At 39.2% G+C, this 72,089-nt stretch overlaps 1 protein-coding gene across 2 annotated transcripts; it reads right to left on the minus strand.

Annotated features, from left to right (window-relative positions):
- Positions 1-15,858: 15,858 nt before the first annotated feature.
- On the minus strand, positions 15,859-44,115 carry UBXN2B (UBX domain protein 2B). 2 transcript variants are annotated; one of them, XM_040972542.1, is made up of 8 exons: positions 43,948-44,115; positions 38,503-38,606; positions 30,989-31,139; positions 28,249-28,332; positions 27,127-27,236; positions 24,793-24,930; positions 18,871-19,032; positions 15,859-17,309 (listed from the first exon to the last, which is right to left on the minus strand). In XM_040972542.1, the coding sequence occupies exons 1-8, from the start codon at positions 44,029-44,031 to the stop codon at positions 17,147-17,149; spliced, it is 996 nt and encodes a 331-aa protein (XP_040828476.1). In that variant the 5' UTR covers positions 44,032-44,115; the 3' UTR covers positions 15,859-17,146. The 2 variants fall into 2 exon arrangements, with proteins under 2 accessions (XP_040828476.1, XP_040828477.1); XM_040972543.1 differs by lacking the exon at positions 24,793-24,930 and having other exon boundaries at positions 43,948-44,031.
- Between the last annotated feature and the right edge of the window lie 27,974 nt (positions 44,116-72,089).

Here is a 72,089-nt window from a genome sequence, read left to right on the forward strand (position 1 = left end):
TTAGGTTGTGCAACACATCACAGAAATGAGGTGATCTACCTAAGGTCTCACTGATGTCAAGTTGTGCAGTAAGGATTTGTGATTCAGATTATAGGTTTGTTTCCTCTTCTCCTTGAAAAACCATTCTACATCCCACTTACTACATTATTTCCCAAGAAGCCCATATGAGATGTAGATTCCTGAGTCAGCAACTCCAAATGTATAATTTCGTGTGCTCATTGCTGTGATGTTAATTTGTGAGGCCTAATCCCAGAATCTGAAGTCATGGTTCAAGTTGATTTTCCTAGTTGCTGAACTGATTCTAGACATGAAGTTCAAGGAAAGATAATAACAGCCTTTCTGCACTCAGTCTCTATGTTGGCTTCATATTTTACTATCTTATTCAATCCCAAGATTCTATATATCATTGAAAAATATAGCTAAAAGCATGATATCCCAATATTTATTCTTTTAATCTTTTATCGATATTAGTCCCTACTCTTTATTCTGTTTGTTTTGAGTGGCACACTTTTCAAAATTTATACAACAGGTTTAAATGAAGAGGAAAATTCATGACTGTCTATTACAACAAGGAAATATCAGAAGAGAGTTGTGTATGTGTGTACTGGAAAGCTTAGGAATGCCAAATATGTTATTCAGTGTAGAGTTATAGTGTCCAAAGTCATTAGAAATCAGCAGCTTATATACTGAGCCAAATAAACTCTGGACTCAACAGCTGAGATCAAGGCCATTTAGTGATAAGAGCAGCCTTGAACAGCATCCATCAAGGTCTTTCTTTATGCATTACACTAATATCAGACTGCACTTTCACACAGTTTTTGGCATTGGTGTATTTTACTAATGTTTATAAATGAGATAGTTCCATATGATAAGGCGTATAATCAAAAAATGTTTAAAAACAGTAATGACACAGAGTTTTATGCTTTTTAAAGATTTATTTATTTTTATTGCAACAGAAGATTTATAAAGAGAGAAGGAGAGACAGAAAGCTCTTTCATCTGCTGATTCACTCACTAAGTAGCTGCAATGGCTAGAGAAGAGCCAATCAGAAGTCAGGAGCCAGGAGCTTCTGGGTCTCCCATATGGGTACAGGGTCCCAAAGCTTTGGGCCACTCTCCACCTCTTCCCTGGGCCATAGCAGGGAGCTGGATGGGAAGTGGAGCATCTGGGATACCAACCAGTGCTCATATGGGATCTAATGTGTGCAAGGTAAGAATATAGTCACTGAGCCATGGTGCCAGCCCAAGTTTTATGTTTTTAAATGTTTATTTGCCTAAAGGCATACCAACACATACACACAGAGAAAGGGATGAAAACAGGGATGGATAAAGGAAGAGTGAGAGAGAGAGAAAGAGAAATACCTTCCATGTGCTGGTTCAGTCCCCAAATGCCCACAAAAGTAGAGCTGAACTTGTTGGAGGCAAGAGCTGCTTTTGTGTCTCCCATTTGGGTGACAGGGACCTAAACATGTGGACCATCACCTGGTACCATTCCTAGAGCACCAAGCACGATTGCTAGTTGAGGAGGTGGTAATCAAAGGAACCAACACTACCAAATGGGATGCTGGTGTCTCATGCGGCAGCTTTACTCACTACACCACAGTGTCTGCCTCTAGTCATGCTTTTATTAACAGATTCAGAATCACTATGTAATTTTTGAGGAAAACTCAAATCCTAGAGCTTCAATGAAAAGTAAACTGTTGAATGAACGTCTATTCCACAGTTTCTTTCTTTCTTAATTTCTCTTTCTGTTTTTCTTCCTTCCTTCCTTCCTTCCTTCCTTCCTTCCTTCCTTCCTTCCTTCCTTCCTTCCTTTCTTTCTTTCTTTCTTTCTTTCTTTCTTTCTTTCTTTCTTTCTTTCTTTCTTTCTTTCTTTCCTTCTTTCCTTCTTTCTTTCCTTCTTTCTTTCTTCCTTTCCTTCTTTTATGTATGTATGTATGTATTTTCTGCTGAGGACCAGTTGGTTTGGTTCAGAGGCTAAGTTTACTGCTGAAGGCAGAAGTTAAGGAGTTGCCTCTATTTAACAGACAGAATCTGGAGTTTCAGGAACAATCTAATCTCTACACAGAGCCTATGGAGTGGGTCAGAGGGCATAGGATTGAGAGTGTAGCTAGGTGGGGATACCTGGAAGGTCAATTGACAACAAGAATGTTGAATATGCTAAAGCAGTTGTTGATATTGATGTAATATTTCTTCCTTCCTCCCCATATTTTCTTTTACTACCCTTAGCTGCTGGTAAAGACACAGCCTTGCATGAATGGTTCATATTTTTTAGATTTAAGTTTTTGCAAGGATAAAATGGGTAGAAAACCACAGAAATTTCTAATTTTTTATACTGATGCTGATGTACTATGAGTAGAATTGCCTGTGAACAGCAGTGGGATGATCATCCATAATCAACAATGCTCAAAAAAAACTAAGTTTGGTGGGAATGTGAAAGAATGTTGGGAAGAGCTTTTGACATCCACAGGGCATGAAATGGAAGGTAGAACCAATTTCACTGAAAAATTAGGAAGAAGGGAAACTACAGCTCCAGCATTCAATAATATGTTTTGAGAATGTTTAATTTTGTCACTCTTGGAAGATATAGTTAACCTTTACTTCATATGACACAGAAAGACAGTGGAACTCTGAGCAGCTTTTTGAGAATCACCATGAAATGAGTGGCAGAATTGCCTCTGGTTCCAGGGAAATGTTTCTTCCACAAACTTACATGGAATTAAGGTGCACATTTACATCTGCTGGAGGTGGGGAAGACCTCTGGTGTCTCATGACCAAAAATGCTCGACTTGCGTATTGATACTGATCTGTATATTCACATCCCTAAAGGGAAATTTAGGATATAGCGTTTATCATTTTACTTTTTCCTTTAACAATGGTTCTTTATCAGAGTCAGTTTTCCTTGGGTGAATCTTAGCAAGAAAATGGAATGTTGTGGTTTTTTATTTACTTATTTTTACTTTTTGATTTTTTAAATTTATTATTATTTTTTTTAAAGTCAGATATACAAAGAGGAAAAGAGAGAGGAAGATCTTCCGTTCAATGATTCATTCCCCAAGTGGCCACAACGACTGGAGCTGAGCCGATCTGAAGCCAGGAGCTTCTTGCCTGTCTCCCATGTGGGTGCAGGATCCCAAGGCTTTGGGCCATCCTTTACTGCTTTCCCAGGCCTCAAGCAGGGAGGTGGAAGGGAAGTGGAGCCACAGGGATTAGAACTGGCACTTATATGAGATCCCGACACATGCAAGGTGAGGACTTTAACCACTAGGCTACTGCATTGATCCCTATTTGCTTTTTTTTTTTAATTGGTAGAATAAGGAATTAGCATATAGAAATAATGGGAATCATTTATTCTTGATAAACGAGGGTGAGGGGACTGGAATAATAAATACAGTAAAAACAAAAAGTCAAATTACTAGCAAATTAGGAAAGCAAGTTTGATGTTGATATAAATGAGACTGGATTTTAATCTCAGTTAAAAGCAACTGTGAGGGCCCATTGTATTGGCTCAGTGACTAAATCCTCACCTTGTTAAGCAGCAGGATCCCATATGGGATCTGGTTCATATCCCAGCTGCTGCACTTCCCAACCTGTTCCCTGCTTGTGGCCCGGGGAAGAGGTGGAGAGTGGCCCAAAGCCTTGGGACCCTGCGCCCATATGGGAGACCCAGAAGCTCCTGGCTTCTGATGGGCTCATCTTTAGCCATTGCAGCTACTTGGTGAATGAACCAGCAGATGAAAGAGCTTTCTGTCTCTCCTTCTCTCTTTATAAATCTTCTGTTGCAATAAAAATAAATAAATCTTTTTTAAAAAAGCAATTGAAAATGTGAAGATGAGAATTTTGATTAAGAAAGAAGATGCTGTGAAAATACTTTATGATGGCTGCTTTTGACAACAGAAATCAGAGTCCAAATTGGGGAGAGAAAATTTGAGACAACTGAAGTGTTATATGAGGCACTTCAGTTGAACATTTTGATTTTGACTCCAGTCACAATCAAGAGAAATGAAAGATCAGTAGTGTAGGAGCATGCAAGGAAAACAGCTGTTTCCTCCATGATGAGAACAGGAAGCTGAGTGGGGAAAGGAGAAGGACAAAGTGGCCTTCCAATAATTTTAACATCAACATATCATTCTTGCCTACGTGTTAATATCATCAATGGCTGAAAATGATGAAAATAGGCAATCACCTACATTTATTGGCTGACATTATTTTAGAACTATATTTTATCACCTAGAACTACTGATTACTCAGAGATATAGGTCTGAGTGGAAACGCAGAGTAAATGTGCAGCATCTTATAACCTCTGCTGAAAAAATATTCAAAGTAAGGATTTACACTAATGATTACTTCAAAGGGTGACAAACGATTGAAGATTTTGATGAACTTAAGGATTTTTATCAAAACTTTCTGTAATCTTGATGTTCAATTTTTTTCCAGTTAGGTCAGTGGGAACTGATTATCCTAGCCTTCATGTCACTTGGGTATGACTTATCCTTAATAGATTTCTTACTTCAGATCACAAGTTAACTTGATCTAGAACTGTTTGCCTATCTGTAAATTGGAAGTAATCATTTCTTTAAGGTGACTACCTTCTTTTATTTTTTTTTAAGATTTATTTATTTTTATTGGAAAAGCAGAACAACAGAGAGGAGGAGAGACAGAGAGAAAGATCTTCTGTCCAATGTTTCACTCCCCAAGCTGCTGCAACTGCTGGTGCTGAGTCAGTCTGAAGCAGGGAACCAGGAGCTTCTTCTGGGTCTCCCACACAGGTGTATGGTCCCAAGGTTGTTGGGCCATCCTCAACTGCATTCCCATGCCACAAATAGGGAGCTGGATGGAAAGTGTAGTTGCTGGAATTAGAACTGGCGCCCATATGGGATCCTGGTGCATTCAAGGCGAGGACTTTAACCACTATACTATTGCGCCGGGCCTGACTGCCTTCTTTTATAATGATGTTAAAAGTCAAAATTTTGGTCTCAAAAGCATATTTTTTTTATAAAGGTGAGCAGCAATTCTGTAATAAATAAGCTTTCTAATTTTATTTATTTTTCCTAGCATTTGCTCTTGAATGCTCCACTTTGACTGTTTTCTCCTCTTGGAATCTGCACATTTGATGCTTTGTCTTCAGGATCATGCTAGTGGAGCCACATTTCATTTCCTGTTACAACTCCATGAAGCAATATTTGACGATTTTGATCTCACTTGTTTAGACTTTCCATTGAAATTCTATTTTTACCTTTAACTGACATGGGAACAATCATTTTGGAAATTATTGAGCAAAATGATTGCTCAAGTTGGCTTTTCAGTCAGAATTGTGTGATTTGAACTGATTAAGGCATCAGTGTTATGCCAGTTAGGGCATGGGCAGAATTAGTGTTCTTCATAATTTGATATGCATTTTATGCTGCTGAGGGATTCGTCGTCAACATCACCTCGTCCCTTCTTAAAATGAATGATACATTTGCAAGTTGCTGATTTCTTTGTGAACACTGTCCTCAAACTTTGTAAAGCATTGATCATTTCATTATTCTTCGTCCTAAGCTTCGGCACAAATTACATGCTTGTTCTTCTTTCAATTTTAGCAGAATTTATATAATTAACTTTTCAAAGTATAACATGTTTTTTTCTTGGTCCCCAAATCTAGATCTGGTTAAGACATGTTATCATAATTTAGTACTAACTATTTTTGTGGTAAGAACACTTTGAAATCCCACACTTAGTGTTTTAATAATGCATATTTTCCCAAGAAATGTTTAAAGACTCTTACATTTTTATACATTTTGAAATGCTAAACACAAAAATCAAGGAATCTCAAATAGTAAACATTGGACAAGTTTTGTGAGAACAATTGAAAATTATGTTAGTTGAATCAAAGTTTAACCCAGCAATCTTGTTTATAATTAATAACTATAATTATAGTGGTACACATTAGGCCTCAGCAATCACTCATTTTTTGGAATGTTTAAAAATATCTCTTTATAAAAATAGATATATATTTTTTATTAATTACATTGCATTATGTGACACAGTTTGATAGGCTCTGGGATTCCCTCAACAATCACTCATTTTATAAATGAAAGTACATACCCTATATTCAATTTCCTTCCTTCCTGTCCACTGGTAATTACTATGTTACTTGTAGGTTCGATCTATTTATTATTATTCCAAATAGATGTGAGATCACAAGGTATCTGTCTTTCAGTATCTGCCTTAGTACCCTTGGATGTATGTCCTTAAGTTTTGCCTAAGTTATCACAAACGACACCATTTTTTAAAGTGTTGCATAAAGTTCTGTTGTATATTTACATCATATTTAGTCCATCCAACTGTTGTAGGGTACTTAGGTTGTTTCCATATGAGGACTGTTGTGAATGGTGTCACAATGAACATGAGAGTGCATATATCACACTGAAATCGTTATCTTGAGACGGATGGAGGAGAGAGAGAGAGAGAGAGACAGAAAGAGAGTGAGAGTGAAAGAGAGCAAATATACCAGGATTCTTCTCTGGGTTTCCCACATGAGTTTGGGGGTCCAAGGATTTGGATCATCTTTCGCTGCTTTCCTGGCACTTTATCAGGGATGTGGGTTGGAACTAAAGCAGCCAAGACTTGAACCAACACCTATTTGGGATTGGGATTCTAGTGCTGCAGGCAGAGACCTAATATGCTATGCCATGGTACCAGCCCCTATTTGAAATTTGTAAGCAAACCACTATATAATTTCCCATAATGGCTGCAGCTGAAGGGCAGTTTTCTAATCCCTTCATTCTGAAGATGAGAAAAATCGAACTTACAGATTTGTTGGTACAGGAATAAGAAATTTAGGTTGCTCAACCCAATATTAATTCTCTTCATTTTAATTTTCCAATTCTGTTACACATGTCTCTGTTTCTGGACTTTGTGATAATAAACTTGTACTAACAACTTTGAAAGATCTAAATAGAATTTACAGAACTGAGGACTGACAACTACCAAAGTTGAACACAGCGAAGAGTGGCCATATACAGAGTTTAGTGAAGGTAATCAGGAAGAATGCCTATGCTATGGGTTAAAAACAGAAAAAGAATTAAAAACTGAAGTTTACAGCAGTGCATTTAAATGAAGAACTATATGGAGTATTTTAAATGCTCTCCAAGGGGGACCAGTGAGTCCTTCACTCAAGTGATGGACACCAGGATAATGCTCAGTGGGCAACATTACTGTGGAAGGAACCCTCTATCTACTACATTGACACTATCAATATTTTATTTCTGACAATGCTAATTGCATTTGGTCACGCTTTCCTTCCCTGTGCTGCATTGTAAATGATACCCATGCCATGGTCATTCCTGGTTTTATTTTAACAAGTAACTTTGCTCCTTTTACTTCATTTTATTAAAGCTGTCAATAAAAAGATCGATGGGAAGTCTTTCCTGGACCTGCATACCTCCTTAGGTGCAGACAATAACTAATAACCATTCCCCACAACATGATGTCCTAATGCTAACTTATTCAAGCTTACCATCAGCTGCACCTCAACAGGTCTGCACCATTGAAGTGTGTAGGTCCATGAAGCTAATGGAGATAACATTCTGTTTCTTTCCCAGTGTTCCTGTGCAGGTCAAGTGAAATGTTTGGGAGAGAAAGCTGTACAGATACACGTGATGTCACAGTAGAGAGTACATCAGGATTTATGTACATGAACAATTTTAAGCTGTTGGTATTTAGAGATATCACTTCATATTGGATGACCTGACTGTTGAATGTGAATTAAATTTTAAGTGTATTAATTAAAAGCATTCTTCAGAGAATCATTCAGTAAATATCCAACATATGAATTGACACTAACATGAATGTAATTTTATATGTAGATATGTCCTTAAGAATTCACATGACTGCATCATACAGCTTTGATCTTCTAACCCTGAGCAGAAGGAAGTCATGGTCACTGAGTCCCATCTCATTTTTTCCCTTAGTGACAACCATTCATCTTTGGTTCTTTCAGGAAGGAAAGCTTACTGTTGCACGGAATGTTCCCAGTGAATCAGAAAATGGGGAAGTGGTATTTAAATGTTCCCGGAGAAGCAAGGGAAGGAAACCCAAGAAGAAAATGGTAGAATTAGCAAGTTATGTGTTCATTTGATTTAAGGGTATATGGGCAAAGCAAAAAGTTTTGAAACTACCCTACCCCCACATACAAACAGTATACTTTTCAGATATTGTGCATATTCTATGAGAAGACAAAGAGCAGGCAGAACAATGCGAGAATAGTAAGCATGCTTCATAAACCTAGATATTTGAAAAAACCATCCACAAAGTGGTTTTAGGTGACATATTTATGAACAAAAAGTAAAAACTTGAGTCAAACATTTTCAGAATTCTAGAAAGGAAAACATCTTTTATGATTTTACCATTTTCCTTATAAATTCAAAAACTAACAGGAGGAGAAACAAACAGAGCTTGTGAATCATCTAGTTCTTTGTGTCTGAGGTTATAGCAGTTTATTCCATGCTGTGTGTTCACAGAAGCTCGGACATGATCTGGAATGCAATTGAGTTTGTTATTTTCGGTACATCAAAATGAAAGGATACAGACATCTGTGCAAATAGGCCAGTGTTAAGGTAAGTTCTTCAAAGAGTAGTGACAGAGTATTCCAAATCTGTTAGGGTTGCATGATTTTATAATTTTTACATAGCAAATATGCTTAAACTCTGTATTTATAATCCAAAGATGGGGCCAGCCTTGTGACACAGCATGTTAAGCCACACTTGTGTTGTCTTCTTATGTCTTGACTGTTCTACTTCTGATTCAGCATTCTGTTAATGGACCTGGTAAGGCAGCAATGGGTGGTCCCAAAAGTTGGGCCTGTGCCACTCATGTGTGGGAGACCCAGGTGGAATTCTTGGTTCCTGTAGTCATTTGGTGAATGAACCAGTGGATCTCCCTTCCTTTAAAATGAGTAAACATGTAAATTACTTTTTTAAAAAAGAAAAATAGAAATTCACACTGGTTGAATATTTTCACATATGTGGAAGGGCTAAGTTAGAGATATCAAAAATAAGAGTTTCATAACATAATTTTCTTCCCAAAAATACTTCCAAGAAATGTGAAACTCATGCATGTTTGCAGATATTGCTATCTATTGATACAAGTTATTTGGAAATCTGTAACTCTAGGTCATTTCTGCTGCCTCTGTGTGGAAGATTGCATAATACAGCTAATTTGGAGAACATGACCAATGTCTACTGGCAAATGAAAGTTTTCTTCATAAGTTCAGCCAACTGGCAGGGTAGCCAAAGATAACAGCACTCAGACCTATTTTAATTTCAGAGCAGGCGTGCCTGCCATTGATTAAAGTGTAAGAGCATCTACTTTTTTGCAGCTTTCCAATTAAAAAAAAAAAAAGGTTATACCATGCATTGTAGCACACTCCAAATTGACTGTAATTAAAACTGAGCAACTCCTCTTTCAAATTCTTGGGATATCAGTAGTAGGCTAACAAATGATGATGCAACACATTCTGAAATAAGACATCATTCGCCAAAATGGTAATTTAATGATAAAAAGACTGAGTAATTCTATTAGATAAGCTGATTAAATAGCCTGTGTTATACCTAAAGGTATAAAACCTGCAGAGAAAAAAAATTACAATAAGCAATCTCTGGCTGTTTCTGAGTAATCAAATGAGTTACTTAAGTTGAGGGATTTTCAACAATGTCTTCATAGAACAGTGCTGGTTAAAATACACCTGGGTCCCATGATAGAGGAAACAGATTTCATACGTGGCTCTGGACCTCCTGCTAATACAGACCGTGGGATGAATCAGTGATGGTTTAAGTAGTTGGGTCCATGTCACTCACATTGATGACTTGGACGGAATTCTTCCTTGCTCGTCAGTTTGTCCTACTATTTTCTCTGCTGAAAAACTCAGATCCAGTTACAAATTCTAAGCTCCTGTGAGTGAGACCTACACGTCCACTCAACTATTGAGTTCATTTTCCACTTTCAACTCTACTTTTATGTATACATATCGCAGAGTGACAGAGACAGGCAGAGTCCTTGTATCAACTCCATTTGTGGAGTCCTTTGTTCCACAAATGCCTCCAATAGTTAAGGTCCTGGCTGAAGCTAAGAATTCTACCTGGATGTCCCAGGTAGGTAACAGAGTCCCAAATGCTTGAGGCCTCTTTAATTGCTTTCTCAGGTTAATTGCAGTGAGCCACATGAAAAGCAGAGAAGCACACATTAACCTACAGTGCAGGACATGGCATAATTAACCCATGGCACACCTCAGGTGAGCCTTATTTGCTACTTTCTAGTCAACAGTGTCTCACAGAACAATCAAGATTATAGTTTTATTTTTCTTAATCTTATGATAATAATATTAAAACCTGGTAACATTTGAATAAGCCTTTTCTACTGATATAAATAAAAAATTAAGATGAACCATGAAAAATGACAACTTACGTTTTAACGCCTATGTTTTTAATAGTCAAGAGATAGTCTATGTAGGAAAACTTGAGCAACTCTGCAGCTAGGCCTCAGCTTCTGCTGGGGAGCACAACAGATAGGGTTGGTGGTGGACCAAACCATGCAAGGTGCAGCACTCATCAGCATTTGTGTGGGCTGGACTAGGCAATAGCACCCACTGGCACACAAGCGAACCAGGAGAAGGTATGGGCTGTACCTGGATGGGCTAGGTTGCAAAATCTGCCAGTGATACCTGAGACTGTGGGTGAGCCATGCGAGGATGGTTTGAAGCACCAAGCAGATCACACAAGATCCAGAGATGGGAACCAACTTGGTAGGAGAACTTTGAGGACTCCCTTGCTTGGTTATAGCTCCCACTGGTGAGAGACAGGACTGGGGTGGACCAGGCTAGGCAAGGTGCCACACCTAGTATGCTGGGGAGGGGGTTGTGTTTGGGATGGGTCAGACTGAGCCAGGCTCTAGTACCTGCTGGCACTCTCAAGAGCCAGAATGTGTGTGGGACAGGTCAGGCTGTGGCATCTGCTGGTTCACATGAGAGCTGGGTCAAGGCATGGATCAGGCTGAGCTAGGCTGTAGTACCCACCAGCGAGAGCCAGAATGGGTACAGGCCACTTAGGCTAGGCTGTAGTACCCGCTACTCAGTGCCAGGAGTGAGGGTCAGCTATGTCAGGTTAGGCTGTAACACTCAATGGGATATGTGAGATCTGGGGTTTTGAGTGTGAAGAGTAAGGGAACTTAAGAAACTCTCCTCCTAGGTTGAAGCTCCAGCTGGTTAACATGAGAGTGAGTTTGGGGGCAGGCCAGGTTGGGCCAGTCCACAGCATGCAATGGTAAGACCGAGAGCCTGAACAGGTTATATGACAGTCTGGGTTAGACTGCAACACTGTCCAGGTCACATGAAGGCTGGAGCTAGACTGCTCCAGCTGGACTGCCAAATCCAGTTGGCAAGCTGCAAGCTAGGCCGGGTTGGACAACACCCTCAAGCTCACATGAAGGCTGTGGCTGGGCCATGCTGGGCTGGGCTGCTGTACCTGCGAATGAGAGCTGGGACTGGGGGTAAAGTGGGCTGAGTCATGTTGTAGCATCTGGGAAATGCTGTTCCTGGGGTTGGATCTTTTTAAAGTGGGTTGCAGCACCCACTGGCACATATAAGACCTGGGGCTGGGAGCAGGCCTGGCAGGGAAACTTCAGAGATTCCCCTGCTGGATTCTGGTTTCACTGGTGAGTATGAGAGCTGAGACTGGGGGCAAGCTGAGACTAAGCCACTGTACCTGCTGGCATGCATGAAAGCCACAACTGGTGGGACCTGCCAGGCTCTCACATATACTGGGCAAGTGCCAGGACTGGGTGAAAGTTATTAGGCTTACCACAATACCCTCTGGCAAATGAACGATCCGGGTCTAGAAGTGGGTGTGGCAGGGGAACTGTATGTGAGCACTATTCTGCTAGGACGTACCTCTCCCTGGTGAGTACAAGAGCCAGGGTTGGTGATGGATTTAGCCAAGCAAGGCAGCAGAACCCATGTAACCTGGTCAGCCTGAGTTAAGCTGCAGCACCTGTGGGTGTGCATGAGAACCAGATGGGATGCAGTATAACATGGGCTAAGCCATAGCACATTCTAGCACACTCAGAAACCTGGACTAGGAGAAGGCCTAGTAGAAGTTAATCAGGCTCACCCCAACCAGGCCATAGCACCTGCTGGTGTGTGTGAAGACTGGGCCTATGGTAGAATGGGCTGGGCTGGGCTAGGCCACAACACTCATCAGTTCACAGAGGGCAGAACTGACTAGATTGCTGCATTCACTGGTATGTGAATTGGCTGGTTCAGGTGATGGATCAAACCTGGCACACACAAGATTCAAGTCTGAGGTCATCCCAGGCAAGCTTTCTTGGTGGACTCCCTGACTGGAATGCTGGATTGAGATCCCAACCACAGAGATAAATCACAAGATGTCTTGTCTAATCTTGGAATGCACATATCACCACTGGGCCTCCTTAGTTGCTGATGCCTGTGCAGTAGACAGCATGTCCAGATGCACATGGGGAATAGGACATGCCGGCTCATCTAGGCCAGCAGAGGACATTTTTATCAGAGGATGAAAAACAGAACAGGTTGGACAATTCCCCTGGCCAAGCTTTGGGGCATCTCTTGGATCTGTGGATGCACTAAGGTTAACTTGTTAAGCCAACAGACCTTAGAAAGATATGCTTCACCCGGGTGCAACAAAGCTGTGTCAAAAAAACTACTCAAGAACACTGTTTCCTTATATCAGGATCTCTAGGACATCACCAAATGACTGCTCGCCATCCTCAGGTGGCCACATAGTTTTACAAGAAGTAGGGGCCCCCACCCCCTTTCTCCCAGTGGACACAGGAGAGAGAGAGAGAGAAAAAAAAGGAATACTTGTCCCACTCCCTTCCTCCATACCTCAGCCTTCCCCACCCTAATCACAGACCCACATGGGTATGTATCCTTCAAAACTTTGTAAGCAATGCTAAGAATAAATTTTAAAAAAGTTTGAAGAGACTCAAGCCATAGCTATAGACTTACAACTGTGTAAGTAGTTTAGAGCTGGCTACTAGTTTTCAGCTACACATGCCATTTTCCTGTGCTATACAGAAACACTTCCATACATATGCTTAGAGACTCCATTTTCCTGTGCCATACGCACTTCTATACATATGCTTAGAGACTCCACTTTAACTGAGCACTGTAACAAAGATTTTCCTAATTACCACACACGCACACATATATGTACTGTTTAGCATCAATGATCAGGGGCACCAATTCTGAAGGGGAACACGCAATACAATTTAACAATATACATCCAAAGCTTTCCGAGATACACTGCCACAGAAAGTCAAGCATTTGAACCCTTTTAGCTGAGCAGAGTAAATTGAAATAGCAGTGGAAAATTGGGATAACACTGCCAGAATAGACATCTTTTATGTCTCTGAAAAATATGCACCCAAGGGATTTAAACCACAGGAAATATTACTCATGACCAAAACAATCTACTTAGCGACTTGAACAAAATCATAAATCAAAGCAATTTTGAAAAACAACTTGAAGGAGTTTCATGAGAACATTCTTTATTGGCAAGCAGACATTTTAACCTTTCTGATTACATCCATCATGCAAAATGACTGACTTCACACATGGTTGTCTAGCTGTTCACTGTGACACAATCTTTTTGGAAATGACTGCAAGTTTAAAAATTTACATTTACTGCAATTTTAAAAATCAGACAAGAAAATGACTCTCAAGGAAGTTAAACATGAAGTATAACACAAAGTAGTATTCTTCACCTTTGTGGTTATTTAGTACTTTCTCCTTACGAAAACTATCATATATAAAAGTGATAGTCATTTTTATGTGTGCATCTATAGGCACTCCATATAACTGACAAAAATAATTTACAAGAAGAAGATTTCAAATGATTCTACAAGGTTTGGTTAATTTTTCATTGTTGTCTTCTGCTAATCCATAAACAGGCAAATGGCTCTTTTACTGAAAATGTTTCTTTCAACAAATCATTTCTGTAGGAAGACAAATTTGCTGCATGAAAAGGTACTTTACCCCTGGGAAATCTTTCTGATCCACACTGTTCTATTAACAGACTTCAAGAATTCCTGGAAAAACCACATATTTTAATTCCATTTTCCATGAACCATCTCAAGTCCCCTTGCATATGTATCATCAAAGCTATTTTCAACAACTGAAAAAGATCAGGGCTTCCCATCACAGGGGAGGCCCAGGAATAGTCTTTCTTACCCCCTTCAAGAGGCTGAGAGAACCTCATTTCTTCCTTGCTGGCAGGGGTGAAGGTGGGGAGCAGAAGGAGATCAAGATTTTTATCTTGATGTTCTGATAGCATTTCCAGCATTAAAATCTACAGCACAGGTAAATTCACCTGCTTGACATGCACAGTGCCTCTGAAAAAAGGTAAATTCTGAATCTCTTAGTCAGTAGCACATTCAAGTCAACTGGCAGCGAGTTAGGCATGACAGACTTCTCTAGATACCTGGGAGCAGGTATCCAAAAACACTGAAGTGGCTTTGGAATTTGGCAGTGGGTAGAGGTTGAAAAAATGTGAGGACTGTAACAGAAAGAGCCTAGATTGAAATAGAGATAGGATGTTAACACTAGTAAGGCCTTCAAAGTGTCTAGTAGGGAACATCTAAGTCACCGGAAGGACTATCTGAATTGCCCTGAAGAGACCTAATATAACAAAGACATCAGGACATTAGAAGTAACAACAGCAGGAATTCTGAAGGAAAAGAGGAATGTGTCACTGAAAAATTGAAGGAAAAAGACCCTTGCCACAAAGTAGCAAAAAGTTTATCTGAATTGTGTTCTGAAGTTGTTTGGAAGGCAGAACTGATAAACTTCAATATTTAGCTGAGACTATTGCTAAGCAATTATGGAAGACATGGCCTGTTTATTCTTGGCCGCTTATATAGTAAGAGGAAAAACGAGGGCAGATAAGCATTTCAACCTTTCATGACAAATGGAAGTAAGAGGTAAGTTGACTGTGGTATAAAAAAATTCTGAAATTCATTCATACCAGGGGTCTTCAAAAAAGTTTATGTGAAATACACACTGTGTTGAAAAACTGCATAGGTTTCAAATTTTCTTGTCCCCAAAACAATCTTTTCATTCCATTTTCCACAAACCTAATTTTTTAATTGAAGAGGTAAGGGCAGGGAGGAGGGGATGACAGGGACAACTTCCACCTGCTGGTTCATTCTCCCAAAAAAGCCTCAAGGGCTGGGCCTGAGACCAGCAGACAGGAATTCAATACAGGTCTACCATGTAGGCAGGTGGACCCAACCCAACTACCTGAGCCATTATTATCTGCTGCTTCCTAGGGTCTGCTGGCAAGAAGCTGGAATCAGCAACCAGAGCCAAAAACCAAATCCAGGCACTCTTGATATGAGAGATAGGCATCATGGCTCTAGGCCATATGCTCACCCCTACAAATTTTTTGAAGAACCTTTATAGTAAAATTGATGGAAGACTTGGAAGAAAAGCCTGTCTCTAACAGAGATGAGGATATGGTTGTACTACCTTTTGCTAATGCCTCAGAAAATTTTAAATATCTGAGCATCCACTCACACAAAAGTCTGTGAGATTGAGGCTTATGACTATCGGATCCTTTCAGATACTTCAAAGATAGTGGTGGGAGCAAGTGAAAAACGTATGTGGAGGAATCTTCTATATAATGGTGTGACTCCCCAAAACATATGTAGGAGACATACAAGTTTCTTGATGTTATATCAGCAGCAGCATTGCCACGTTCAAGTGAAAGGTACAGAGAATACGAAAGAAAAACATATATTATACAGCTGCTAGCATTTGCTTTAGGTTACGAAGAATTTTGAGAGGTAACTGGATTATCCCATGGATGCAATGCTGTGGTGAGTCTTTAAAAGCACAGACCCTTTCCTAGTGTTGTCAGAGAGATCCAAGCATGTTGGCTCTTAAAATGGACAGAGAAACTACAAGAACACAAGTGAGTAGCCCCCGGAGTCTAGAAGGACAAGGGAGTCATCCCCCCCTAGAACTTCTCAAAAAGAATGTAGCCCTGCTAATGTCTTGGCTTTAGAACAATTAAATCTATGTTGGACTTCTAACCTTCAGAATTATAAGATTTGCGTTATTTTAAGTCACTTACTTAGCTAATGTATTATGGCACTAAAGGCAAACTATCCCAAAGTGATGATTAAAGATGAGCTGGTGTCTGAGAAGAAGTAAACGCATGTCTATTATTCATGACACTATCTACTTCGTTCTGGAAATGCTTGGCTTCAGCAGAAATGCAAACACTTAGGCTGGTGATTCTTTAGATTCAGTCTCTCTGAAGGAATCTGCATTCCTGTATTTCCACACTACTTCTGTTTTAGAACAGAATACACTCTGGGTAGAAGACTGATTAGTTTGTACAGTGGGTACCCTAGGGGAGAAACGAATTGAACCAATTAGTGAAGGTGATAATGGCAGGTGCTGGAAGGGATTCTAATCACTGTATTTTAATAAAGTGCTGTTCATCTTATTTTCTCAAGAATTGCTGATCTTTGTCTTTTTGTTCCTAGTATATAATGGTTTTAGATGGGGAAAACCAAACCAAACCAAACCAAAAAACTAAATCCAAAATGTATTTTCTGACATTCATAGTATCCCTAACTCAGTAAGCAAGAGAATTTTATAAAATCTTAATAGAAGAAGAATTATTGCATGATAAAACCATTTGAAAACTCAGACTGTAATATATATTTCTTAGTATATATGACAGAAAAAGTTTCAACTTATTTGATCAAATGATTGCTCAAAGCTGTTGGCCAATGCCCTATCAAGGAACTTTAGTGCACATTTTATCGAATATAGTTATCAAAAAACAATTTTGTTTTTTTTTCTTAAAAACGAGTGTTACCTTAGCACTGAGTATGCAAAAAACTAGTTTGTCTATTTAAAAATCTCTCAACATAAACCAGCCTGCAATTAAAACTCATACATACTTATCTCAAGATACAATCCCATCCAAATTCACCTGTACTAAGACTGAAAGAACAACAACAAAACCAAAATTTATTGGTAAAAAAGCTAAAAATAACCTGGTTGCTTTTACACTGGAAGTATTTTCCTTATCAGTATGAATGCATAGATAGGCATGATATTATTTTAGTTGTTGGAGAATCACAGTGTTAAGAATATCTGCTTCTTGCAGCGTCTGGGTTTCATCTGTTAGATCTTTATTGGGAAAAGAAGTCACAAGAATAAAGTCAAGAGCTGCAAATTCAGGACGGGACTGCACAATGAAGTCCCGGACATCCAGGATTCTGAAGTGAAAAAAAAAACCAAATAATTCATTACACAAAAACAAAACCAATGTATGCTTTAGCTAAAATTAGATCATGACAATTTCACATTTCCAACACTTATTTCAAAGTGTAACAATTTTAATTTATATTAATTCAATAGAAGAATTTTTCTACCTCTAAGTTCACACAATTTTATATTGTATCTACATTTATTCTACTATAGAAACAATCTTGAGGTGAGTTTTGGATAAGAGTTAACAATGTTACTATAGTGAAAGTACAGGTATATTTTACAGGGTATAAAATTATATTACTAGCATTTGGCACCAAAAAAAGTAACATGCATTGGGACATGGTGAGATAAGTTTAAAACTGACAACCACTGGCCCGGTACGGTAGTCTTGTGGCTAAACGCTTGCCTTGCATGTGCTCATATGGGTGCTGGCTCATGTCCTAGCTGCTCCATTTTCCATCCAGCTCCCTGCAGTAGAGGATGGGTCAAAGCCTCAAAACCTCGCACCAGTGTGGGAGACCTAGAAGAAGCTTCTGGCTTTGATTGGCTCAGCCTGGGCTGTAGCAGCTACTTGGGGGAATGAACCAGTGGATGGAAGATCTTTATCTCCATTTTATATCTTTCCAAATAAAAGTAAACCAATCTTAAAAAAAAACTATGACAATTATGTCATAGGAATAATTTGAAAAATGGTTTCTAAACATATAACTCAACTAAGATAATTTGCTTCAATGATGAAATAAAACTATTTGTGAACACAACTGTTGATATATAAAAGACTGTTAAAGTGATACATATTTAAGACAATTCAAAGTACGGTATTTACCCACAGCAATTAAACTTTATCTACTTTATACATTTACACATTTTGATGAATTTGCTACATAGAGTTAATCCAATTAGAACTGTCATAAATTTTCTAATGAAGCCCCCCCAAATTTTTATTATTTTAAAGATGAAATAAAAATATTTCTCTAATAGGAGAAGCAGAGAGAGAGCTACATATACAAAACAAACCAGAGCTCCTGTTAGCTGACTCACTTCCCAAATGCTCATTGCAGCTAAGACTGGGTTAGACCAAAGTCAGGACCTGGGAACTTAGGCCAGACCTCCCATGGCACGAATCTAAATTGCTTGAGACATTGGTGCTGCCCCCTAATGTCTGCATTAGCAGGAATTTAGAGACAAGAGCCAAGCCGAGTACTGAATTGAAGCTCTCCAATGTGGGTCAGAGCTGCCTTAATAAGTGCCTTAACTATCATAGGTCCGTGTCCTGGTTTTAGTATTTAAAATTGCATTCCACCTTGCATGGTGTTAACAATAGACAAAAACCATATCTACGCTTAAAATAGCTAACAGAACGATTCAAATGCCTTTTCCTGTTATTTTATTTCATATATATGTGTATATATATATATATATATACTTTTGAAGATTTTTCTATCAAAAATTAAAGTATATGTGATGAATTCCACATTCTTCATCACTCAAGTCAAACATAGTTTTACTTGGCAAAGGCACAGCAGTTAACAGCAAACTAGACATGTTACTGATTTAGAAGCTTACCTGTGTGTACTGTTGAATCTTTGTATCAAACGACTCCCATCTGCTAACCTGATTTGAATTTTTGTAGTTGGCACTGAATCATCAATATTGACAACTGCATTAACTATTGACTTATTTTCTTCTTCAGGAGAGGAAGGTGTACTGACTATCTCAGGTGTAAGGCTAAGAAAGAAGAACGGAAAAACAGAGAACTAATCAAAACTCTTAAGAAAGACATGACCAACTGGAGATGGCATATGAACATGCAGATCTATCGGTCATCCTCAAGTGATTCTGGATTAGCAAAAGCACGACTTCCTTTGAATTCCTATACTTCTTCTAACCTTGTAACTTACACTAACATTACTTGAGATGGTATGAATCTGATTTACTTCTTCAATCCCTCTGAAAGGTCTGTGTTATTTTACTTTTATTCTGAAATTTCATCAGACTTTCAGCACAATTTCATTAAAAAGACAGAGACTTGGCTGTAAACACAGCTACATTAATTTTGTAAATGTGAGTAATCAATCAGGTCATTTATAAAATAAGAGATAATAAGATGATGCTTTCAGGTATATTATCCCAATAGGTCCTTAACACAGTTATAAAGCAGTGTTTGTAACAGAAAGCACTGATTTTTGCATTTACAGTCTAAACTAAACCATTAATATAAACTTGGTTGACAGGATTTAAAAACATTTAAGTAGTTATTTTTATTTATTTATTTAATTGGATAAAAGACAAATAGCTCCTATGCAATAGTCAGGAATGAAATTTTATTCATGGTGATAAAATTGGCATGAAGTTTATTAGACAACACATCTAAACATCTGACCCTGAAGCCAGTGACCTTAGAAGCCAGTGACATTAGCTATGATGTTTTAATACCAGCAGAATGATCAATCCTTCTAAGCTGAAACAATGTCCAAAAGTGAGTGCTTCTTTTAAAATAGAAAATTAGCCAATTTTAAAAGCTTATGTTTTACTTTATTTGAAGGAGAAACAGAGATAAAGATGGGATCTTCCATCAGTTAATTATGCCTGTAACAGCTAGGGCTGGGCCAAGGCTAGGCTAAAGCCAGCAGCCCCAAATCCATCCTGGTTTTCCAAACAGGTGTCAGTGCCCCAGGTATTTCAGCTACTGCCTGCTGCCTCCCAGGATGTATATTACCAGGAAGTGGGTTCAGAAATGGAGGAGATAGAATTCAAACCAACCATCCTGATTATGGGGTGTGGGTATCGCAGGCAATTACTCAACCACTACGACACATGCATGCCTTTCTTAGACAGTCTCAATGTTTCTTCTCTCAAATACTGTTTTAAATATCTTGCTATAAATTTTCATCTGAGAATGAAAATTTATGTACATAAAACCTTTATGAGCACTGATGCTTTAGCCCAACATAAATTAACTCATCACTCTAATTGCATCCTCTAAGCTCCCTGTCAAAATAGATGATAAAAGGGATGGCATGGTGGTGTAGGCTGGTACTCTGTGCGCCGTGCCATGATCCTGTCTGGGTGCTAGTTGGTGTCTTGGCTGCTGTTTCTGATCCAGCTACCTGCTGATGTCCTGGTAAAGCAGTGAAGGATGGCCCGCACCAAAGTGGGAGATTTGAAAGAAGCCCATGGCTCCCAGCTTCTGACCAGCCAAACTCTGGTTGTGGCAGTCATTGGAGTAGCGCCCCAGTGGATGGAAGATCCTTCTCTGTCTTTCCCTCTCTCTCTCTACAATTGCTTCAATTAAAAATAATAAATCTTAAAAATAAAAAGATAACAGCACAAAATGAACTGGTTCTATTGTTAACCCTTCACCCTTTTTGTTAGCCATTCCCCAACACAGCTTTTAGAAACAAATTAAGAAATACATATCTACAATATAAAAAAATGAGGATATGATCATTTACAACCCGTAACCAGATATTAAGGAATTTTCCAAGTTTGACACTGAAAGCTTAAATAGCTAGAATGCAACTCACTTTATTGAGCAAATAGTTTAACAACCTACACACACACACACATACACACAAAGGGATGAAAACTGCAAAGCAGGGATGTAAGAATGCAAAGGACTTCTCCCACCCTAGACTCTCCAACAACCAGGTGGACACATTATTTTTATCATTACTGCCACCATCACCACCTCTGCTGTACTCACTATTCACTCAACTGACACATGAGGCGATGCTGCATAATGGTTAACTGTGCATTCTGCTGAGAGTGAGAAGCAGGCTTTGCACAGAGATGAGGGATGCTGAGAGTACTCAGTCAGCCCAGTGTGACTGGAGAAGGTGCAGCCTTGTCTGCCCAGCACAGAGCTACATGAGACAGGCAATCCAAGGGCCACAGTCAGGTGAGGAACTGCCAAAGGCTGAAACAAGAAAAGCGAGGAAAAGCAGAAAGAACAGCTTATTAGGCTTTCGATAAGAGAGCATTCAAAGGTCCAGGGATCAAAATGAAGTCAAATTTAATCTGCGCTGGCTGGTGTAAGTTCTTGCTGAATCTTCTGAAAGTGAGTGACTTCTCTTAAGCAGAGAGATTATGACTTCAAGTTATGACTTCCATCATTAATATACAACAGCTCACAAACTCCTCTGTAAAAGTCCACTTGCTAGTCTTTCCTACCCAAAAGAACTCTGATTTTTCTGGGTTCTGTTCTGACTCACCAAGTCACCTTTTATCCAACAAAACATTTTATAGCACTACTTTTTCATTTGTGGTTTCACATCTGTGGCTTTCTTCTACTGTTTCATATGACAGAACTGGATAAGAGTTTTCCTCCTCTTCTGATTAAGGACCCAAATCCCCAACTGAAGTGAAATATTAAAAATCCAACATTCATTTTAATTTAAGTTGTCTTTGTTGAACTAAGACACAAAAGGAACCCCTTGAGGGAATTTCAAATGGCTTCTTTCCATACACATTTGTATTTATTGGACATAAAGGAAGTTTCTTCACTCAGCAAGCCATCATTGATTCAGTACTCCATAATTCAAAATAGCATATATTAAATTTCAGGCAGTGGTATAAAGGATCTATATAAATACTCAACAGACACGAATACTGATAGTTATTTATAATTATCTATGCATGTTTATTGATATGCTATATCATTCATTCATAGGGAAATATGTATAGATAGTGCTTACTAATAAAGTTCATAATGTAAAAAAAAGTATTCCTACATTTAGGGTTACTACATAATTAATTGTATACTGCAATAAAATTAAGTCATTTTTATCTATTAATATTCATTTATAGATTTCTTTCAATGGAACTTTGGGTTATTTCCATTTTTATTTATTTTGCTTCACAAAATAGTTGCTTGGAATTCCTGGGAAATCAGACATTTTAGAAAGACACTATCTAAATAGATGAAGGTTAATTGTTAAACTTTTATGTTACTATATTTCTTAATTTCAAATGCTCCATGTAACTCTTCAGTTTTAGACACAGATGCTTCTCAACTTACAACAGGGGTATGCCCAGAGAAACTCATCAAAAGTTGAAGATACTAAATAAAAAATGTATCTAATATACATGATCTAGCCAACAACACAGCAACGCAGCACACTATACAGAACAGGCTGTTTCTTGGGAGTGTGGGGCTGAATGGGAGCTGTGGGTTGCTTGGCCACTGCCTAGCATCATGAGGTGAATCCTATCCCATACGGCTAGCCTGAAGGTTCAAAATTCAGAATTCTAGGGAGTTTCAACATTTTTATACCACCGTAAGTTGAACAGCTGTAAATTAGGACCCTCTGTATATTAAACTTACTTATTCAACATCCAGATTCATGAATGTTGAATACAGACTCACATTCCCATGCTAATGTCTGTCTCATGTACATTTTCTATACGCTAGAAACTGTCAGTTTTAAAGACTACATTTCATGGAATCTTACAGCTAAAATTTTGTATGACTGCCCTTCCATTCATATTTTGTGCATGGAAGTAGTGTGATGTGAAAGCTTGGCAGCTCTTCTGGTTATGAACCCGGTGGAGCTCTCCAGTTCTTCTAGAGCAGTCATGAGCAAATGTTCTAGTGACAGGTTCTTAGCTTCACAGGTGCTGGTCAGTTGACATAAGAGGTGCTTTTGCTGGTGCGTTCTTATTAATGTTTGTTATTCCTAAGGAAAGTTTGGCTTTGCCAGAAATTGTAAAACTATCTGGCATCCTATAACAAAATTCTTATTAGCTAAGCTAACAAATCCATTTTTCTATCAACAAAATCTAGAAAAATATGGGCAATGAATAACCTGGCATCATCGATACTGCCATGTTACTTTTGTTCATCAGCTTCTTTGTCATTTTTCCAAGCTATTTGTCTAGAAAAGAGTAGCTTTCATGAGATACAATCATCAGACAGTTAAATTTGCAGCTTATAACCATTAACTTTTCTCTGCCGTCTTTCCTTTAGGCTACTTCAATTCAAACTCCAAATGTACTATGCTTTTGATAACAAACATGTGCGTTCTAATATTAACTCTTAGCTATAAATCTAAATAAAGTATGAATATATACACAGCAATGAGATGATTGGGCTTTTTTTATCTCTATTCTAATTAAAATCAATCTCAAGAAATATTAAGTTAAATAGACATGGTGGCGAATTAGATTTAGCTCTCTTATTATCTATCTATCTATCTATCTATCTATCTATCTATCTATCTATCTATCTATCTATCTATCTTCCCATCTTTCTGTCTGGGGTCATAAAGGAAGAGTGCAGTGCAGGAGAAGCTTGGTTATGTGCTGACAGGGAAGAAAGGTGAGGGAAAACACCCGGGTAGACTTGTGATTAGGCAAGGAAGGGTTTAGCTAGAAAAAAATCCTCAAATCTACAACAACAATTCTGTGGAAAACTGAATCTGAAGATGCTTATTGTGGTGTACAAATATCTTGATATCCATGAAATTTCAAAAATGTCCATTATGTAATTATGTGTCAAGATTTCAAAATGTTTTAGCATCAAAGGAAGCTTTCGTTTCAACGTCATAGTCCACAAACTTTTCGAAGTTCCGTCATACTCTTGTATTGCCTCCTAAGATTCAGTCTCTATCAGCAGAAATACAGAAAGGGACACTATAGTTATTCAAGTATAACTTCTCTATTTCGATAAATAGGGGAATGGGCAACCTGCAATGATAAGGTAAATAAACAAGATACAATAAAGAATCACGCTACAAAACAAAGACACACACACAAAGGATACACAAACGATTAGCTGAGAGTGACACGGTGGCAAATCTAAATTACCTGTAATATCATATGAGCAAACAGAGAGTTAACTTTTCCCAATATGAGATCTACACAGATTATGTTAAACTAGGGCTACTCTAAGGGACCTTGCTATACCATGCACACTGGTTTGTAAATTTTGCTCCACAAAATATAGTCAGAATTCCTTGGAAATGAGACAACTTCCTCCTTCATCTTCAGTCTCAGGTCAGGCTTTGTCAGTCTTTTATGTATTGAGGTTCTGTAGCTTACATGCACACTGTTTTGATATTAAGATATCCACTGTTCTATACAATCAAAACCCATTAATTTTCCCCTTTTGAATCCACATAATCTGGAAGGGCCACATGACATAAAGTGAAAAGCACAGACTCTGTAATCAGAGTGCCTGGGTTTGAATCCCATTCACCAGTGATTTCCTAAACTCAAACACATTGGGCAAATCCCTATATTTGCAAAATTGAGTTACTATGAAAATTAAATGAGTTAATAGCACATAAAGTGTTCAGACAGCTAGGAATGCAGGAATAACCAAGTTTAGCCTACTAAATACCATGGCTGGATTTGTAGTTTTTAGTTGGTTTTCATAGTTCATATTCTGATTTTTCTTTCACCGGTCAGTTTTTCACATTTCATTTGTTCTCATAAAAATATACATGTTGAAAAGGATTAAATACTTGTTTCATTTTAGAATCTTACCTTCCAAGTTTTTGGCCTTCTCCACTGAAGGCCTTGAACCTTAGCCTTGGCTTTATGTATTCTTGATCGTGATGATCCTCCATGTCCAAGCTCAGCTGGCCCCCATGGACCAGTCGCTGAAGCTCCAGGGGAATCTCTCTTCAAGAGAGAAAAAAATGTTTGTGTTTTTCAAAAATTATAAACTATACTGAGATTACTGTCATCAAATTAAGAACTGTATTGCAAACATCAATTTCTTCTTCCAATACAAACAAGTTGAGTACCCCTTTCTTGAAAGGCTTATGAACAGAAATGTGTGATTTTAGACATAATATCGTTAAGATAATATCTTTAACATGAGATCCAAATCTAAACACAGAATTCACTATGTTCCATTCATACCTCATACACATAGCTTGAAGGTAATTTTACATGGTATTTTTTTTTCATTAATTACATTGCATTATATTACACAGTTTCATAGGCTCTGGGATTCCCCCAACCCCTCCCCATGGTGGATCTCTCCACCTTGTTGCAGTACTACAGTTCAAATTCAGTCATGATTCTTTCTTTGCAAACATATGCCAAGCATAAAGTCCAGCATCTTATTGTCCAAATAAATTCAACAGTTTTTTGGGGAGACCATCTGTGGTCTGAAGGTAGAGCTGGCAGAATATCATCCCGATCAATTCAAAGCCCCAGCACAACATCAACAGCAATTTACAATATTGTGGAATTAATTGACATGGTATTGATTAACCAATATGTTAAAAAAAATGCAAGTTCTTAACCACATCCTGTGACTACTTCATCGACATTTCAATTTTAGTTTATATACAGAACCAGCTGCTATACACATTAAAATGGATATAGGGTACTATTCAGCTGTCTCATGTCTATTTTCAGTTTAGTATTTAGCAGTTTATAGTGTTGAAGCATAATTTTGCTGAATTACATGGTATTTTGACTAGACCTGTCACATGAGGTGAGATGGAACAGTTTCTACTATGGTAACATGGGAATGCTCAAAGGGTCTCTGATTTTGGAGAATTTCAGATTTCAGATTAGGGAGACTCAACTTGCACAGGAGTGTTTATGATGGTGATTATGTAGATCTCATATCTCAACCCTGGGATATTTGATTGTCACAGTGATCTTAGTGTGTTCCTGGGATTTAGGAAGTTAAACTGTAAAATAGCAATTTATACCTAGATTTCTATCTATGAGGATAAACGATTAACGTGGATTTTAATTTCTAAACTCTTGGAGGATGTTTAGAAAACCGATAGGGCTGGCTTTTATTGATTGTGGGTGGCTTGTAAGTACTACCGTTACCAGTATAAGAGCAGGACTGTGAATGAATGGCATGGCAAACTCATCTTGCACACTGAAGGCTTGTCTTGGATTCCACAGGATCATCATGTGCTCCATCAGAGGGTCACACCAATATTTTTAATATGTCTCAGTCCCAAATTTAACAGGGTCTTAAAGTCACATAAACAAAAAACACTTGGCAGGGTATTGTTTGATATATTTTGAAATTTCAAAGAATGTATCTATTGTATAAACTTCCAGAAGGATTGTACACTTTATCTAGAATTTTATAAAGCCCTTGAGTGTAATTCCATTTATGGTAATTAACATTCTCTCATACCCTAATATTCTAATTTTAATACTTGCCACATTGATATAGGAGGTGTTAGATGGCACAGAGCTACAAACTGCTGGCCTACTTCTACCTGCTGCTATGGTCAAAGCTGGGCATTTTAAATGTATCCACTATTTTACAACAAACGTCTTTCATTTCTTCAATATTTTAAAGTAGAATATTATTTTCAATTCTGGAGCAAATAATCCACTATCCTTGAGGATAGTAAAGACAACACTATGAAATACTTATTGTAAAAAAGATAGGATGTCTGATACATAGTTTACTACTATCCAACATCATTCATTTTCTTGAATATTTTGTAAAACTCTTCTTGAATCATAATTTCTGCTGGAGGACTGTGGCTTGAACTTAAAAATCTTTGTTTCAACATTAGCCTATAAAGCTTATGGGTTTTAGCTTAACAATAAATTTGTCTTGGTCTACATCACATTGCACTCTGCAGCAGTATATTTTCTTCCACAGTTGTAAATTCAGCACCATTATAACAGTACTTCCGGTCTTCACCAGAGATGAACATCTCTGCCTCCAACTGCTCCCAGCGCTTGTTAGTGATGCCTTGGGTTTCTGTGTCCACAGCACTGATGCAAGCTATTCTAACCCAGTATTTCCCAGCACCACACCCTACCTCCTAGGATAGCTTCTCACCCCATTCCAACCAAAAGAATACAAATAACACATCTTACCCTCGCTTAACAGATTCCAAAAACTGAGCATTTGTTGGGTCACTGTAAGGTCTCAATTCTCCATCATCTAAGCTGAAACCATTGCTCCACAGTTTAAGCAAAACCTGTACCTGTGGGACAGGGAATCAGGCAGAAATCATTTCCACCAAACAGATTTATGTTTTCAAACGTGATACAGCATATCATACCATTGTCCCGATTTAAAACAGGAAGCTATTCGCACTATTCTTTTATTCAGAGTTGTGTAGAAAACCGAATGTGCTTGCCTAGCAGATTTGCATTCAGCATAGCAAACTGAAGATGGCTGCAAAGAACAAAGGCTCCACAGCTGGGCTGCAATCTCACGTACAACCACCAAGGGAACAGAGAAGACAGCTCCAGGCATGACCCTGTCACTCTTCCCCTTCTCTTCTCCGCTGCAGAGCTTAAATACTCATGACAAGGGTCGAGAGAATCCCAGTGACTTTATGAAATTATAAACGCTAAAAAATGAAGCTTTAATTCTAACATTTTAAAAAGCAACAGAAGAACCTTAATGTTCAATAGTCACAACTCAGCTAATTACACTATTTACAATAATTATTATATATGCCAGTTTTCAAATCATTCTGAGAGATGGAGCAAGTGAGCCAGATAGGGAGGGCCAGTGAGCAATCTACCACGTGGTGGCTCATTCCCAAATGCTCACAGTGGCTGGAGAGGCCAAAGCCACTGAGAATCTAAACCACCTCTCCTACAGAAGAGGCAGGAAGCCAACCACTTGAGACCACCTTTGTCTCCCAGGGTCGGCATCGGCTGAAACCATGAGCCAGAGTTAGTTATGTAACTCAGGCATGCAAATGTGGGATGCAGGCATCTAAACAGCGGTTTAACCAGAAGACCAAACACTGAAGCGAAAGCTGATTTCAACAATCACACACTCCTTCAATAATCACTTATGTACTTCTAAGTGCACGACATGAAATAATTCAAGAAATACAAATTTACACTGAAAACTTACACACTGGTCTTTCGGCCCAAGTTTTAAATACTAGAAAAGATATTTATGTTTTTAGTTTAATTTTAAAACCAAAGGATTAACTAATAGATAATATCAATTTTCTTTCTGATTACTGTACCTACATCTTGCAGCTGATTTTCTCCATAGATGTATTCAGATCTCTTACAAAAGGAATTTCCCAACCTGTATCCTCCACCTGTAAAGGACTAAAACACAGATGTTAAACATTAAGTGAGGTAGGGCTAATGAAGTGAAATGTAATTATAAAGTATGATGGACTATAGTATTAGACAATCTTAAGGTAAGATAAGCATTTGCACATTGGAATGTGTATTTTACAGTAAATATTTTTTAAGGCACTATTACAATTTCAGAACAATTCTCAGAATAAATAAAAGCTTCACAGAGTAAAGAATTTTGTCAGTGAGTTTAAATGACCTGAAGCAGGGCTGTATCTTTATTTTATATGCTGCTTGACTTATAATTGACAATTGACAAGTTATAATTGACAAGTCAGCTCTGATAACACATTTTCTTTTGCTGCACTGATCATTAATTCTCTCATTCATCAGGCAGGGTAGCTTCTGACGTTAAGATGCTGTTCCCATCCCTAGTGATATAGATGAGCTTTCTATTGTCAAATTGCTTTCTCCCCCACCATGCTCATTATGGACAATATCAATTTCACATTTATTAAAACGAAACTGGAAAGCTTTCAAGAATCAAATGACTTGAAGACTTGACTGAGAAACTATTTCAAGCTATTGACAAAAAATGAAACAAAAGGTTAGAGTTAAAAGCACCAAGAAAGGTTTTTTCAGCAGACACAGCCTAGGCACAGCTCCAATCTTACTGAAACGTTATATGTAAGGTAAAGTGGGGGAGTTCAGAACCTTGCCAAGTGACTGTGATGGGGGATTCCAGGTTGAGAATGCTGATTGCAGGAATAAAGGACATTTAGAAGCAAAGGCTCTTGAAGTCTTTAGTACTCCAGTACTGAGATGGCAGCTATAAAAGCTATACAGCCGTTTAACAATTTAATAAGGTATACAAGTAATTTCACAAAGAAAGCTAAGCCTGTTCAAAAAATATGCCAGGGTAGCTGGATATCTATAAGCACAAAACGAAACCAAATTGCAAATCCTACATTTCACATAAAATTAATTAAAAATGAATCATAAGTTTAAGTGTAAAATGTAGACTGTGTAATTTTTTTTTTTTTTGGATAATATGAGCAAAAAACTGTGGGACCAATGGTGTGGTAAAAGTTAACACAACATCAGAAGCCTGATCCACAAAAGAAAATAAAAAAATAAAAAAACTTGACAAGTAGGATGGTTTTAAAATATCAAGCTATTGCTGTGCAAAATTTCAGTTGAGAATGAAAATATACACTACTGTGGGACAGAATATTTGCAAACTGTATCATCTGACAAAGGACCCATACCTACTAGAATATACACAGAATGCTCAAAACTCAACAGTAGCAATCCGATTAGAAAATAGGCAAACACTATGAAAAAAAATTTCATTGAAATAGGTTAAAAATGGCAATCAAGCACATGAAATGATATTTACCACCATTATTTATCAGGAAAATACAAGTTAGCATCATCAGTCGCAGACTCTCATTTAAACCATACTATCACTATGCTTCAAAACAGCTACAGTCAAACAATAACAAATGTTGATAAGGATTCAGAGAAATAATTTCTCATAGATCGTGAGAATATAAAATGGTACCACCATGCTGGAAAATAGCTTAGCAGATTCTCAAACACTCAACAAGTACTTGCCATGTGACCTAGCAACTGCACATCTGGGCTTTTATGTTATAAAAATAAAACTAGCATTTGTAGATGAACCTGTACATGATTGCTCACAGCAGTTTTATTTGTGATAGCTAACACATAGAAACAAATAAAATGCTCAGTTGATGAATGGCTAAACCCATGGTACATCCATACCAGAGGAATCAACTCTGATTCTGTTTTTTATTATATAAATTTTATTTTTGATAATTTTTACATATTTGATTAGGGTATGAAGGGTCAAGGGCTAGGGAAAGGGGGTGAGACCACCTTTTTCACTTTCTCTTTGAAAAACAGCAGTATTAATCCATAGGACAACCTGGCAAATAGACTACTTGCAGAAGATTATCTATTGTAGGATCCCACTTATAAAACCTTTTTAATATTGGGAAGCTATAGAGATGGAAAAGTGTGGTGGTGACCAGAGGTTAGAGAGAGTTCGAGAGAGAGTAGTGGGTATGACTCCAGTGGATAAAACACTAAGAGTTTTGTAATGACAGCATAGGATCATGACTGAGTCATAAAAACCAACACAGCAAAATGACACAAAACTATATTCACAGTGCGTTAGTGGCAAATTCATGGCTTTGATATTGTCCTGAAACTTTAAAAAGTTTGTGGAAAATGGAATTGAAATATAAATTGAATTTGCTGCTGAAAAAAGGTAATGCATTTTAAGTTTCTTCAAAAAGTTTGTAGAAATGCATACAATGGAAAAAACTATGAATAGATTTCAAAGTAGGTTGAATTTAAACTTACCTTTTTAAGACAAACTTCTCTTTTAATTCTATCTTACATGAATTTCTTAATGTTCTTTCTTAAAATCATGCAAGGAGGAACCATTTAGGGAAATAAGGGCAATGGATATGTGAGTCTTTTCTCTATTCCTTTTAGAAATTTCTGTCAATCTCTCATTAACAGACTAATCATTATCTCATAAATGAGAAGTATTAAAGCAAATACCCAGTTAGAAAGCAAATGTCTGTTTATAAAAAAGGATAAGCGATCGGATATAGAAATAGGATGTTTAGTTTTGAAACTGTACACTGACCTTCGACTTGTCATCACTTGCAGATCTTGTGGCTTCATTCAGAGGGACAGCACCATGCTCTCTTGCCTCTTTGAAAAGTTCATTCACAATTTTTCCAGTTGAAGGACGAACTATATGTAATCCGCTATATTCATGTTCACCTGAATAAAACCTTTAAACATCATGGCTCATGAATAAAATCTTAGAATCACATCCTATATTGGATGCAGTGCCTGGGTTCAAGTCTGGCCTTGGTTTCCTCTTCAGGTTCCTGCTAACACTCACCCTGGAAGGAGCAGGTTTTGACCATGTCTCTGCCACACATATAAGACATAAGGATGGATTTCTTAACTGTTGGCTTAAGTCTGGTTCCACTCTGGCTCTTCTGGCATTAGGGGAGTGAATCAGTGGATAGAAGATCTTTTTCCCTTTCTTCCACTCACACTTTCTTTTTAAAATAAGCTTAAAAGAGAGATTCCTGGGACTGCTATAGAAACATTAAATTCTTAAAATGAGACTAAGGACAGCATTAGAGGAAATGGTTCATGTACTTTCTCAGTTGGCAGGGATTCTGACAGGTTCAGCCTCCAGCACAACACCTGACTTCCTGGCTTCCCTGGCTTGGTTCCTTGCAATTGTTTATCAAATGCAAAATAGGGTCTTTAGATGAAACGGAAGAAAAGTGACAATCCTTTCTCATAAGGAATCCACTCTCAGCACACATCTAGTTAGTTTAAAAAATGCCTAGATTTAGACATCATAAACACTGAATTCTAGAGTACATGGCTACACATACAAGTGTTACTCCTTAGAGATTTTTTGGATTGAAAAAAGACTATTTTAATCCTTGTGCTAGAACAATGTAGACAGCAACAGTAGCTACCTTCTACTCTTACTCCAACTCATGCATATCCCCAGAAAAGTGTCTCCTTATGTTTGAGTAAATCACCTTTCAACTCACTCTAAGGAAAGAGAAATTCTACCTAGAGAACAAGTGTATACCACTAGAACATGCTCACTGATTAAAGAAAGAGGGGGGCTTCACTCCGCCAGGGCTCTGAAATAGTACACAGTGGCTTAAGTTTACACAGAGCAGAAGTCTAGGGAAGGCTTGCTCCCAAGCTTACACCTGCTGGGTCCAGTTTGGCAAAGCTGAAGAGCGCCCCAGCTGATCTTACGGCAACCGTTAGTAATAACAGAAAAGGAGCTCTAGAGCAGATAATTTTAGACAGCAATGGCAAACAGAAAAGGAACGCTCTAGCTGCAACTGCCTGCTACTGTAGCTCTGTTATTCCCTGGCGCAAAGTGTCTAATCTGGCAAAATATGTACCACTCATCTTAGTCTTTTAAAACTATTTATCTTTCATTTTTCTTTAAAAAAAAACAGAGATACATATCTTCCATCCCCTGGTTCACTCCTCTAACACAACAGCCAGTGCTTGGCCAGGCTGAAGCAAAGAGCTCAGAACTCAATCCAGGTCTCCGATGTAGGTGGCAAGGATCCAAGAACTTGAGCCATCACCTGCTGCTTCTCAGGGCACATGCCATCAGAAACTAGCAGAGCCAGGACACAAACGAGGCATTCCAATTTGGAACATGAGCATCCTACATAGTATTTCAACTGCTGCATTTAATACCTGTTTCATTTTGGTCTGATATGTTAATAATAGCTGACACTTGTCAGGGGGTAACTATGTATTAATTTAATCTTCATAATAATGGTGTTGTCCTCACCATAAGGTGAGGGAATTTAAACACTTGCCCACTAATAAAATCTATACAAAGAAAAAAATCAGTATTGAGGTGAGTCAAAGCTATTACCACTGTTAAAAGTTTTCATCGTTAAATGTATTAAAATAGAAATGTACTAGCTTGTCAGTGGCTTCTACACAGTTTAGGCTCGAAGGCTATGACTGCATCCAGAATTAGCCAAATAACATGTGAGGTTCAGTTACTTGACAAATAGAAACTCAATGAAATTGGGCAAATGCTGCTACTGAATATAGAGTCAAAGGAGTTGTGTGTGCAGTGTTAGAAAATACACTGATAAAAAGAGATGTCCAAATCCTTGCTTTGCACACATCAGGATCCTATATGGGGGCTGGCTTGTGTTCTAGCCACTCCACTTCCCATCCAGCTCCCTGCTGTGGTCTGAGAGAGCAATAAGAGGATGGCCCAAAGCTTTGGGACCCTGCACCTGTGTGGGAGACCCAGAAGTTGTTCCTAACTCATAGTTGGATTGGCTCAGCTCCAAACATCACAGTCACTTGGGCAGTGAACTAGCGGGTGGAAGATCTTTTTCTCTAAAAATCTGCCATCCAAACAAACAAAAAAATCTTTAAAAAAGAGATTGCCTATAATTTACATCATTTCTCAAGCAGTTTATACATAGTTTAAGCTTCAAGCCGTATCTTACAAGGAAGTTCATCCTATAAGTACATAATAATTCTAGAGAGCAAATCTAAGGGACAAGACCCAAAAATCTGTATTATCAAATTACAATTTTTGATGGCAACGTTGTTTCAGATGGCATAAAAAATAAAAACCCATTCACTATATTAGGTATTAGAATAGCAAAGGAAATATCAACACATACTTTTATTCTAAGAACTCAAATGTTTTGATTTGCTACATAATAGGAGCAGATTAAGTCACTGGAAATAAGTTCAAACTGAGGAAACAATGGCCAAATATTGTTTAAGTAAATGTTAGTTACACAAATTTACCTTAAGCACTCTTAAAATATGGAAAAAGGTAAAAAATAAAGAAACAACTAAGAGTTAGATGAAGATAGTTTCAAAACACCAACCTGCTGATTAAAGGCAAAACTGTACCTTAAAATGGAATGATGTGGTTTTCAGCACTTTAACCAAGTGAATATGTCACCAATAGTGGAAAAACCTGAAATTACAGGGCTGCTGATGTGATATAATAAACAGAAGACATGATCACTTATCTAGTATTTCAACAAAGATGTTTAATTAGAAAAACTAATCATGAGGAAACAATGATCTAGAATATGGGACACTTTATAAATTGCGCAACAGGCTAATCCTCTACCCTCAGGCACGGGCATTCCATATAAATATCTGCTGGTTTGTGTCCTGGCTGCTCCACTTCCCATCCAGCTCTCTGCTTATGGCCTGGGAAAGCAACAGACGATGGCCCAAATCCTTGGGACCCTGTACCCAAGACTCTTAAGTCTCAAGCAGTATCTTTTAAGAAAGTTCACCCTTATGAATATGTAGTTATATTAGAGAGCAAATCTTAGGGACAAGACCCTAAAAACTTATGAAAAGGCTTTGGATAGGCTTAGTTCTGGCCATTGCAGCCATCTGGGGAACTGAACCAGAGGATGGGAGACCTTCTTTCTATGTCTCTCTCTCTCTCTCTAAACCTGCCTTTCAAATAAAAATAAATACATCTTAAAAAAAAAAGCTTAGAACTTTAAAAAAAAAATCAGTGTAATGGCTTCATATTATGAACAACAAAAAGTAACAAAAATGTGGAAAGAATGGCCTAGGTTTAGAAAATCAAACTAGGACTTAAATAAGTCCATGCAAAGTCCTGGGTAAGACTTTAAAATCCTACGAGACAACCTGACCATAGACTATATATTGAGTCATATTGTGGAAGTGCTTCCAGTTTTTCAGTTGTAATGCGCTGTCAAACTGATAAAGCAGCAGGTGCATATTCCGGGGAGAGGCATGCTGAATGTACAGCCTAAGTGTGCTGGCTACAGTCACTTTTCACACAGTGGAGTAAAGGAGTGTATACACAAGTACAGTGTTACAACAGTGTTAACCAGAGAATATGGGTGAAGCAAAAACAGTATTTATCTACTGTACCAATCTTTCAATTATCAAATGGTCTCAAAATGCATAAAATAAAAAGCTAGGGAAACTAATTTTTTTCTTTTTTTCCAGTATTTTGCCTTTCCTACAAAAAGTAAGGATATGAAACAGTAACAAAGAAAAACAATTTGAATATTTCAGCTTTTAGAAAATAACAACCTTTCTGAGAGATACAAATTTGTTTCTCAGGGTGATATTTGTAATACTAAAGAGGTATTAATGATATTACTCATGGCTGTGAAATATAGCTGGCTTTCATCCACTAAATCTTCATGATTGCTTCTTTTTCTACTTCAGTAATTTTTTTTCAATCTTATTTTTATTGGAAAGTCAGATATGCAGAGATCTTCTATCCGTTGATTCACTCCCCAAGCAGTCACAATGACCAGAGCTGTGCTGATCTGAAGCCAGGAGCCTGGAGCCTGGAACCCATAGCCTCTTTTGGGTCTCCCACACGGGTGCAGGGTAACAAGATTTTGGGCCCATCCTCAATTGCTTTCCCAGGCCACAAGCAGGGAGCTGGATGGGAGGTGGGGCTGCTAAGATTAGAACCCACACCCAGGGTATGCAGGGCGAGGAATTTAGGGGCTAGGCTACCACACTTTGCCCTATAGTTCAGGAATTTTTTAAAACAGCAGCTAGTATCTGCCAAGTCTCTTATTAAGTGATTCATCAGAGACAGGGTACAGAAGCTTTAGATTCTCAATCAAAGAAAAAAGTTTCATAGCAAGCTCTGGGGACAGGCTTTAAGAATCACACTTATGGACGAGTGCCATTTGGTGCCACAGGCCCAGCCCAGATTGGGCAGCCCCCATGAATGCCATTTGGTACTAGGTACCCCATGCACTCCCTGGCTCAAGGACTGTGGATTGAACAGGGAAATGGGAAAAGGGATGTGTGGGAGGGGATCACTGAGGGACTATGTTGCAGGTGAGGAATGACTTCTAAGGGATTTCCACCAACAAGACCACTGTGCTTGCAGGTAAGCGAGGAGGCTGAGCAAGAGCAGTTTGTAGGGGAAAAGTTGGAGGACCTTTATGGGTTAGACCAATGCATGAGGTCACGTAGGAGATCTGAGCTGGGCTAGTTAGCATGGGTTACCACCAACTACCACTCATCAACGCACACTAATGTTAGGGCAGGGAGCCTACCTTACAGGGTTATGCCACAGTATCTGAGAGTGAGAACAGGGGATGGGTAATGTTAGGCAGGGCCATTGACACTACCAGCACATGAGAGAACCAGTTCTGGGGCAGAGTCTGTGGTGGATATATGGGCCACCCCTGTGGAACTGCAAAATCCACTGGTTTGCTTAAGAGCTGGGGGTGGTTACGGCCTGAGCTAGGCATGCCTATGGAACCCTCCGACATTAACGGTGTTGGAGTTGGGACAGGCCAGGCTGGTTCAGGCTGCAGTATCAACAGGTACTCCCAGGAATGGGGTGTAGGTTGGATCAGGCCACAACCACCAGCTCATACAAAGGCCAGGATGGAAGGGGCAGACTACGGTGGATAGGGGCCTAACACATGCTGATAGAGGGGCTTGGGGAATTTCTTTGTCAGGACACAGTTGCTGCAGATGAACTCAAGAACCATAGCTGAGAGGAGACCAGACCAGGCCCGGTTACAGTACCTGCAGGTACAGGTGGGGATCAGGTCTGGGGGCAGTCTAGGCTGGGCCAGTTTATAACACTCACTGGCAGATCTGAGAACCAGGGCAGGGTGTAGGACAGACAGGGTTGGGTCACAACACCAGCCAGCTCACATTAGGGCCGAGTACTGGGGGGTAGCTGGGCTGGTCTAGGCTGCTGCACCCACCAGCATGAGCTGGAATCAGGCGCAGACCACGCTGGGCCAGTTTACAGCACCCACTGGCAAATGCCTAAGTGAGATGGGCTATGCCAGACTGGGCTGCAGCACCCACCAGTACATGTGGGACCCAGGGTGGTAGAGGAGTATGTGAGCCCAGTAGGGGAGCTGTGGGGGAGCTTTCCTGTCGGGCCACTGCCTCAGCTGGTGAGTGTGAGAAATGGGACTAGGGGAAGATCAGGTTGGGCAGAGCTACAAAACATGTTGATCAGCATGAGAACTGGGTTGGGGCGAGTCAGGCTGGGATAATCAACTGTATCCTATGGTGTATTCATCAGTTAGAGTAGGTGCAGACCAGTAGGACTTTGCCTCAGCATCAGCTGGCAAGTGCTGGGACTGGGGGCAAATTCTGTCAGGCCAGACTGCACAATGACCTTGAAAGTGTAGGATCTGGAACTGGGTGTTGAGCCAGTAAGGGCAGTGGGCACTTCTTTGATGGGTTGTAACTCCCATTGGTGAGCCTGAGAACCAGGGATAGGGGAGGGCCTGGTTAAATAGGGGTGGCACCCGTTGGCATAAATGTGGGCTGTAAAGTGGGGTCAGTTGGGTTGAGGGAGGCTTCAATGCCTTCTGATGTGTATGAGAGTTCAATGGGATGTGGCACAGACTGGACCAGTCTGCTGCACATACTGGCAAGCAGAGGAACCCGGGCTGGGGGTAGGCCTAGCGAGGGTTATTGGGGGTAGCTTCGACTAGGTTGGAGTTCTTGCTAGTGTATGTTGGGCAGGATTGGGCTGGGCCACAGCATATATTTGTTTAATAAGAGGCACGGCTGGAGACAGAACCGACACAGCAATTGCAACTAGGGTGGGTGATGGACAGAGCCAGACTCCGTATCGGCAAGCACACACGAGTCAGGTCTGGGATCACTTCAGCTAAGGTTTCTTTCAGAATCCCCCCAGATGAACGCCTCCACTCAGAACTCCAAGCTGGATACGGGGAGAATTTCAGGAGCTATGATTTGAACGTGGAATACATGTGTCAGAACTGGGCTTCCTCACTGGCCCAGACAGAGCAGTAAACAACATACGCAGACACTCTTGGGGGATATGGCAGTCTACCCGGGCCTGCAGAAGACATCTGTTACCATAGCAGAGGAAGGAGGGCAGAACAAATTGATCAACTACACCAGCCAAGAGTTGACAGCTAATATCTGGATGAATGGAGACTTTAAGGTGGACTGTCAGCCAAAGAACCTTGGAAAGATTTCCTCATCTTTGGAGTCGCAAGATCACCAGCATATCAGAACTATCAAAACACTTCAGCAGAACCCTCTGAGCATGCTCCACATCAGGACCCGGAGATGACTGACATCAGATAGCTCTTCCTCAGCCCCGGGTACTGAGTCAATTGGGAGTCTGGTGTGGCTTCTCTCCTTCTCTCCTACTTCCCCCAGAAACAGGAAAAAGAAAAAGAAAATGTGGAAACAACAGTCTAACCCACTTTTCCCTAAACCTTGGCCCTTCCCACCCTAACCAACTATGTGAACATCATCAAAAAAAAAAAAAAACCTGAAAAATTAGTACATGAATATGTCTTTGTAAGAGAGGATTTAAGATGTTATTAAGTCTCATGACATACAGAATATTAAAGAACCACTTTGTCTTAAAATAGCATTCAGATATAATTTCAAATGTCAACAAAAATACTAGGTACTTACGTTTTCTGTCAACGACTATAAGGTTTTAGAACTAGTACCCAAATAATACTTGAGAAAAAACAATTTCATAAAAATCTAAGATAATTTATAATGATTTGGGATTAATGAGATTTATAAAAAGAAACATATAATTTTTTCTTAAACAAAACTTACCGCTGAGGTGGTGTCCTTGGACTCCTGAAGGCTGTAGCTTTAGGTCTTTCAGTCTTGGAAGATTTGCATTTTACTTCGTCTTCATATAGTTCTGCCAAGGCCAACTACATAGTAACAGGTTTGTTACAGAGCAGAACACTAGAAATAAAACTTTGCAAGTACAAGTTACAAATATACTATTCACTTGAAACTGAGCACTGAAGAATGCTTATAAGTGAAGGCTGCCACTTCTGAAGATAAATTTTTCTTCAAACTAAATTCACTTCAATTCTCCACTTACAGAACTAGCCAAATCCCACATATACCAGAGTTACAGCAGTAATTACTTAATTTTTTTCAAGTAATCATTCAATGGTGTTAAACTTTGTAATAGGAAACAAACCACTTTAAATTTTGGAGCAATAGAACTGTCTACCGTTTGTTAAGAACACTTGGGCACGGTGGGGTAGCCAATGGCTAAAGTCCTTGCCTTGCATGTGTTGGGATTCCATAGGGGCACCAATTGATGTTCTGGCTGCCCCCACTTTCCTTCCAGCTCCCTTCCTGTGGCCTGAGAAACCAGTCAAGCAGGCCCAAAGCCTTGGAACCCTGCACCTGCGTGGGAGACGTGGAAGAGGCTCCTGGCTTCAGATTGACTCAGCTCTGGCCATCGTGGCCGGCCACTTGGGGAGTGAAACAGTTGACAGAAGATCTTTCTTTCTGTCTCTCCTTCTCTCTGTAAATCTGACTTCTCAATAAAAATAAATAAATATGTAAATAAAATTCTTGAAGAGGTTTCACTTTAATATCAGCTCCTTTTATTAGATCTTGTAATTTCTTACAACTGTTATAATTTTTCAAAATCCATGCACAGAAAAACCATTTCTCAATTAAAAACTCATCAGGCATATAAATGCCCTGAAAATTAGTTTCGTACAAATGAAACCAAATTATATGTGATACAGCACAGCTGGAAATCTTCAAGAAAAACTATATTGTTTCTTTAAATTTTAAGACGTAATCCAAACAGTTCAATGCTACTTTCTTCCCCCAAGTTTGGCATCTTTGGAATTAACTCAATCACCTTCCTTAATACACAGCATGGCTTTCTGATGACAACAGGCATGATTACAGTCTACATTATGTCTTTCCTTCTTAGAAAACACATTGTGGGAACAGCTCCTTCTTAGAAAACACATTGTGGGAACAGGTGGGACCCCACCTGTATGAGGGGCAGCCCCAAGATGGCGCCTGGCCGAGGGCCAGGAGGTGGGATTTGTCCCAGCAGCAGGTAAACAGGAAGTCACAGGGATAGGCTAGCAATTATGTCATTGCTACTGGCCTATCAGGTAGCGCCCAGTGGGCCCACGGGGAGAAGTGACTGGTGGAGAACTGTATGTAAACAGCCCGCTTTTGGCAATAAACCCTTTTTGTTCGTGTGTTCGTTCAGTGTGTGTGCTGGTTGCGGTGGCGGTTCCAGGCCCTCGAAATTCCTCGTCATTTTAGTGTCGCCACAGGATGGCGATAACACATGCACTCTTTTTTTAAGAAAAAAAAAATGCACTGGGGTAATTAATATCTTATCACTGAAGTCTTAAAATACATATACAATAAAACAGAGTAATTTTTATCGCTAATTTTTTCTCCTTACTTGGGGAGTGAATCATCAGACGGAAGATCTTCCTTTCTGTCTCTCCTCCTCTCGCTATATATCTTACTTTGCAATAAAAATAAATAAATCTTTAAAAAAATTTTGGAATGCATGCATAGTTGTTTTTTGCCTTAAAAAAACTGTGGCGATTAATCGAGTATTCTACTAGTTAACTCTTAAAATATACACATAACAAAACTGAATAACTTTTCTCCCTATTGTTATGTCACACATACTTAGGAATTTTCTGAACTGCTTCATGTATTAAGCATTGTGTTGTCATTATCAGTATACGTTATTTTACCTTCTATACAAGATTTGAACCTTGCCAAATTGTTGCTAATACACATAGTACTTAAAAAGCATGCGATGAATTTATTCCAAAATATCGAACGATTGTAATGCAGGGGCAGACATTCTGTTGTAGCAGCACAACCTGATATTAGGCATCTGAGTGCCTGGGTTACAATCCCACCCTGCTTCCAATGTAGTGTCCTGCCAATGGACGTCCTGGGAGGCAGCAGAACACTCAAGAGCTTGGTCCCCGCCCCCCCATGTGGGACATCTGGATGGAGCTGCAGGCTCCTGACTTCATGCAGACCCAGCTCTGGCTGCTTCCCACACTTAGGGAGTGAACCAAAAGATGAAAAAGCTCTGACTCTGCTTCCTTCTGTCACTCTGCCTTTCAACTAACACATTTTTAAAAACAGTGCAACACAATATGAATAATAACGATTATGTAGCTATATATTTTATTTTTTTTAAGATTTATTTATTTATTACAAAGTCAGATATACAGAGAGGAGGGGAGACAGAGAGGAAGATCTTCTGTCCGATGATTCACTCCCCAAGTGAGTGCAACGGCCGGTGCTGTGCTGATCCAAAGCCAGGAGCCAGGAGCTCTTCTGGGTCTCCCAACATGGGTGCAGGGTCCCAAGGATTTGGGTCTTCCTTACCTGCTTTCCCAAGCCACAAGCAGGGAGCTGGATGGGAAGCGGGGCCGCCGGGATTCAGTGCCTGAACGGGATCCTGGCATGTTCAAGGAGAGGAGTTTAGCCGCTAGGTCACGCAGCTGGGCCCCGGATCATAAACTTTCCACTGACACTTTCCCACAAAGAATAAGGAGGTCAAGAAAAGCTGCTCTTGTTTGAAATGTAAGGCAGCTTTTTCGAGTAGTCTATTATGTCAGCAAGAAGACAAGATGAAGTGACGTGGACCACTACCGCATGATGCTCATAACAGACTACTCAAAAAAGCTGCCTCTTTATTTATACAGAAACCATGACAAGCTTTTGCACAACACTGAATTGTTTCATTTTTACTTTATGGTCAAAAGAATACAAAAACAATTCTAAAAAAATCATTATTACTATTTTACTTCAAAGAAAACATTTTCAACAAACTACTACTCGTTTAAACCTGCAGTCACCTGGCTGAATCTAGGAACTGCATGGTTGGCAGCGCACAGGGTTACATAGTGACAGGTGGTTTACTTATAACCAAAACCAATTTTCACTAAACCTAAACTAACATTTAACTTAAAATACCAAGAACACAAAATTAAAAAGCTTACAAATGAAAGGAATTTATAAAGGCATATATCATAGACTCTTTATTAAATCTTATAATCAGTCATATGCTAATTACCATCATCTTCCCCTAGTACTGATTCAATTGATTTTTGTTCATTTGTTAAAGGGCAGTGAAAAGGATCAGGGCAACTCAGCCTTTCTACAAATGTGAGGGCTTTTACAAAAAAATCTTATCTTTTCAAACTATTTTCGTTCCCTAAATGTAAGTGCAAAGCAAAGGCGGAAGTTTCAAACCATTTTCCTCTGGGGGCTCACAGCATTTGTCTCCCCTTAGAAGATGTCCCATATTCATAGGCTCTATGCTAAAATGCGTCATTTCATGTAATGCAGCAGTCTGAGGCTGCGTGGTAAATAAACTCTTCGTACCTCTACGATGGCCATCTGTTTCCAAGATATTACCAAGCCATTTCTTAAGGAAAACATTGCTTATGTTAGGGCAAGCTCCAAGACAAAAGCGGGCACATAACAAGATGTTTGGGAACAATGTGGGCTCAATTATATTATTGCTTGCTGTGTGTCATTGGCTTACATTGTTAAAGAGCTTTTACCATGACATGATTGATAAAATTAGTTTTCCGTATTAAACCAGTTGCAGAAATCATTTCATAATTTGTAGAAAAACAACAACACCCTCAAGAGAATTCTATGAAACATCAGAGAGGTGATTGATTGTCCATACAATGGGGTGAGGCAGCAATGAGATGACCAGAGACATTCTGCCAGACTTTGCCACGCAGCCAGAAACTCCTGGTAGCCTCGTTAACTGAGGAGCAGTGCTAGTCACACCCTCGCTCCATCTGTCCCAACTGCATGGCTTCCCGCATACGTGACACCATCCTCACTGTTTATAAACAAAGACATGGAGGATCAAGGAAAAGGAGACAATTCCAATTCCACACACTTCTAGAGATGGGACCATGATGGAAACCAAGGCTGCTTTGGGGAATAATTCATTTTTTCCCCAACACCGCATACTTTATCATAGATTACTTATGCCTATTTAAAATAGGTAGACTATGCTGTAGCCTTCTATTTCTGATCTTATTTAGTAGCACTGACTTCCTATGGGTACAGGAACTATTCAATATTGAATCCAATTCCTAACCTTACCCGGATGTCTCCGTTGTCCAACTTAGGGATTTTGGCAATAATACTCTCATAACAAAACATGCTAAGTTTTTTCATCAAAAAACCCAGAAGATTTCCAAAAGCTGTAGCTGTCTTTTATACTTTTATATAGTTAGAAGACAATTCTTTAAACCACTGAACAGTCAGCAGTGTTTATTTGAGTGAAGAAAAACAGAAACAATTAATGAGTCAGGCAGCTCTCAGAACCAGAGCAGGCTGTGAGAACCACCTGCAATCAAGTGCACCATCTGACAGCACTTACAGAGAAAAGGAACAGAGAACAACTTCATTAGCTCCAGCTTACCAGGTGACTTAGTTTAGGGCCCTCTGCAACCATCCCACACTCCGTATGTGATTACATCGGTTTGCTCTCTCTGTTGGGCCCAGTCCGTATCTACGGCCTCTCACAGATTTTATTCATCAGCATCCTTCAACATAACCCAGCGCCATAAACAGGATAGTTGATCTGCTATCCAATTTCTCTCTGCATCCTCAAGGATGTAGCACTACTTTGCATGGAAGGTAGTAAATAGTTATTTTAAACAGAGACTGGAAGTGTGCTATCAAAGAATACAGCCATTCATTCCACCAGAACCTGTGGCTTCAGCCTCTCGTATTTTAAATTATGACTCTTTATAGATGTTCAGTTTTTGGCCAGCAGTTTTTAAAACTACGCTGCCATAATGGCCGTGGGATGAACAGCTTTAGTTCATCTTTTTAAAAAGGAAAGCTACTTGATAAAAAGCAACTATTTCTAGTTGACAGCATTCAAGACATAGAACTAAAGCATACTAACCTAAATCATATTAATATATTTCTTTCTAAGCATTTGCTGATGTCCCTAGGGTCACGGTAAAGTCGCCTTCTGCCATCCAAATGACACCCCAACAAAAAGCCATTCTAAGCGGACAGCTGCTTCTCCTATTGTACAAGGGAGTGGAAGGGAAAACCGGGCTCTGGCGCTCCTAGGTTCCAGCACCTGTTCCACCACCGCCAGGCAGTGTGCCGCCCGGAGGCGACTCCGCGCCGGATCAGCCAGGGCCAGCGCCTGCCTGCGCCCGCCGCCGCGCGCCCGCCCTCGGCCGGTCACTGCACCTGTAAATCCCGCGCGCTCGGGGGCCGCGGGCCGGAGGACCTCCTCTTCTGCTCGCCCGCCTCAGAGCCTCCGCCCTCCGCCATCTTCCAGTATTTGGCAGCGCTGGCTGCGGATGCGCCTCCCGACTTCCGGGACTTGTTGCCGGGTAACCGCGGGAAGGGGCGGAGCCGCGCCGAGGGACCCCTGAAGGGAAGGAGCTGTGCAAGGTGGGTGCGCCTCACCCTGCTGGGCTCCCGCGCCCTTTTCCAGCGCCAGGTCACCTGTCGGGTCTGTCGGGTTTTCTTTAAAGGTATTGACCCAGAGAGTTTCCCCGCAGAGGAACCTGCTGCGCGCTGGAAGACGCTTAGAGGTCTCTAGAGAACAGCAATAGCTGGCAGATTCATTTAACTCTACAGTGAGGTAATATCTCAAGGAAACTGCGACGTCACCCAGAGAATATCAATTTCTGCTTTCTCCACTTTCAAGCATAACGTGGTTTGTCCCTCCCCACAGCGGGCGTTGCTAGTTAGTGTGAAGGATATCATAAACGGCCTTTTTATTCAGGATGCAAAGTGTTAAGCCATCTACATTCAACCGATATTAAACCATTTTGACACAAAGAAAGATGCTGGAAAAAGAGCAGGTGCAAGAAAAGCACATTGACCTTTCCTTTTCTTCCAGAAAGTAAACTACAGAACTCTCCTCATCAGGGTTGGGAAGCTGAGGCCAAGGAAATGCTTGGCTTCAGACAAGCAGACTTTGTTAACCAAGCCATTTCTTCCTCACTAACTTCTCCATGATTGTTTCTTTGCTTTTAACTGGTTTGTAGCACACAGACCTCGCTGCGTCTCCGGATCTTCACTTAGCTGTGAGAATGCCAGCCAATGCATCGAATTTTATAAATACATAAAATTAGTTGATCTAGGTTATGTCAGTTTAATTGCTGGGCCCACCTGGAGACCGAGTAAAACAGACACATCATAGTGTGTTTCATGTGTGCATATCTGTCCCTTTGCCAGGCGAGACTTACTGCAGGTGGAGCACCCCCATTCAAAAACTCCAAATCCAAAATTAATTTTTAAGCACTGACCCTAACATTCACTCCAAAAGAAGGTAACAGAATCCTGTTTTAATTGCAGTTAAAATAGCCACATCTCCTTGCTACTGGAAGAGGCTACAACCAGGATGAAGACGCATTCAGAGGTGAATTTTCCTTCATACAAACCATAAGCCCAAAGACTGGGGAACTGGGTTAAGGATTGTGTGTGTAAGCAGCAAGTGTGCTGTTTTCAGATTTTACCTTTTTGATACTGGAATCTAAAAAATTGTCCTAGTTATAATGCTAAATGTAATCCTCAATCAAATATGACATGCATGATACCCAGTAATTCACTGGACATATGTGCCTACTCCATATGGCCCTGCATATCAATTTTTAAAGACTTATTTATTTTTACTGCAAAGTCAGATATGTAGAGAGGAGGAGAGATAGAGAGGAAGATCTTCCAGCCACTGATTCAATCCACAAGTATCTGCAATGACCAGAGCTGCACTGATCCGAAGCACCTGCATGGGAGCCTCCTCCAGGTCTCCCATGCAGGTGCTGGGTCCCAAAGCTTTGGGCTGTACTTGACTGCTTCTGCAGGCCATAAGCAGGAAGCTGGATGGGAAGTTGGGGCTGCTGGGATTAGAACCGGCATCCATATGGGATCCTGGGTGTTCAAGGTGAGGATGTTAGCCACTAGACTACTGTGCTGGGCCCTGAATCTGCATAGCCTTTAGCAAGTGCTTCCCTGAAACCTAATGAATATGTATGACTTCCCTGAAAATGAACTGTGTAGCGTTATTTACTCTTTGTTTACTGAGAAAGCCAGGTTTTGTTATGTATTTATTTATTTATTTATTTATGGTATAACAAGATTACCTTGCTCCTGGCTTGTACAACTTGTTAAAACTCCTTCAACTTTCAGTGCAGATCATTGACTGTGTGTCTCTCTTGGCATACACATTAGGTGAGAACGTTCAGGAGTTTTGCTCAATTACAATGCAGTGCTGAAAAGTCTCAGATCTTAGAACATGTCATATTTCAAATTTTCAGATTACAGATCATCAGCCTATAAAGTTGAGTGGAAATATTCCAAATTTTTAAATATTGTAAAATGTAAAACACTTGCAGTCTCAAGCTTTTGGGATAAAGGCTACATATTGTTATAAACAAATGAACTTTATATATATAATAAATGATAGTCCTAGATGTTAACTTTCGCAGCAGTGAAAAGGAAAAAAAAATGCTTATTTGTGCATTGTGGATGAATGTTAGAGACTATCAAGAAAAAGAAAGAAGCCATGGAAGAATACATATTGTGTCTCTCAACTTATATGAAGTTCCATAGTTGGCAAAATGAACTTTTAATGACAAAGCTAGTAGTTCCATGGAGGTGTCTCTTTGGGGTAAGACATGGGAAGCTGTATAGGAACATGTGGAAACTCTCTGAGGTGAATGAAGTGCTTTACATCTTGATTGAGGTGATTGATACGCAAATACAAACTTTGTTTAGGGCCCAGCACAATAGCTTAGCAGCTTAAGTCCTCTCCTTGAAAGCACCAGGATCCCATATGGGCACTAGTTCTAATCCTGGCAGCCCCATTTCCCATCTAGCTCCCTGCTTGTGGCCTGGAAAGGTAGTCCAGGATGAGCCAAAGCTTTGGGACCCTGCACCTGCATGGGAGACTTGAAGAAGGCTCTGGGCTCCTGGTTTCATACTGTGGCCACTTGGGGAGTGAACCATCAGATAGAAGATCTTCCTTTCTGCCTCTCCTCCTCTCTGTATATCTGCCTTTAAAAATAATAAATAAATAAATAAATAAATAAACAAATATTTAAAATGAGCTATACACTTAAACTGAGTGCATTTTATTATATGCAATTTATATATTGATTAAGTTGATTGAAGAACGAACCTTGTCCGGTTGATTTTGTTAGGTAACTCTGGGTGAGTGTCACTGCTCTAAGGCAGTTGGGTACTATAAAAGGATTTGCTGTTTAGAAACATCTCAGAGTTGTGTGTGTAGGATGAGTCAAAGTTGGGAAATAGGGCTGTTAAAACAATCGAGGTAATTAAGTTCAAGTCTTACCAGTCAGCAAGAATATAATCAGGAGCGGTAGTTAGTAGGAGTTTTAGGACTAGATCTAGTAGGGACTGGAGTCTCCAACAGGGAAAATGTAAAAAAAAAAAAAAAAAGAAGTTGACTAGAGGATTTGATAAATGCATTAGTTTACTTTGTTATTTTAACTGGAAGAAGTGTTTCCTGGGAAAGAAAAGATTTGTTTCAGCTCACAAGTTTCTGTTCAGATTCAAGTTATTCTCAATATTCGGTTATTCTCGAGAAGCTGGTCATGACAGATGAAAACAAATGATGGTGTGGTGGGTCAGGAAGCACAGAGAAAGAGAACAGCTAGTTTCACTTGAACTCAAAATATTCATCTCTCCTGAGAACCACGCTTTCAAAGACATTTCACCAGGACCTAAATGGCTAACCACTGTCAGAATTCAAAAATCTTTATTCCCTAAGAGATTACACTTCATACGTTCAGGAGACACTCGTAAGGTGTATTATGGTGTGAGTTTCCAAACCCTGACATCTCAAAGAGCCAGGATTCTGTTCCTTCTCTTCTACCTCTTGGCTTTTAGTAGAGAGTGAATAGTGTGACTGAATAATACACACGCACAATTGTAATTAGTTGTGTGTGCTTATTTTCAATGTTTAATCAGTTTAAATTATTTATAAATTATTTTTTTGCAAATTTGTTTTATAATTTCCAAATTAGAATGCATGGATTGTAACTAGTATACCTAAATTCCTGTGGATTATATCATAGGTGGGTTTGCTAATTGTGATACTTCAGTAGAAATGGGCCCCTCGAGGCGAAATGGAATTAATTACCCTTCTCCAAATTTACTGAGCAGAAAGCCTTTAGGGAATTTATCCTGGTATCAGACAGGCTGGCATTCCCATTTCATTAGATTTTTATCATACAAAATTTTATTAAGTCTGAAAAGTTAAACTGCAACAATTTTGATCAACAGTCTACATAAAGAAATAGATTATGTGCCACAGAAGACTTGAAAGTGAAAAAAACTAGCCTTTTTTGGTCACATGATTTAAATTTTATTGAAATCATATCATGCTTATAAAAATCTAAAGTTATTTTTGATTTTATTTTTTAAAACTGTGTACACAGAGAGGGAGAAACCGATTCTGATTCAATAAATGGGGTAGCAGAGTAGGGGCATTTGAACTGACTACTGAAGGACAGGGAGATTTTTTGACACAAGTTAGTGACGCATGGAGGAGTCTTACAGAAGGGAAAAGAACAGTGCTTTAAAGTCAAGAATGCATAGGTTGCTCAGAAAGTGGTAAGAAATGTGGTATAGGTGCAAGTTCTATAAGGAGGACTAGAAATAATCAGAAGGATGACAGATGCAATGCTTAGGAAATTGACCTTTATTTCTGCAAAGCAGAAAATATATGTACAAAAGACTTCATGTGATTGTATTTCCATACTAACTCGTGCTATGTTTGATTGATGGTTTGGGAGCATGTGAGACAAGAGGCTGGAATAGAACATTCTGGGGCACCTTCTGGGTGGAGTGCATGAAACGTGAACAAATCCAGTGAGACCAGAGTTGAAGCGGGTGTGTATGCTCAAGCTTCAGATGACACGGGCCAGGCTCACCTGAGTTCTGTGTGTGAAGTTATTTTCTATCTTTGGCTCCTGGGAATATTTACTTTAAATCCTGGGATTTTATGTCTTGTTTTTTTACAAATTAAACTATTCATATTTTTATCTACCCCTACCTTAGGGCTTTTGAAATAATAATTAAACCTACAACATTCCAACATGGTTTATTTCCTTGTACTAGAATTTAACCCAAGGGAATAGCTTTATCTCTATATATTGCCCAGGAATCTGCATATCATTCTATCTACAGTTTAAACTTTTAATATGTTTTCTAGGTTGGAATAACACACCTCTGGCTGAGCACTCTGATGGTGAGTGAATGCTTCCTTTTTTAAAGATTTATTTAGTTTTATTGAAAAGTTAGATTGATTTTTACTGAAAAGTCAGAGAAGGAGTGGCAGAGAAAAAGATCGCCCATCTGCTGGTTCATTCCCCAAGTGGCCACAACAGCCGAAGCTGAGCCAATCCAGAGCCAGGAGCTTCTTCTGGATCTCCCATGTGGGTGTAGGGACCCAGGGCTTTGGACAGTTCTCCTCCATTGCTTTCCTAGGCCACAAGTAGGGAGATGAATGGGAAGCAGGGCAGCTGGGCCTCGAATCAGCACCCATATGGGATCCCAGCACGTGTGAGGTGAGGACTTCAGCTACTAGGCTATTGCACTGGGCCTGAGTGAATACTTTTTTATAAGTAAGTTCTCCAACTAATGCTGCCTGAAGTAATTTTTTTTCATTGTGTATATTCAGATGAACAACAGTGGCTTATGGTTTTATGGTACATGGCTTAGTTAAACTGAATTTAATGAAACACATGTCCTACAAGCTTTAGTTTTAAATAATTTAAAGTCAAAGAAAAAGAGGAGAAAGGGGGTCATCTCTGCAGATGTACTGAGTTTTAGGTTTTCAGAAAATGTTTTCCACTTTCATAGGCCCGTAGAAATCCTAAGACTTTGCTTTAATTTTAAAATCTTTTGGTAGTCATTAAACAAACTAATATTTCTGGAGAACTGCCTAGCTTCATCTAAAAAAAACAGAAGCTATCTCTTTGCCTTTGATTTATAAAGCAAGTACTTTACTTCATAATCAATGTTGTGTACTGTTTAAAAACAAAACTTTCAGAAAGACCCCTCAAATCCTAATCTGCATCTTAGTAGTTCTTTAATTTGAAGCCAAGCTTCAGTTTCTTCAAGATGGAAAAATATTAGTAATCATCTTAAAAGATGACTGTAATAATTAAATTTAGATAAAATACATTACACTGTCTAACTCAGTAAGGAAGACAAGAACACTGAGTTAAAAGAAGCAAAGAATTTGAAGGCCACTTTATAAAAATATGTGAATGATTAATAAGCACATGAAAGATGTTCAGTGTTGTTAGCGATTAGGAAAATGGGAAGCTAAACAACATGGAAATAGGGCTTTCTATCTATTAGAATGGCTACAATTTTAAAAATGTAATTTAATTAAAGTTAAGCCGTGGGACATTGTGTGATGTTGTGTTGGTGAGTTTGTAGAGTAACTGGAGCTCTCATACATCCCCTGCCGAGGCAAACTGGCCATGTGCGTTGCTGCGCCTACTGTTTGACACTTTATCTTAGGATGTATTTGCTGCAGGAATTTTGTATTTACCCTTTGTCAAATTAAGTTCTTCTTTATTCTTGTTCACTAAGTCATTTTACTTTGAATGAATGTTGAATTTGATCAAGTGATTATTTTTTGATGTCCACAAATTCTCCTTGTGTTATTGACTTTTGAGTATTTAATCACCCTCACATGACAAATAAGCCAAGCTTTCTACATTAAGGAATTGGACTAATTTTTATGACGTCTGCCAACTTTCAGTTCCTTCCTTTTCCTTCCTTCTGCCCTATACCTTTATGCTCTCTCCGTTGGCATTGGTGGGAAGTTTAAACCATACAAGCTCCATGTTAGGGAGCCCTCAGGTTAATATTACCCACTACCCAACCTCAAATGCCATAGACAGCCTCTTTTTTTCCACTTGTCCAGAAATGCCCATTTCCTATCCTGGTTGCTCACATTTCTGGGAAAGGACATTTAATTTCCCAAAGGAGATTATAATGTTTAAAACGTAACATATTAAGGCTTTAGAAGACCAAAGATGTTATATAGTGTAAAGGTACACTTGACTCAGCTTGGCTAAGACGAGTATCGTGTTCTGAAAATGCATCTTCATGACTGTTTTCCGAGTATACAGATGAATCCAGTGTACTGGATCAGAGGTAGAACAATAAAAAAGAAATTTATTCATTTGTTTGAAAGGGAGAGAGAGAGAGAGAGAGAGAACATAAATACATCTTACATTCTCTTGTTTACTTTCCAAATGACCACAACAGCCAGGACTGGGCCAGACCAAAGCCTGGAGCCAAGAACTTCCTCATGGATGGTAAGGCACCAAGCATTTGCACTGTCTTTCACTGCCATCCAAGTGCAACAGGAAGCTAGATTGAAAGTAGAGCAGCCAAGACGCAAGCCACCACACTCATAGGAGCTGCTAGTGTTCAAAATTAAGTGTGAGCTTAACCCACTGTACCATGCCCGATGCAGTCAGCTCTTTGGGAGCTGAACAAGTTCTAGCATAACGCAAAACCTGGAGCAGTCACCTTTCCTGGCAAGCCATGCACAAGGTCAGCATTCGCTGCTTAAGCTTGTGAAACAGACTGGGGCATACTTTCCTACAGCCCTGCCTTTGGCTCTTGTCAGCTGCTTGCAGGAATCCTGATTAAATGTGGCTCCCCCGGCTAAGGGGTTTGGTGCTTTGTTCCATAGGACTGGCTTGCTACATTCTGCTGTACCTTTAGACTCTGGCTTTATTCCAGCCAGTTCTGTTTAGGTCTCATATTCATCAACCCTAGACATCTGTTGTCTCAGTTTCAGAGACTGCAAAGACAAGCTTAGGGTGTTGGAATGTTGGGTGTGAAGACTCTCCTGTTGGCTCACAGATGGCTGCCTTCACCTGAAGAACACGGTGGCAGGGGAGAAGCAAGATAAAGCTGTCTACTGTCACTTATAAGGGCACTACTCCAATTTTGAGGTTCCCACCCTTAATTCTTGATCACTTCTCGAGCTCTACTTCTACATACCATCATTTTGAGGATTAGGGCTTCATATGTGGAACTTGGAATTTGTGGAAGCCCAGCTCAGTCTGTGTAACAGTCCCAAACCTCTCAGGATGGGAAATTTGGTATCTGTATTCTCCCTAGGACCCGTGTGTTGGTGCCAGGAATGGTGCAGAGTCTCACATTGCACATGGGCTTTGCTGCAGGCCCCCGCTTTAACATGGGTTTCTGTGTTCCCTATGTGACTGTGTTGTAGAGTCCCAGGATGAGAGAGGGATTTCTCTCTCTAGCAAACTCCAAAATCCAAATGCCCCATTCATTATCAATCAGAACACTGAAAAATTGTTAATGGGCTCTCTGCAGCCATATCACCCACCATAGGTAGTTATCAAATCACTAAAAAAAGTTAGTTGACAGGTAAAGAAATAGAGTGAAGCAAATGGATTACTTACTTCCATCACTATTGCATGAAAATCTTTTTAGCATTCCCCTGCTTTCCCATTCACCACGTCATTCCCGAAATTCTCCTAACAGCCAGGGCTGAAGGTAGTAGCAGGGAAGCCATTGCAGGTATCACATGGGTGGCAGTGTCTGGGCACCTGATCCATCACTGCTGCTTCCCTAGGTCCACATTAGCAGGAGGCTGGAAGTAGGAGTCAGAGTAGGGACTCGAGCCCAGACATTCTGCTTTGGGACACAGGTGCTTTCAGCACTAGGCCAAGTTACTACAAGTCATTTCTTTATAACCAACTCTTGGTGACCATGGTAAGCTTATCACTGGGTACAAGAATTTTTGATCATAGAGTGGGCTTTCCAGATCACTTGTTGATTGTCCTTGCCTTGAAGAAATATTTCTAGGCCATTCACCAAAAGCTTCCACATCAACAGCTATGTCAGATATGAACAATACAACAAGTGTCCACCAGAGGGAGATCCAGCCCACAGACTTCAACTGCACTTTCAGAATTCCTCCCAGTTCCATTCCACTTTATCTTCAATGAATGTGAAATGACAAAATCTTGAGGAATACATACTACCCAGCATACACATTAGGAGAGGTTCACATACTTTACTGTGAGTGTTGCTATGTATAACTGCAAAGTTGAACTTGGTTAGGAAGTAAAAGATGAACTGCCAGCATGGAATTTGCAGCCTTGAAATATAACAGCCCAGGAAGGAAAAGTTAAAAGCAACCTTTGGGGCAATGAGTATAACCGGATTTTCATTTTATTAATTATCAAAAGAAAAATTTCAACAGGTGCTTCCTTCAATTCATCTTCTTGTGCAAACATTCATGATTCAATACACACTCACCTTTTACTTCTCCACTCCCCATTGGCCTCTTCACCTGCTACCTCTCATCTACATTCTAAACCCAAGACAAATGCACTCTCTGTCCCCAAAAGGAAGCAGATGCCAGCATTAGGCCAGTGAATACGAATAACAAGCAGTCTACTTAAGAAGGAGGGAGCTTTACCGTGTTTTTAAGGCACACAGTTCAAGATCAAGTGACTGGCGTCTGATGAAGTTAGGACAGGCTCAGGGTGAGGACCATGTGGTAAGTCAAGAAGCAGACAGACCAAGCAGACTGACCAAGCTAAGTGGGTCTGACTCGGGCTTATGAAACCAACCCTTGTATGAGGACCACCCTTCCAGGCCATGCCTCCAGTGATTTTAAGGACCTTTCTCTGAGCCCGGTTTGAAAAAACTGGGACTGAGTTAGGTTTTTAGCTTGTTACCACCATCATATTTGGCTTTTGGACTTCACTGCATGAACTGGGGAGTTGAGTCAGGTTCAAAGTGTAACGTTCACCACTCAGGATATGCTCATCTGTAGTGATAGCTAGGGAGTATCTCAGGAGAGAGGCAGGTGCCATCGGGTTATAGACAACTTGTGAGCACATTAATTGTTTGAAATGTCTGTCAGAAATTTGGATTTGGTACGCAATGTCTTCTGAAATACTGAAAAAACTTTTTCTTTTAAACTCACCTCCATTTTTAAAATCTTAATTCCCTTTAAGTTGGCCTGAGAGAATGAGACAATTTTTACTATATGAATCATAATCTGAAAAAAATTGCAACACATTGCCCAAGATACCTTCCTATGTGTTTATAAATGTATTTGCTTATGTACATGTATTTGTAAAATTCAGATGAAGTTATATACTTTCACAAAAGTGAAGTGATAGTACTTGGAGATGGCAGAAACTGGCTCTTTTGCTTAAAGTTTAGGTGAGTTTTCTTGCTCATAAGTATAGAACCGCATCATTTAAAATATAATTTAAATGGTTGTACTGACATCCTAGAATTTGTTTTTATCAGCTTATGCAACGGGATAGATGTAGTGTCCCCCAAAGTTTCCTGTGCCTGATCCCTGTTGTGACATTGAGGTGGTGAAATGTGAAAGAGATGGGGGCATACAGGTCATCAGGCATGCAACTCCGAAGGCATTAATGGCAGTCCTGAGGCAGAGTTAGTTTTCCAGGCAGTAATTTACTATACACAAAATTTGACACAACAATATAGATTCATAAGAAAGATACACTTAAGCATTTCTTTTTTCTTAAAATTTAAATCCTCCACACAATGGAGAGTCTGTGATGCTCATGTTTCTGTCTCTGACTTATCTGACTTACCACTATGTCCTCCAGTTGCAACATTTTGTTGTGACAAAATGTCATTGTTTTTATGGCAATTTATAGTAAATTCTATATGTATGACATATTTCTTCATCTATTGATCTGATGATGAATGCCTTGGTTGGTTCCATATTTTTGGCTGGTGTGAGTGGCCTTGTTGTCAACATGGTGGAGCAGGTACCACTTTGATGTAATGAGCTCCTGCCATGTTGGTGTATACACAGTAGTGAGGATTACATGGAAGTTCCAGTTTGAGTTGTTAAATATCACTGTGCTTTGCAAAGTAGCTGCATCAGTTTGCTTTGCCACCAGCAATGTACAAGAGTTCACTTCTCGCCAACTACTTGCCAGTATTTGTTGCTGTCTGTAGGCATTTTGATAGAAGTAAGGTGATACCTCATTGTGGTTTTGATTTGCATGTCCCTGATGGCTGCTGAAAGCATTTTTTCCCACATATTAGTTGGTCATTTGCATGTTTCTTTTGAGAACCTGATATTTAAGTCATACAGGCTTTTTGTATTACTGATAATGATGCAATGAATGTGCCATTGGAATGGACTCCAAAAATGTAATTACAGTGTCAAGGTCTTATGTGATTTAAGATTATTTTCAAAATATTCATTTATTTTTAATTTGCTTGACGGGCAGAGTGACAGGGTGAAAAAGAGAAAGGAGACAGAAACACACACACACACACACACACACACACACACACACACACACACACACAAAATCTTCCATTCATGGGTTCATTTCCCGAAGGCCATCAAGAGCTAGATGGATCCAGGTCTCCATCTAGATCTCCCTAAAGGGTTCAAGCCGGAGCCCAACCATTTAGCCGTCAACTAAACCATCCTGTGTCAGCAGCAAGCAGAGCAGAATGGAGTATCTGGGACTCGAACCAGCATTGTGGCATGGACTGTGGGTATCCCAAGTAGAGGTTTAATCTGTTACGCCAGGATGGCCACCCCAACCTCACTATTTGAAGGTTACTGTGACTTTGCTGGTGAACTTGAGCACTAACCCACTTTCTCACAGGTCATGAGGAAGCCTGCTTTCCCACACCATTTTCAATAGTTTTAAATTGTCAGTCTGAGTGTTTGAAAGTGCTGCTTCCTCCATTTTTTGAATTATGCATTATAAAACAAAACCAAGACAAGATAGGAAACACAGTATAATATAATTTTATATATATATATAATTATATATATATATAAATATAAATATAAATATAAATATAATTTTATATATATATAATTTTATATATTTTTGACTAAATATATATATATTTAGTCAAAAATGTCACCTGCTGGAGAAAACATAAACCCTAATAGAAACTCAAAACTCAATTATTCTAAGATAAAATGACATGGTAAAAGAACAGTGGGGACACTATCAATGTGATAGATTTTATAGGAAAAGCAACTTTACTTTCACTTTGAGAGTGCTCGAGGTGTTATTAAAATAGCTTGACATCTAACACGATGGCTAGCAGGTTGTACCGCTAACTGAAGTTCCCAGTTTCCAGGAGCGAGAACTAAGAGACAGGGATTAACATCTTGTATATGTAACGAGTCTTGGATTGTAGTCAGAAATGAGACTTCCAAACGTTCATGGAGAAATACAATTACATCATTATTTGATTTTTGGTGCAAAAAATTAAAAATCCACTTCTATTTTTTCCATAATGTCCCTTTTGTGAACTGTCTGAAGTCACCTTATAGAACTGCCAATGTGATTCTGCTTTAGGAAACCGTGACACCTTGCCTAGCCTTGTGGATCTTTTTCTCATTTGTACAAAGGAAAGGGTTAGAATCTCAGCCTGTTAAGCAGTTGTATGAATCAAAGAATGTGTAAATTCAATAAACATTGGTATTGCTGAACATTTGCAGAATGAAACCTTCAAATTGTACTTCCCCAGTAGGTGGTGATATTATTACACCATAAATAGTTACCGATCTATCAACTTGGATAGGAATCCTCCCTCAGAATTCATTTTAGAAAAATTCTTTGCCGCTGAAGTAAAATTTTAATGTTACAAAAAGACTGTTTTTGTAAAACTTACTGTGTTACATGTAGTGTTCTCAATATCTCAGTTGCTTGTTAACTTTTTCTTTTCATGTTTATGGACATGAGTTGTAATGAATTAATAACTTTGTGTAGCATGATTTTAAATCTGTCCTAATTTCCTTACTGCACTTAATTTTATAAATATTTCACTTCAGTTAATTGATTTATTTAATTAGCAATCTGAAAGTAGAGCCAGATTTGACTTTTATTTTACTGAAATTTTAGAAAGACGTACATCATTGAAGGAATGCTTCAGATAAAGGCCCCACTAATCTTACTAAAAAGTCAGCTTTCACCAATTGTATAAATATGCAGAAAAATCAAGAAGAGGAATGAAGTTGGAAGTTCACAAATTTACAATATTTCAAGCAGTGTTTAAAAATGAATTACATGCTTACACTAATGATATGTACTTCAAATGAATCAAACAGGTGAATGCAATAATGTAGCAATAAAACCTCGAATAAATGGGGCCGGTGTAATGGCGTAGTAAGCTAATCCTCTGCCTGTGGTGTTGGCATCCTCTATAGATGCTAGCTTGTGTCCCAGCTGCTCCAATTCTGATTCAGCTCCCCACCTAAAACTGGGAAAGCAGTAGGCATTGCTCAAGTCCTTGGGCTCCTCACTCAAGTGGGGGACTCAGAAGAACCTCCCAAGCTCCTAGCTTCAGATTGGCTTATGCCATTCTGACCATCTGGGGAATGAACTAGTGGATGAAAAATAATTCCTTTCTGTATCTTTCACTCTGTAAGTCAGGCTTTCAAATAAAAATAAAACAAATCTTTAAAAAATCTTGAATAAATATTTAGCTTTATCTTGGAGTTTAAAGTATATTTTAACAGAATAGGATTTAATATTAGCAGAAATAAGTAAGGAAAACATTTTTACATACAATGATTCAATATGCTAAAAATGAAATGCTACTTAAGTTACATATAAATTCAATTGTAAATTCATTGAGAGCTCCATATGGAACTCACAAGGAAATTGTGAAACTTTTCTGAATAATACAGTAAATGAGTATGCAAGATATCTTTATATGATGGTAATCGACCTAATACTTTTTCTAAACAGTTTTCAAAGTTTTTGTTAAAGTTTGATGGCAACTGGAGAACAATGCTAAAAGTAATGGAAATTAAACAATCAGGAATCTGTTATTAGGAAAAAAACAGATCTCATTCCTTAAATTCATACTTATTATTACTCATATTGTTACTCATATTTATAGTTACTCATGCCTTAAATGGGTAACATATTGATGTTTATGTAAAACACCAAAATCTGTCAAAATGAATGTCATCAATGGATGCATACCATGAAATATGGTTCTTTTTTTCAAATTGTTTATTTTTACTTATATGAAAGGAAAAGAAAGAAGAGAAACATATCCCATCCATTGACTTCTCAAATAATTAAAAAAAAAGGCGAGGAGAGGTGGGGACTCGATCTGTGCCTTCAGTGTAGTTAAAGGTATTGATATATACCGCCTCTCGGAGAGCACATTCGAGGGCTGCTGGAATCACAAGCAGAGCTGAAATGCATACCCAGGCTCTCCAACATGGATGCAGCTGTCTTAAGTGGCATCCTAACCACTGTGCCAACTGCTCACACCCAAACCCTGTTTTTGCTTTTAAAATTCATTTATTTTTCCTTGAAAAGTGGATTTTACAGAGAAAGCAGGAGAGATACCTGGAGTAGGTCTTTCACCTTTTGGTTTACTTTCTAAATGTCTGCAACAGTCAGAGCCAAGCTGACTCACAGCTGGAAGCCAGGAGTTTCTTTCAGGGCTCCCACATGGGTGCAAGGGCCCAAGGACTTGGACCATCTTCTGCTGCTGTCCCAGGCAACAAGCACAGAGGTAGATCAGAAGAGGACCATCCAGGGCACAAACCTTTGCCATGTGGCAGTGTCAGTGCCACAGGGTGGAGGATTAGTATGCTGCACTACTGTGCCAGCCCCCAAACACTGGTTCTTAAATCTTCAGATTAAAAGTCCTGAGTAGAATGAATTTGTGCTATGCAGGAAAAGAAAAAAGATCAAATGTCATTTTTCTTAAAAAAGATTTAAGTTATGGAAGAGAATCGCTTACGGAAAGCTCGTAACAAATTGTTTCCTTGGCAAGACCTAATCATGTTGTAAAAAAATTTTAAATAGGTCAAGGAAATGCTGAATTGATTTAGGAGGTTATTTGTTGAGGAATGGGGAATTAGCTCGGAGAGCCTTCAGATTTTCTTTCTCTCCCCTCCCCGCCCCACTTCCTTACTCCGTCCCTTCTTCCCTCCCTTCATCCTTCTCTTTCTCTCTCGGTCTCTCATAAATTGTAGTTACCCAGACTCTCACTAATCTAGGAAGCCAAGACCTTTGCACCAGTGTATTGGGACTGTTGGATGCCAGGTGCAGAAGTGAACAAATTAAGGTAATAGGGGCTACACACATATGTGATCATGAATTTAAATAAATCTGAGAGGAGATTGAAAGGAGCCTGAGAAAACCCAAGTCTGTTTTACCAAGCACAGAGAAAGTTTCATGTGTACAAGAATGCTTCTTCCCTCTCCTGGGCAAACTACAGGCTGATTTCTCGGGGCTTGCTTTGTAAGCAGCCACGAGATTGCAACTGGGATTTAGCCTCAGACTCTGGCCCATAAAAGCCTCTGATGTGATCTATCACAGTCTACCTCCATTCCTAGTTTCATGCAAACTAGTTGGTCCAGAACTCCAGGAAACCAGATAATTGTGGAGTGACAGCCAGTGGACACTGGATCCTTTAGCTGCTGCTCCGCATAATCTGTTGATTCACTCCCCAAGTGGCTGCAATGGCTGGAGCTGAGCCTGTCCAAAGCCAAGAGCCAGGAGCCAGGAGCCTCTTCCAGGTCTCCCATGTGGATGCAGGGTCCCAAGGCTTTGGACCGCCCTTGACTGATTTCCCAGACCAGAAGCAGTGAGCTGGAAGGGAAGCGGGCAGCTGGGACATCAACTGGCACTTATAGGGTCCCTGGCGTGTTCAAGGTGAGGACTTTAGCTGCTAGGCTACCATGCCGCCCACTACTTAATAATTTTTACAGAATTTTCTGCCAAAATAAATGAATGTGAAAACATAAAAGTTATTGATGGTCATTAAACACAGTAGATAAATTTCTAAAAATTATTGAGTTGCAAAAATGTGTAATATAAAACACACAGTGGTGTATTTTATTAAATGTTGAAAACTACTTTGCGACGATTATTGAAAGAATGAAAAGGTGAGCTGGACTTCATGAGAATATTTGAAAAGCTCATCTCTGATAAAAGACTGCCATTGAAGCTTTGCAAGGGCTGTTCACATTTAGTTGTAGGGAGTGGGCATTCAGCCTGGTGGCTGATTCCTGAGTTGCCCATCAGTGTGCCTGTGTTCTATTCCTAGCTCCTGCTCTTGAGGCAGGCTTCTTGATAATGCAGACACTGGGAGGCAGCATTGGTGTCTGAAGTAATTGGTTTCCTCCCACCCATGTGGGAGAACTAGATTGAATTTCAGGCTCTTATCACTGGCCCCAAATCCAGCCCCAAATACTGAGGGGCATTGAGGAAATGACACAGTGAAAAGGAAGTCACACTCACCTCCCCCTTCAAATTAATTAATAAAATTAAGTTAAACAAGACTGAATAATAAGAAAACAGCCTAATTTGCAGCTGGCATGGTAGCCTCATGGCTAAAGCCCTCACCTTGCATGTGCCAGAATCCCAAATGGGCACCGGTTTGTGTACCTGTGCCCTGCTTCCCATCCAGCTCCCTGCTTATGGCTTGGGAAAGCATCAAGGATGGCCCAAAGCCTTGGGACCCTACACCTGCTTGGGAGACCCGGAAGAGGCCCTCTGGCTTTGGATTGGTTCAGTGCTGGTTGTTGTGGCCACATGGGGAGTTAATCATTGGTAGGACGATATTCTTCTCTGTCTTTCCTCTTGGTATATCTTCTTTTCTAATAAAAAATAAATATATCTTAAAAAAGGAAGCAGCCTATTTAAAAAATTGTCAAAATACATCCTATCAAACAAACATATATGCAAATGAATATATAAAAAGATTTTCAACATCACATTATTATGGAATCGCAAGTAAAGTGAGATACTGCTACATATCTATTAGAATGGTCAAAATACATAAGACTGACAACACCAAATATTGGTAAGGGTGTGGAGTAAGAGGTGCTGTCATTGCCCATGAGAATATCACATATTAACAGCCAATTTGGGTGGTATCTAGTGATTTCTTTCAACACCAAACATGGTACAGCCACGTGATCCAACATTGTGCTCTAATCAACAAGTTAGAAATGTATATCCATGCAAAAATCGGCATCTGATGTTTATAATCATTTCATTTATATTTACCATACCATTGGAGTACCAACAAGTCTCAGTAGAAGAATAAACTGTGGACCATCTACTATGGAATATTCTTATATGAAAAGGAATGTGTTATCAAACTATAGAAAGGCACAGAGGGAGCTCATATGAAACAAGCCAATTGAAAAGATTATATGTTATGTGATTCCAACCACAGGACATTCTGGAGAAGAAAAGCTCATGGAGATGGTTAAATGATTGGTTGTGACTGTCAGGGATGGAGCAGGAGTGGATGTACAAGGAGGAGCTATTTAGATGGAGTCTAGTGTGGGTTCAGGGAAACAGAGCTATTCTATATTATACATCATAGTGAGTACATGTCACTATATCTTTGTCAAAACTTGCAGAATGTGCAATTCAAAGAGTGAGTCCTGAGAACTGTGGTTAAAATATTAATATGGCCTGAACAAGTGAAACTTACACCAATGCTCAGGCAAGATGTTCATTAAAAAAAGGAAAACTGGGTAATTAGAAACTCTGTTTCTCATGTACTTTTTATAAGCCTAGAAATATTATTTTAAAAATAAAGCTCATTAAGAAAAAGACAAAAACTCAGTAATAAGCAGGTGTTCATCACAGTGCGGATATGAGATTGAGACATGATACTCAAATACTTCATCAGAAACCATTTCTTTTGACTCAAAATGATTAGGAAAGGAATGTTTTTAAAATAAGAATAGAACCCTGCATGGTAGCCTAGTAGTTAAAATCTTTGCCTTGTGTGAGCGGGGATCCCTTAGGGGTGTTGGTTCGTGTCCCGGCTGCTCTGCTTCCCTTCCAGGTTCCTGTTTGTGGCCTGGGAAAGCAGTCAAGGATAGCCCTTCAAGGCCTTGGGACCCTGCATCCGGGTGGGAGACCTGGAAGAAGCTCCTGGCTTCAGATTGGCTCAGCTCTGGCTGTTGCAGCTACTTGAGGTGTGAACCAGCAGACTGAAAATCTTTATGTCTCTCCTTCCGTATAAAACTGACTTTCCATTAAAAAAAATCTAAAAAAATGATTTAAAAATAATTAAGAGTAAAGAAAAGCTAAGATCTAAAACCACTCATCCTGGAGAGACAATAAAAAAGTGGGGGGTGCGTTTGGCACTGCTGCTCCTCTCAATGTGCATGCAGGATCTTTGTAGGGCTGTTGCAGGATGTGGCTCATGCGTGATATTTGGAGCGGGCTAGCAAGCATTTGAGGAAGGTTTATGCCTTCGGGATTCTTCACACTCAAAACGGTTGATTTGCAGCATTACCACTGTTTCTTAAAGGTAAAATCTGGAGTAAGGAAATGGAAAATTCTAATCACGCTCAGAGATTTTCGAAATAAATGCTAATTAATTGTGATAGAACAGTTTTCAAAACCAGCATTATCGTAACACCAATGACAGCATTTGAATGTTTATGAAAAATGAGTTTCTGTTTCATCATTTTTTTACTCTACAAATCCCTGCTTCAAAATAGTGACCTGCAGCACTTCCTCTAGGTGGTTAGGTACAGATTACGTAATATTGCTTCAGCGGCTATTTCTCTAGTGATCGGTTTGGAAATGAATGGGGGAATGTATCCTGGGAGCATTTGCCCTCACGTTTTCCCATTGAATCGATAGGGCATTATTATAGGCCTTGTGCATGTTGTTTGTCACTAATTCAAATACTTTGTTACAGCTATCTTTCCTATTTTGTGCAATGATAATTGTGAATATTGGGTCCTATTATCTGTGTATATTCTGTTTGTTTTTAGAAATATGTGGTAGCAATTGAAATCTGATTTCCATTTCCTATTTCCAGTGACATTTAAGTATTGCCATTATTTGTATCAGCTGTTTATGTTTGGAATATGACACTTTTATTAGTTCTGTTGTCAACTTGGAGATTTTATTGATCTCTTTCTAAAAGCGATTTGTCTTTTCCACTTCACAAATGTATTTTACTAATTTTTCCCAAACATGTAGAGTTCTTAGTATCTGTTTTACACTTTTACCCTTTTAGAATTTTTATGATTTATGATATGACTTTGCGATCTAATTCAATTTTTCATATCAATATGTGATAGTATAAACATTTCATTTCCAATCCTTTTTTCCCCTATCACCTATTATCATGAGGCCCACGCTGTTGTCTTAGCAGTGATTCTTACATAATATCTATCCTAGTAGTATTTGGTCTGATTGAACCTGATGGCATTGAGAACTGTCTAAGTATTTCTGGCCCTTGTGCTGGTATTTCTGGCTCTTTCCGTTTCCTGTGACATCAGTTTTATTTCATGGTTGGATTGTACCAGTCTCCCTCTCTAGCTTCTCTTGTCTTTGACCATCATTTGCTCATGCCATTTAGCTGAAAGTTGGCTTGGTTTTCTCCAATTTATCTTTGCTGTTCTACTGATGAGACTAGTTTCATTCATTTCCTGTTCTGCAATTTATCTTAAAGAGGCAAACATTTTAAAGGATTCTTGATTGGTTTACTCAAAAAGAAAAAACACAGGGCCAGGTGCAGTAGCCTAGGCTAAAATCCTCACCTTGCACATGCCAGGATCCCATATGGGCACTGGTTCTAATCCCAGCAACCCTGCTTCCCATTCAGTTCCGCTTGTGTGCTGGGAAAGCAATTGAGGACAGCCTAAATCCTTGGGACCCTGCACCCATGTGGGAGCCATTATAGCCATTACAGTCACTTGGGGAGTAAACCAATGGATGGAAGATTTTCCTCTCTGTCTTTCCTCCTTTCTGTATCTCACTTTTGCAATAAAAAAACTCTTAAAAAAAAAAAGAAAAAACAATTTTGAAGCATGTTTACTTCTGTTGGTTTTATGCTTGTTGTTGGATTTAGCTCAGAACAGGCAATTTGGGTTATTATTTCAACACCTGATCTGGATTAGGCATACTGTGCTTTATCAAAATATTTTCTCCTTGTCCCTTGAAATGACATGAGTAGAGGAGTCTGTTAATTTTTAGGTGATCAATCATGATGAAAGGATTCTTCCTGGAAAGATACTAGAATGTAAAGTCCTTTCGTCTAATTGACAAAGCACACAGTTAGTTACATCTGTCTCTTCCTGTGGTATTTACTGATGTCTCTTGTCCAAACCGACCCTTCCATGCATAGAATTTATTGTCTCTCTCTCTCTCTCTTCTTGGATGTCGGTATCCTGCCTCTCAGAGTTGTCACCTATTCTGTGTTAGTGTTTTTGGCACGACTAACTGATAATCTCCTTGAAGACGGGTCTGTTGTTTCTTGCTCTTTTCTGTTTTATGGTACCCAGATCAATTCTTCACAGAATTGATGCTGAAACTTTACAAACATATGAGCTTTGTGGCTTATTGAAACAGCAACTTTTGATCATAACATTTCTTAGTGTAAAATTCACCAGTAAGCTACTGTCTGTTATTTTGCTCTTTTTTCTTCTCACACTGTGAGACAAATACATACACACACACGCACACACACACACACATCTTTTTTTTTCTTGTTTTCTTGTTACTTGTTTTTGCTGATGTGTTAAATTTTATTACCGCTGGTTTTTCAAGGTCATATGTGACAAAGGAAACCCAGAAGGTCATGTACACCATGTGTCACCTCCACAGCTCTTTTACCCCTTTCTTTTGTTGTTCAAGGTCATACATTTTAAGGATGTTTTCCTTCTCATAACAAGGCCCACAGGAAGTTCAAAAATACGTTTATAAATGTACGTTTCAGAAAACATTTCTGTGTATAGGATTCCTGAGTGGAAGCAGACAGCTCTCCTAACTTTAAGAATAGCCCGATCAGATGTCTTTATTTCCTCTGTGGCTTAAATGGCAATGTATTAATCTAAATTTGAAACTGTGGTCTTGAACCGATGATTTTAAGTTGTTGGAAATTGCTAACCACTAGCTTAATAATATGGTAAACTTGTCATTTTTTTTCTGAGGATGTGGAATAAATATGACTTCAGAAGCTGAAAGATAAGTTTGGCTCATGCTGCACTTCCTGACAGAAATTGTTCAGCTCAGTGATAGCTCGAAGAATCTACAAGTAGTAAAGGGAATACCAAGCAGTGATGGAACACATACTTCAGAGAATAAGAAAACTTCATCAGCTCAGAGCACAGCCCCACAAGCATTTAAAGTACGGTTATGTTCATAGGGGTTATCTAGTCATTACTATTTTAAAAACAAAGATGTTTATTGTTGGAAAAATGCTAAAGATGCCATCATAAAATCTTAAAGAAGGATTTGTGCAAGACTTTTTTTGGGCTAGGCCATTTCACCACTTTCTTGAAATGGACTGATTACCCTTGGTATGAGTGTATATTTTAATGAGTGAAATTATTATAAATTACATCAGTAATATTTGAGGTCTCATGCTGTGCTTCTAAAACAGCTGTTCCCTTAGAACATAAAAGCAGCACTACTATTCTGAAGTGCTTCATATGTTCTAAATGAAGCAGAGTTGTCTATTGTTTAGTAATTTATTCTTTTGATGGTGATCAGAAAAGAGAAAGAGCTGCCTGCTTCATTGCTTGAGAAACCTCAGGAAGCACTGCATTTTGGGATATTGCCAATTTGCTGGGTAGACTGTGCTAAGCCTGAAATGCAAGCAATCTAGTGGTTTAATGGGAAGCATTACAATGATCCCGCTTTCCTGAAACTCTGCTTCCTCTTCATTCTCCAACCACTAACTAGTCACTTTAGAGTTCCTCCAGTCAGCTCTCAACCATGCTATTGAAGTCTGCACAAATGAAGCTATGAGACTGGAACTTGTTGAAATGGAGTTGTTTTGTATATGTGGAAAAATTGCATCCATTTATTTTGTCACTTTGGTGGCAGATTAGTGAAATAATAGAAGTGTGAGGGGTAGGAATGGTGCAAAGCTGAAGAGCTAGCATTTGTTTAGACCCTCCAAGGGGGTTAATCTTGGTTATATACCAAGTTTAGCGAGGAATGCTTTCTTGTGGGTGACCAGGAACAAAGAACCACTAAGAAGTGCCTTACATTTTTACATGAAAGGAGTGGCCTTGAATATCTGGAATTAATAAAGTTCTAGGCTTATGCACAATTCAGTCCTCTGATCTAACGCAGATCTCTTGATTACTTCAGAGGAGGCAGTTCTGCGCTAGGCACTAGGGGAGGAAGGGGCAGGTGAACAGGGCTCCTGTCACAAGGAGCTTGAAGCTCAGCACAGGGCACAGCTGTGGTCAGAATCCCAGAAATGTGTTAGCACATATTGGCTAGAGACAACACATGGGTTATTATAATGGATAGCTCAAATTGTGGGTGTGTATATATGCATATACATGTATAAGCAGAAACTAGTATATCAAAATGAAAAAACTGGAACATTATGTGCCAAAGTCATGTTTCACTTCACAGCACAGCAAGAACTCGTGGTGTATATATGTGAGACAGCCACATGAAGATTCAAGGTTATATTACTATTTATGATACTGCCTTTTAGGCCTAATTCTGTTTTTGCTAGTATTTCATATGATTATATATTCTTTCTTCATTCAAAACTGAATGTGTAAATGGATACTTAAAGATAAATGGACATTCAATTGCAGTTGTGTGTGTGTGTGTGTGTGTGTGTGTGTGTGTGTGTATGTCTGTAGTCTGTAAATATTCAGGAAAGGTACAATTTTTCTCCACAAACATATTTGATCCGTATTGGTTGAATCCACAGATTCAACCTACAAGTGTGGGCTACTGAATTACTCTCAATTTTGTCTTGAATTATCCTTTCTCTGATTTACTATCCTTATTTTTTATATTTTCATCTGTTTGTAGAAACTTAAATCTATTATTCCATTGCTTGCGTCTTAGACTGTCAGCTAACCCAGGAGGTCATTGGGCTAAAGTATATCTGTTGTCCAAGATTAGATCATGCTCTGTATCATGGCCTGATTTGTGCCCTTAGTGCATTTGGTGCGTTTGTGCATTTAGTGCATTTGCTGCAAAAGAAAGTACTCAATACTTCGGGTTTTGTGGTACATCAGGTCAAGCCACCAGTTGTGATGCTCAAATCGGGACTGTAGATCCACCCCCAGCAAGCTTTTTTTTTTTCCTTTTCTTGCCTAGTTCCTTGCTAATGTGCTTAAGAAAGACCTAGAAAATGACCCAGTCACTTTGGATGCTTGCCACCCACATTGGAGACCCATGTGCAGTCCCCAGCTGCTGGCTTTAGCTTGACCCAACCCAGGTCCTACCTTTGTAAATATTTATGAAAACTATTTAGAGAATGCAAGATTTTGCTCTCTCTTCAAAATCCTATGTTTCAAATGAATAAACATTTTTTTTAAATAAAGAACTACACATTGCTTAACTCAGGAAAACAAGAAAAACTATTAGAAAACCAGTAAAATATTTACTCTCCAGGAATACCACATTTGAGTAGATTGTGTGGAATAAAAACAATTGAACAAGTGGAAGGAGTAAATAAGCCAAAATCAACTTTTTGGTGTTTGGCAAGAATTTAAAATTTTGACCTGAAGGCAATGATTTGAGAATCATCCTTTTTCATTGCTTGCCATTTAATTTGGTGGTTCCTAAATTCTCTCTATGTAAGGACTATCCTGATGTTGGAGAAGTAGTTATCTCTTCAGTCTATGGATGCTAGCTGACACTGGTACTACTGGATTTGAGGATTTCATGGATGAATTCTTTGATGTGAGTCTTAGGGTGGAGATCTGATGGAAGAGTGGAAGCCTGAGTATTGATCTGTTCTTCCTTTCTTCTTGTAAATTCTAAGTGAATTGCCCCCCAGTAATCCCAGGAATCTGTGGAGAAGGAAGTGTGCTTCTGGGACAGACAGACAGTTTAGGGTCTAAGAATCGTACTCTGGGAGGGGAACTAAAAAAAAAAATCCACTGTAGAGTATGAGATGAAACATCTCAAAGCCTGGATACTAAGTGACCTTGCTTGTCTTGGAAGTCATCAGTTATTAAATTCTGTGCAGTTGACATAAATATGACAAGGGAATAGAGATTTCCACGTTATTTGGTTATAAGTAGAGTTCACAGTAATCTATCCCACTAGCTCTCCCTTTATTTCCCTTAACTTTGGGTTTGTTGGCAGAATCACGTCTAAGGAATTAATACTAATCCCCACTTTTCTTTCATTTTCCCTTCTGCTTACATTTATCACCTGGCTTCAGGAATTCTGGAAATGTGCTCATGATAAATGGGGGAAAATAAAACAACGTCAAGTATGTAACTAATCTAAACATAAGAAATTCTGAGATGAATAGTCTAGACCCTACGACTTGGCTTCAGGGAAGATCTTTTTAAACAAATAATTGTAAGTGGAAAAAAAAAACTATACCAAAGCCAAGAACTATTTTAGAGCAATAAAAGGATAGTAATTACAATGATACTAATAATTGCTAGGAATGGATTATATGTATAAACTTATTTACTTCTTTTTTAAAGATTTATTTATTTTTATTGGAAAGGCTGATATACAGAGAGGAGGAGAGACAGAGAGGAAGATCAGCAGACAGAGACAGAGAGATCAGAGACAGAGAGGAAGATCAGAGACAGAGAGGAAGATCCAGCAACAGCTGGAGCTGAGTCAATCTGAACCCAGGAGCCAGGAACTTCCTCCAGGTCTCCTACATGGGTGCAGGGTCCCAAAGCTTTGGCCTGGCCTCTACTGCATTCCCAGACCCCATGCAGGCAGCTGGATGGGAAACTGCCGGGATTAGAACTGGCACCCAATGGGATCCTGGTGCATTCAAGGCGAGGACTTTAGCCACTATGCTAAAGTGCCAGGCCCAGACTCATTTACTTCTAACAAATGAATGATTTTGTTATTCTGGTTCCACAAAGGGAACTATGAGATCCAGAGACACTAAGTAAAGTTTTCAGGTTACAAAGCTTGCACACAGCCAGTGCCACAGTAACGATGAAACACAATCAACAGATTCAGAAAAGATCCAAAAACCAAGTGGTAGTTTAGTTATCCAGACTCTGAAAGAAACTCAACAAGAATCCTGTAAGAAAAAGACCAACCAATTTAAACATGAGTGAAGTAATTTAGAAACAAAGAAATTCAAATATCCTTTTATGTATATAAAAATGTGCTCAGCTTTACTGGCTTGCGGAAAAAAAAATCAAATAAAACCAGTAATGAGGTGTCAATTTTAACCTATTATGTCTATATAAACGAACCTATCTAGTAGGATCAACTCTTTGTAAAATATTTTAGAAGTAATGCTTCTGTAGACTATTCAGTGAGGGTAAAAATGGTGGCATGGTGACTTTGGTTGCATCCAGTAAAATGGAAAAGACCATATGCTAGCTGGCAATTCTGTTTCAGGGCGATGCATACACTTACTGATGTGCTGGTGAAGGGTTAATTACTGGTTCCTCAGTGCAAGAGATAGATGGGCTTGTTTTGCAGGTTTGCCACTTTCAGTGCTATGAATGTTTCCTCTGTTGTTATATTCAAGCCATCCCTGAAGGCTAAGCAGTAAAGGAATGTGCACCATTGGCTGTCATGAGTCATGGGGAGCTAGATCCAGCACACACTGGGAGACATCCTGGCACATAAGCACAAGAGCCGAGAACAAGAATATTCACTGGAAACTGCAGCAGAAAATGTATAAGCAAACTGAATATCTCCCAACAGAAAAATGAATATATGGCTGCAATACGCTTAATAAGAGAACACCACAGTTAAGAGAGAAATGATTATGACACACATAGAATTTCTCCTGTTGCTGTAAGAATTCTGAAGATAAATCATTATAGGTCTCAGTGTTTCCTGGATCAAATGAATGAAAATTGCGTTAAATACACACGCATTAACTGGAAGACTACACTCAACTCTAGAAACATTGAATTGATCATCCAGTTGTGCTCAGAATGAAACAACATGATATTCTCTGAGGTGGTTTAACAGCACTCCAGCATTTAGTTTTATGCATAAGCTTTCTATTGTTTTTGATAATGGACACATGATTTAAAAACAATACTATAATTATTAATGTATCTGGAAGTGATTTAATAATTCAACATTTTAAATAAGTATCAATGATTATTAATTAGAAGGATGCATTCTGTGTGTGTGCATAACACAGAGATATATAGCAGAGCCTCCAGGATATGGTCATGTGCAATCACTTGAACTACAGGATGCAATGCAGAAGGAAGAGAAGTGTTGAGGAGTGCCAGTTCCACACACTTTGTATCAGCACACAAGCCTTTCTGAAAAACATAGCATGTAAGATTAGGGGAGAAGAGAAGACATAGCCTTCAAATAGCTATCAAAAAAATAACTTTTTGTGTGTTCATTTTCCTTTGTCTTTGTTTTGTGCAGCAGAGGAAATAAACAATATTTATAATATTTCTATAGGATCATCAAAAATGCAAAAACAATTTCAACATGTTCATGATGAAATATTTAGAAATATTTCCCTAGAGACATGGCCTAATGGGAAACACTACCCAGAAAATGCCAGGAAAGTGAAGTATGACCATACTGAAAAGGGACTTCATGTTTATACAGTCACATATTTGATGCCCTCCTTAATCTGTCTTTGAAATAAGCACTTTCAAAATTAATGATATCGCAGCAAGCATCTGTTACAGCAATTAAGATATCTTGGGATCCCACATACCGTATCAGAGGGCTTGAGATCACGTCTCGGTTTTGCTACCATTCTAGCTTCTTGTTAATTTGCACTGTGGGATATGACAGCTTACAGCTCAGGGAATTGAGCATTGCATGCCTCCCAAAGGGACACCTGGATGCAGTTGTCTGCTAACTCCAGCCTATCCCAGGGTCAGCTGTTGCAGGTGTTTGGGGAAGGAACAAGCAGATGGAATAACTCTCTTTATTGGTCTAAGTCTGTCCTTCTTTCTCTCTCTGTTGTTCTAAATAATTTCAAAAATGTCATATAAAAATATTGATGGTATAAGCCTTTTCTTTAAGGTTTTTTTTTACATTTAATTATTATTATTATCATTTTATGATACAGTTCCATAGGCTCCTGGCATTTCCCTTATTCCCTCTCCAGGTCCCTCCCCCGACAACCTAGTTCCTCCATATCATTACTAAAGTATAGTTCTTCATACACAGTCATATGTTCATCATTGTGGGCATAGACAATGGCAGAGAGTCCAGTATCCTATTGTCAAGATATAGTAAACAGTTTAATTGTAAGTCCATCTTTGTCATCTTTGTCTGGAAGTAGAAATGCATACTACATTGTATCCTCACATCTGGATATGTTAGTCTCCATTTCACAGCTACTGTACATCCCCTCAAATGAAAAGTCATAATACAAAATCAACAACAGAAAGAAAAATAGAAATTCAAAACACCATGAAGTTAAATGACATGTTACTAGTTATGACAGTCTCCTTTACACAGCTACTATACATCCCGTTCAATGGAAAGCCACAAAACAAAATCAACATCAGGGAGAAAAAAGAAATTAACAACACCATGAAGTTAAATAACATGCTATTAAATGACTAACATGTAGCTGAAGAAATGAAAATCAAGAACCTTCTTGAAGAAAATGATGCTACTGTATGATCTATGAGTCATTGAATGATTTAATCAGCAGAAAGTGTTTTGAAGAGATTAAACTAACCGAAAAGCTTTCATTTTAGTTTTGTACTATTTTTAGTGGAAAAGTTAGATGCCCCACCCCATTATAAAACAGACCCCCCAGTTGTAAAACATCTGAAGGGGGTGGCTTTATGAAAGATCTGATTAAATCATTTCCTGTGTCATGAGGGCTGTTTTTAGTTCACGCTGCACTGTTTCTGATCCTGATCCCTGCTAGTAAACCCAGGAAAGCAGTGGATTGGGCATTGCAGCCCATGTTGGAGCACGGAGACCTGGGAGGTATTCCAGACTCCTTGCTTTGGTCTGGTCTAATGCAGGACATGATGACCTTTGGGGAAGTAAGTGAGCTGATAAAAAGATCTCTGTCTCTGCCTTTTAAATAAATACGTAAATAAATCCTTTTTAAGAAAGAGGGATGAAGGGAGGAAGGAAGGAATGGAGAAAGGAAGGAAGGGAAGAAGGATGGAAGAAAGGAACTAGGAAGCAAAGGAAAGAAGAAAGGAAGGAGGGAAGAAATAAAGGAAGGGAGAATACTTGGAACACAAGTCTCTGGGAATGACTTACCTGAGATTTCTGGAATGAGCCACTGACAGCAACTGCATGGGGTCGAGGTTTTCCAAAGAATTTTTGCCTCTCCTTCTAGGATCTTATTAGAGCCCTATGGGACTGTGTAGAATTCTCCGGGGCAGAAGGTGGCAGTGATGTAACCTGCCTAGCACG

The sequence above is a fragment of the Ochotona curzoniae genome, unplaced genomic scaffold (assembly GCF_017591425.1).
Source record: "Ochotona curzoniae isolate NIBS_2020 unplaced genomic scaffold, NIBS_Ocur_1.0 contig_2318, whole genome shotgun sequence".
NCBI lineage: Eukaryota > Metazoa > Chordata > Mammalia > Lagomorpha > Ochotonidae > Ochotona > Ochotona curzoniae.

Coding starts and splice junctions, on each gene's coding strand:
- UBXN2B (XM_040972542.1), bottom strand. CDS start 44,031: ATGGCGGAGGGCGGAGGCTCTGAGGCGGGCGAGCAGAAGAGGAGGTCC. Junction 38,607..43,947: donor CGAGCGCGCGGGATTTACAG/GTGCAGTGACCG, acceptor GTTACTATGTAG/TTGGCCTTGGCAGAACTATA. Junction 31,140..38,502: donor CCAAGGACACCACCTCAGCG/GTAAGTTTTGTT, acceptor TGATGTTTAAAG/GTTTTATTCAGGTGAACATG.